We start from the raw sequence: 72,089 nt of genomic DNA on the forward strand, positions 1-72,089 counted from the left end.
TTTTCCTACACACCTCCAATTTGCGATGGTATGGAAACCTTACAAGTTTAGAGGGAGAATTGTTGGAGCACTTGTTCGTTCTTGTGTGGCAGTGGTATGGAAACCTTACAAGTTCTTGTGTGGTAGATTTCTCTACAAACTCGAAGTTGAGTTCTTCTCAAGTAGGAGGGACTGATGTAGAACACATAGTGGATGTGTTTTGGAGTACAGTGGATTGTGCAAAGAAGAAAGATCATGAATGAGACGAGCCTAGCAGAGTTTGGCGCCCAACTTAGGCCAGTCATTGTTTAGTTCCTATTCAGTTTGTAGAGCCACTACGATGGGTGCCGGTCATTGAGCTTGATGTAAGGCTGAACATTGCTTGATGTTGCTGCTTATTTCCTCATTTTATTTTATTTTCTTTTCTTTTCTTTTCTTTTGGTTCATAAATATCGTAGTCTATAAATTGGCCAACCCTAAGTACTTCTTATTATTCATTCATCAACTTTGATCAAATTTTGTTGGATTTTTCCAATCAACAACGAAATTTCTCTCGTTTCAACAAATTGTTGATTCGTTGATAGGAATTGGTTCGTGAAACTTTTTTCTTTGGGATTCGCTTCCATAATATATACTCTTTTTTTCATAGTGAAATTTTGCTCCTCTGACCGTGAATATAGGTCAATTTGACTGAACCACCTTGAAAACTAAGAAAAAGGGAGAGAAAATACTTTTCCTCATATATTTGGACTACACAATATACATATATATATATACACAAGTGTAACCTAATTTAGATCCTAAAATCATACTAATCTAAATCAATCTACTACCTAATTAATATATGATACTATAATCATATGATACCTAATTAATACATGATACTATAATCATATCTTTCCTAATATTTACAATATCAAATCTTTCCATAATATTAGATCACATATCTTTAACACTCCCCCTCAAGTTGGAGCATAGATGTTGTTCATGCCTAGTTTGTTACAAAGGTAATCAACTCGAACCCCATGTAGAGCCTTCGTAAAGAGATCTCCCAATTGTTCTCCAATCCTTACAAATCCTGTAGAAATCAAGCCCTGCTGTATTTTCTCATGAATAAAATGACAATCTATTTCGATGTGTTTTGTTTGCTCATGAAATAGGGATTGGATGCAATATGAAGAGCCGCTTGCTTATCACACCACAATTTTGCAGGCATTGAGATTTTGAGACCTACTTCACTTAGAAGTTGATTTATTCACATGATTTCACATATCGATTGTGTCATAGCTCTATATTCTGACTCTGCACTCGATCGCGAGACAACATTCTGCTTCTTACTCTTCCATGAGACCAGGTTTCCTCCAACAAAGACACAAAATCCAGTTGTGGATCTTCGATCTGCCTTGGATCCTGCCCAATCAGCATCTGCAAAACACTCAATCCTAGTATGACCATGATTTTTATACAGAATACCACGTCCAGGAGCTCCTTTTAAATAACACAAAATTTGTTCTATAGCTGCCCAATGATTAACAGTAGGATTAGACATATATTAACTAACAACACGAACTGAATACGCGATATCTGGGCGAGTCACTGTAAGATAATTCAACTTTCCAACCAATCTTCTATACCTCCCAAGATCTTCTAACAATTCACCTTCTTTTGTGAGCTGCAAGTTAGGAATCATTGGGGTACTAGCTGGTTTAGCCTCCAATTTTCCTGTTTCAGATAGTAAGTCAAGAATATATTTTCTTTGGGACAGGAATATCCCCTTCCTACTCTTTGCTACCTCAATATCCAAAAAATACTTTAACAGTCCCAAATCCTTTGTCTGAAATTGAATATGGAGAAAAGTTTTAAGAGATGAAATACCTGCAGCATCATTCCCAGTGACAACAATATCATCCACATATACTACCAACAAAATAATACCAGCTTCAGACTGTTTGTAGAAAACAGAATGATCAGATTTGCTTTTCTGCATCCCAAACCTTTCAATTGCTAGGCTAAATTTTCCAAACCAAGCACGAGGACTTTGTTTCAGTCCATACAAGGACTTCCGAAGATGACAAACCTTCCCAGACTCCCCCTGAGCAACAAACCCTGGTGGTTACTGCATATAAACTTCCTCTTGAAGATCTCTATGAAAAAAGGCATTCTTGATATCTAGTTGATGCAAAGGCCAATTATGAGTGGCTGCCATAGAAATGAATAACCTGACAGATGTTAACTTAGCAATTGGGGGAAAAGTGTCAGAATAATCCTCTTCATAGATTTGGGCATAACCTTTGGCAACAAGGCGAGCTTTTAACCGAGCAACTGACCCATCAGGATTGAATTTAACTGTAAAAATTCACTTACTCCTAATGGCCTTCTTCCCTGCAGGTAAATTTACTAAGTTCCAAGTATCATTACCATCTAGAGCATTCATCTCCTCTATCATAGCATTGCGCCATCCGGGATGGGATAGGGCTTCATGAACAGTTTTAGGAAAGGGGATAGAATCAATAGATGTAATAAAGGAACAAGAAGAGATGGGTAAATGATTATAAGATACACATGAAGACACAGGATGAGTGCATTGACACTTACCTTTGCGAAGAGCAATAAAAAGATCATCACTTGAGACAGGATCTAGTAACGAAGGAACTGGTTCAGGGCAAGCATCAGGAGACTTTTGTCGTCGAGAATATACCTGAGTAATTGGAGGTTTAGCAGGGGAAGAACTTGAAGATGTAACAGTATAGATTAACAAATCATCATCCTCCTCCTGACATGAATGAGATGTGGATGGTATAAAATGTGTATTTTCAAGAAAAGTAACATCAACTGACACAATGTACCTGTCGAGACTAGGACAATAACATCTATATCCTTTTTGGACACGGGAATAACCAAAAAAAATACATTTCAATGATTTGGGGTCTAATTTAGTGACTTGGGGACGAGAGTAGCGGACAAAATATGTACACCCAAAGATTTTAGGTTCGATGGGAAACAAAGGTCTATTTGAAAAAAGAGTATTATAAGGAGTCCCACCATTCAAAACAGATGAAGGCAGACGATTAATTAGAAAGCAAGCTGTGGACACTGCATTAGCCCAAAAATGTTTAGGAACATGCATTTGAAATGATAAGGCTCCTGCAGTTTCGAGCAAATGTCTATTCTTTCGTTCTGCGACCCCGTTTTAGGATGGTGTATCCACACAAGAGATTTAATGAATAATGCCATTTTGCACCATATAAGATTGAAAAGGTGCGAATAAATATTCTTTGGCATTGTCACTTCGCAATATTTGTACAGAACGCTTAAATTGAGTCTTAACCTCAGCACAAAAAGCACAAAAATGAGAAAACAACTCTGACCGATTTTTCATTAAATATAACCAAGTCATACGAGAATGGTCATCGACAAAAGTAACAAAATACTTGAACCCAGTTTTAGAAATGACTGGACTAGGTTCCCAGACATCTGAATGAACTAATGCAAAAGGGGCATCCGCTCGTTTATTGACTCTAGGACTCAGATTAACACGATGATGTTTGGCAAACTAACAAGACTCACAATCTAATAAAGACAAACTCTGAAATTGTGGACAAAGTATCTTTAACAACGGGAAAGAAGGATTACCCAGCCTACAATGTGCTTCAAATGGAGTTACAATTTCAGAACAAGCTATGGACTTTGGTATCTGTGTGTCAAGAATGTAAAGACCTCCAGATTCATGCCCTTTACCAATAATCTGCTTCGTCGTAAGATCTTAAAACAAGCAATAGTCAGGAAAGAATTGGGCAGAACAATTGAGGGCACGAGTAAGTTTACTCACAGAAATTAGATTAAAAGACAACTCATGCAAACTTAAGACAGATGACAATGAGATTAATGGAGTGGGGTTAACTGAGCCTGATCCAAGAACACGAGATTTTGACCCATCAGCTAAGGTAACTGTAGGTGCAGATGTGTGTGGCTGAAAGGTAGAAAATAGACTAGAATTACCTGTCATATGATCTGCGGCACCAGATTCAATTACCCATTTGGAGGACGAGGACACAAGGCATGTGTTTGGTTTACCTGACTCAGCGATGGCAGTTACGGGAGTAGATGAAGACTTTAATAATTCTTGATACTGAGAAAATTTAGCAAATTAATCTACAGAGATCATAACAGACTTTTCATGGTTAATAGCATCATTGGTAGAAGCAATATGTGTGGATTGAGTTCTGTGGTTCCTGTACTGTAATTTCTTACAATCACGCTTCATATGACCCGACTTATGACAATAGTGACACACAACCACTTCTGCATTCTATCCCCGAGTATCAATTCCTTTACCACCACCTTTGTATTGCTGTTTTCCAAGACCAACAAGAGCACTGCTGAACTGAACAGACTGGGTATTCTCTGTGCGAAACACCCTACTAAATACATCTTGCAAGGATGAGATCTCAGGACTGGAAAGAATCTGAGATTTAGCAGCTTCAAATTCAGGTGAAAAACCAGCCAAAAAACTCATAATTGCCATCTGTTCCCGTTGAGTTTGCTGAACTTTCACATCAGAACTAAACGGTAATAACATACTAAACTCCTCATAAATTTTCTTAAAATCCATAAAATAAGTCATGATGGACTTATCTTGTTTCTCTGCACGATAAAAGGCTTGACACACCTCATATATGCGAGAAATATTTCCTTTACCAGAATACAAAAATTCTAAATACTCCATTAACTCCTTAACAAATTCACAGTGATTAATTAAGCTAATTACCTCACTGTCAATAGAATTCCGTATTTGCAGGAACAATCTAGCATCTTCCCTTAGCCATGTCTGTCTTGAACCATCTTTTGGAGGATCATCAGTCAAATGATTATCTTTATCAATGCTTCACAGATAAAGACGAACCGTTTTGTTCCAATCAAGATAGTTAGAATTGTTGAGTTTGTGGTCCGTGACTTAGACATCACAGGAACCACATCAGACGTAACGACAGATTTCGTTTCTGTCATGGGTTCCGAATTAACAGAAAAAAATAAAAAAGAACAGATCTGAACTCTTTAAAACAAGAGTGAAGAACAGAACACAGATGTGTCCTATACAGAACCAGATGAACCGAATGATGACTAATGAATTTTCTGGCAGTGGACAGAGACCCTAACCTTGATGGTAGGGCTCTGATACCATGAAAACTAAGAAAAAAAGAGAGAAAATACTTTTCCTCATATATTTGGACTACACAATATACATATATATATACAAGTGTAATCTAATTTAGATCCTAAAATCATGCTAATCTAAATCAATCTACTACCTAATTAATATATGATACTATAATCATATGATACCTAATTAATACATGATACTATAATCATATCTTTTCTAATATTTACAATATCAAATCTTTCCATAATATCAGATCACATATCTTCAACATGGTAGGGCTCTGATACCATGAAAACTAAGAAAAATGGAGAGAAAATTCATTAGTCATCATTCGATTCATCTGGTTCTGTATAGGACACATCTGTGTTCTATTCTTCAATCTTGTTTTAAAGAGTTCAGATCTGTCCTTTTTTATTTTTTTCTGTTAATTCGGAACCCAAGGCAGAAATAAAATCTGTCGTTACGTTTGATGTGGTTCCTGTGATGTCTAAGATCACGGACCACAAACTCAACAATTCTAACTATCTTGATTGGAGCAAAACGGTTCGTCTTTATCTGCGAAGCATTGATAAAGACAATCATCTAACTGATGATCCTTCAAAAGATGGTTCAAGACAGACATGGCTATGGGAAGATACTAGATTGTTCCTGCAAATACGAAATTCTATTGACAGTGAGGTAATTAGCTTAATTAATCACTGTGAATTTGTTAAGGAGTTAATGGAGTATTTAGAATTTTTGTATTCTGGTAAAGGGAATATTTCTCGCATATATGAGGTGTGTCAAGCCTTTTATCGTGCAGAGAAACAAGATAAGTCCATCATGACTTATTTTATGGATTTTAAGAAAACTTATGGGGAGCTTAATCTGTTATTATCGTTTAGTTCTGATGTGAAAGTTCAGCAAACTCAACGGGAACAGATGACAATTATGAGTTTTTGGCTAGTCTTTCACCTGAATTTGAAACTGCTAAATCTCAGATTCTTTTCAGTCCTGAGATCTCATCCTTGCAAGATGTGTTTAGTAGGGTGCTTCGCACAGAGAATACCCAGTCTGTTCAGTCCAGCAATGCTCTTGTTGGTCTTGGAAAACAGCAATACAAAGGTGGTGGTAAAGGAATTGACACTCGGGGATAGAATGCAGAAGTGGTATTAGAGCCGATGGTTCAGTTGGGCAGTGACTCCAGGGTAAAAAATCAGTGGGAGGGGTAAGGCGTGGCTTGGATAAGAGCGGGAAAAAAAATCATGCAGACCTGCAGTGAAACAAGGGCATGTGGGCTCTTGAGTAGGGGTTGCAATTTCTGACACAACCCGAAAACACGACACGAACCTAACACGAAATTAATGGGTTTGGGTTGAAGTTTTGGGGGTTTGAGTCAGAATCGGGTTGAACCCGATGAATCCGAAAAGAAAACAGGTCAATTTCGGGTCAACCCGTGGTGACCCGATATGACCCGGTTACAAATTAAAAATAATTTAATAAACATAAAAATTATTTTATCTAACTAAACTAAATCATTCTTTTTTTTTCAAAGGTATTAATTACTTAATCCTAAATGAATTTATTTACCTTGTGTGAAGTTAAAATTATTATATTTGGACAAATAATATAATTCGTTTTAATTTATTTTATATTTGGTTTGGGATAAAACACTTTTACGGTGTTTAATTTATTTTGGATTTGATTTGAAATTATTTATTTAAATTTTTATTACTTGATGATGTAATTAATTTTGTGAGAAATTGATTTTATTAGAATTTACAGTGATAAATTAATAATTTAAAATTAATTTTCGGGTCATTTCGAGTCGACCCGCCAACCCAAAACTTTCGGGTTCATGTTAGATATACTGACCCGTCACGGGTTGACGGGTCGGGTTCGGGTCAACAGATTTTTTGGCGGGTCGGGTCTCGATTAGACCCGAATTGCCACCCCTACTCTTGAGCAAGAATCGTACACTCCAGATTGAAGTGGGCTTGATGGAGTGGATAGGCTAGGGAGAGAGGTCCGATGTGGAAGAGATTCACAATTGAGGGGGAGATTGTTGGGATATCAAGTGTGAATCAATGTCCCACATCGGAAAGAGATGAGTAGAATGAGGAACATATAAGTGGGAATGATCCATAGATCCAATGCTTTAAGGTTTTAGGTTGGATGTGGTGTCAAACCCATGGTTGTGATTCCCATTCTAACTCATGGTTAAATTCTCCCCGAGTTTGGCTCTCTCAGAACCCAACAAGTGGTACCTAAATCTATTGTCTATCCATTTTATTAATTTCTTCTTTGCTATTTTCTTTTATGAGTTGCCAAGAGCACAAATCAAGTAATTATCTTTTATGGGCTTCCTTCATCAATTTCCTGGGATATGCCCTAACATCCTCTCCAAATATTAATTCGGTTCCATATCTTTTGATGAACATAAGCAAGCTCAACTTGCAAAAGTCAAACTAGATTTAAATTGGATATAAATTGAAAATTTTTTCAAAATAATTGTCCATATTATGTACAAGAAGTCTTGAGCAAGTAAAGATCAAAAGGGGGAGGGTGACCTCCCACTTTAAAAAAAAAAAAGTAAAGATAAAAAATACAAAGTTTTCCTTGTTATACTGACTTTTCAGTATTTTAAGAATTTTCAACAACTTTCCTATTAATCCTAGTGAAACAAGATATAATAAAAGAGCAAAATACATAAAACTTTTAAAAGTGACACCACTGATCAGTAATTTATCATAACCACAACATTCATTGGCAGCCTAATTCTTTAGATGTATGTACTCATCAGATTTTGAAGATTGAATTGCAATAGCCTATATCAAGTAATAAACAAATCAGTTCGTGTTGTCTACTTCACAAGCCATGCAAAGTATATTTGCCTAGTTATTTATTATTCTAAGCTCAACATACAACCTTTTTACAAACACGATGGCTTTCAAAACTTATAAAATAATTTTCACCCTCCAATGAATGAAAATAACGAATGCCGATTATATGAGTGAAGCACTGGGGAGGTGAGGAGGAGGTGAGAGGAAGAGGGTAAGAAGCACAGGAGGGGGGCGGTGGGAGGGAAGAGGTGGAGGAAAGGATGGGGAAGGAGGAGAGACGAGGGGAGAGCAGGTAGATGGGGTGTTTCGATAAAATTCATATCAATTCTTTGGTGTTTTGAGCAAACTCCTAAAAAAGTACAGTGATTTATAGTGAAGTTTTAAGCAAATTCTAAAAAAAACACAATCTCTAAATGGACATCTTTTGCTAAGCACATTTTTCCTTTTAAAAAAAAAGGCATCTAAATGGAGCCATTAATAACACTTCATATCCCAAAAAAAAAAAAAAAAAAACACACACACACACATAGAGATACACAACTTATCCTCATCCACCGATTTCTATAAGAAAATGACAAAAGGAAAAAAAAAAGACAAAAAATCATACTCTTAAACGTGGGACACTTAAGCCCCATTTGAAATTATAGTGCTTTTAAAAATGCTTTTAAGACATTTGGAGAATATAATCACATAAAATTAGGAACGGAGTTTTTGGTGTTAAAATCACTTTTAGTAAAAGTTCAAATTTGGTACTTTTAGAGTAATTTTTGTGATTTAAAAAATAAAATATTGAATTTAATCATTTTATTCTATATTATAAACTAAATAAAATGATAAATACATTTAAAAATTTTAAAATCACACATTATTTAATACAATAAATACTTATTAAATTATGTTTCCAAATAGTATATTTAAAAGCACTTAAAATACATAATAAATACTTTTATTAAAAACTCTATTGAAAAAGTACTTTTCAATAAGTTACTGCAACTCCAAAGAGCCCTTAATCTAAAATCAACTGCACTTAATTTTTTTGGCTTTTCCACAACACTACCTCAGATCACATTTATGCTTCATAAACCCATGTACAATTTCCCCATGAAGGTAAACATGAAACACCTCCTGTAGAATTCGACATCTTTCTGATATTATAATGATTTCATACATTAACTCAACCGGCACAGTAATTTGAAAGAAACTCAAAAGAAGAGGTCAATGGAATCTAGAGTCCATGACTTGAAGCTGCTATTTGCAGCTAGCCATTTCAACAGAGTGCACATACAAAAACTATTATACACCATTCTTTTGACAGCAAAACGTTACCGATTAGTTTGTATTCTATACATTAATTTACCTTCTGTAGCCTGCAAAAAGTCCAAGAGCAAAAAGTTGGTGTATGTGTGTAAGGCTCGTGTATAAACATTTAATCAATGATAAGTAAATTGATATATAGCTCTATCAACTCAGACATCTCTATGTTTCCAACTTCCAGTATTTCTACCTAGAACTCCTGCATTCAACAATCCCAGTTTAGTAATTCCGCCGCAGCTCTTAATCACATTCAAGTACCTGGAATGTGTTGTGTTTCCCTTTTGTTGATTGGGCTTCTTTCTGGAACTTCAGAGATATAAAGCTCACGCTCTTTATTCATGGTATTCTTTTGGGATGTTGTGAAGATCATAACCACTACCGAAGCTTGTGATGTCCTTTTTAGGACGGATATATACATGAAGAAAATCTCCATCATCTTGAAACATTCGAGGTATCCCGTCCATATTTAACTGATCTCAATTGGTATCCCTGAATCAATAAAGAAATCTTCAAATTTTGCAAGAGAACTTAACTGCTGACCAAGAGAAGCAATTGTTTTTTGGCACTCTGCAAATTTACTAGCTGCCAGTGCTAATTCCTTCTCCTGTGAAAGACAAACAAGCATACACAGATCAACAAATTATTTGTAAGGCTTTTATACATGATACTGGGAAGGGTAAAATAAAAAAGGAAGTCTAGCAACAGAAACGTCTTTAGTGCCATTTGTCCCACTCATTGTAATTGTGTCATCTACAAATTACGTATTGGTGCGATTCCTCTTCAAGATCCCAAGGAAAGCCATCAGTAAAATTTAATTCATGTCAGATAAGTTTTGAAATAAGGGATACTTAAAGTAACATCCAAACCAAATTACATCTGTGGAGTTACCTAGAATGTTTTTCAATGGAAAGGACACAATTACTTGAAAGCTGAGGACCATATGAATGCAACCCAAGAAACACATAAGCCTTTCTTAGAGTTAGGCCAAGTTAGCAAGTCGCCATTGAATGGCTGAAGTGTAAGAAACTTTGAAATACTGAGAAAAATAGAAAGCCTTACAAGCATCCTTGATAAAGCATTGTTTCATCTGTTAGCAACAAGATTTTAGACCATGTCTATCCTAAAACTTCATGTAGAATTTTATTTGATGCATCGATGTAATGTTTTTGCACGTTGATGAAGATGACAGATCTTACTGACAAAGCCTTAGCAACACTGTGCCTAATTAATAATAACATTTCAAATGATAATCAGAGTTGTCCTCAAGCAATCTTGAAAAATAACCACAAGAATGATTGATATTGCCAGGCTAGTTCAAAGCAATTTATGCCCTAAAAAATACTTAGAATGCTAAAAGAGCCCAAATAGTAGGACAAATATTAGTGGTCCAAATCCATGAGACATCATATATAAACCATATTGGCAAATGCAGAACCATCCTTTCCAAGTAGGCAATGCAAAATCTTGACATGATCTAAAAACCTCCAATTGTAGGATAATTGCCAATTCTTTCAGCTTTTCCAAGGGGAAGCCTTGGTACAATGGCAACAGTGCTCCATTTTAAGGTTGCAGATGAAGTACTAGCAACAGCTTGATGCAAGATAATAACGTTGCGGATGAAATACCAGTAACACTATCCTATTTAAGAAACATTGCCAGTAATCAGTAAAGACCATTGGAATGGAAATTTCCAGGAACGAGTATTTCTAAGCTAATTCAATGCTTTCATGTCCAGAACATACTTAGATAGCTAAATCAGACCAAATAGCATGACAGGTATAGGTTGTCCGAACCCGTGTAGTCATCATGAACCATATTGACAAAATCAGAGTGACGCTATTGAAGTAGGTAATATGAAACCATGAGATGATCTAAAGAAATTCAAGCAGACGCCAGTGTAGTAGCTTATAACTTTGATTTTTCAACTTAGTACTTAATAAGTTTCGTGTTGCAAGTCCTCAAGACTGTGTTTAGTAACTTACCTGATTTATTTTGACCTCTCCAGTAGTTGCTGCTTTCCAAAGCTGAGATTTAGATTTTAATTGTAAGATCTCAGCATTCAGTTTCTGACAATTTGCAAAAGCTTCATCTGACAGAGCACGTTCTTTCTGAATATCTTCTTCCAAATTACAGATGCTTGATCGCAGCATCTGAAGCTCAAGTTGCAAAGCTTTGACTCTTGACTCTGCAACTTCTTTCTTGATGTTTGTGGCTTCAAGTTCAGCCTCTGTCTTCTTGTTTGATTTATTTGCATTAGCTAGCTGAGCAGAAACCTCGGACAAATTGATCTCTGTTTCCTCCAAAAGTTTAGTTGATTTCATAAGTTTTTCACTGGTAGCCTTGACGTCCATCTCAGCAGCACTTTTTGCTTCATTTGCCATGCTTAACTCAGATTTGAGGTCTAGTATAGTAACTTCTGCTTTTGCTATCTCCTCCATGAATTTCTCAAGCTGTTTGTTGGTAGACTCAACTTCAGCCTCAACTGTTCTCCTACCTTCATTTGCCATAACTAGTTGAATTCTTAACTCTGTCAACTTTGTCTCCGTTTCCTCTAATTGATATCTTGATGCCTCAAGTTGATGTTGACACTCAGTTAGAGACATTTTTAATTGAACTTTCTCCTCTTCCATCTTCTCCAACTTTTCCTCCAGCTCCGCAGTTCGATTAATCATGGCTTCAAGTTCAGTTTTTAAAATGTTCACCCTATTGTCACTTCCAGAGTCAGGGCAGCTTTCCTCCTCTGCTTCCGGTAGAGCAGCAAGCCTCTCCATTTCAAGAAAATCATTCATGAGATGAAGCTCGTCAGAAGGGACCATGAAGTTTCTTCCAAGAGGTTTCTCATTCTTAAACTGATTTAGTTCTGATATTGAAATAGATGCACTCAAATCAGACAGGCCTGGCTCATAATCATTCAGCTCCAAACCACTCATTTTGCAGCTCTCATTGTCAACTGCTGATAGCCTGTCCCCACAATCTGATAGACTATCAGTGAAGGATGCTAAAGATCTGTGATCATTAACAGTTGCACCTTTGCGGTTCAGCATCTTTAACCTACGGCATTCTGCTTCAAGCCTAGCTACCTTCTTGATGCTCTCCAGATGTTGCTTACTAGCTGTTTCAGCAGCATGGACGCTGAGATCCCTCTCAGATGTCCTCAGTTTCAATTCCTTGTCTTTGGAAAGAAGCTCAAGTTTGAGAACTGCATTTTTGTTTTCTGCAGCTTCAAGTTTAATGCAAAGATCGGGAAACGTAGAGGTAACAGCCTCTGTTTCGGCATTTTGAAGTTTAGTCTGAAGGTTGACAAGCTGATTCTCAAGTTCAGCTTTTGCTGATTCCCATTCAACAATTTTATGCGCAACAGCCTCATTAATCTTCTGTTCTTGTTCTTCTTTTGCTTGTCGAAGCTGTCTCAAACACTCTTTTAGTGCGCTGTCAAGATTTCCAACCCGTTCTTCAAGGGCCAAGTTTTCTTGGGTTAGTGCCTCAGCACGTCTTTTTAGTACTAGTACTTCAGCTTCAGCCTTCTCCCATCCTAAAGGATTACACGAAATAGGTTCAATTGTTGTTCATCAGGCTACAATCTAGGAATGGCTCTGACAGCATGCTTCAAACTAGATGGCAAATACTACAAAGTTACATCACAAGATGTCATGACTGGTTGAAATTTCATTTAAAAGCTGCTCAACCATTATGTATAAAAGGTCACACCAAATCCCTGATTCAGCAAAAGCTTTATCCAGAAACTGATCTGAAAACAAAAGTTCCAGAAACATCCAAACAAAATGCCTAGTACCACATTACCACATAATCAGATGCAATGGACAAAAGAATCAAACATCACCAAGCCTGTTGATATTTCCCATCACAATATATACTCAAGAAGATTGATACAATTTATTCTTAAGAGACTGAGAATCAGCCTAACTCAAAATAAGATGGTGCAACTATTTCCAGCCTGGTAAAATATAAAGTTCCAAGTAATACAGCAAGAAGTCAATAAATGTCCGTTGACCCATGGATGCTAACATGATCTAAAATGTGAAGAGTTATAGAATTCAGAAGAGTAATTTATTACTCAGTATCACCATCAGTCATCTTTTTTATATAATGCGAATATCTGTTCCCTGTCTCGCTATCTGTCATCTTTTTACTATATTGTTTTTCGGCCATGGATGCTAACAGGATATAAAAAGCCAAGAGTTATAGAATTCAGAAGAATAATTTATTACTCAGTATCACCATCAGACATATTTTTATATAATGAAAATATTTATTCCGTCTCGCTATCCTTCATCATTTTACTACATTGGAACCGTATTAAGTACCACCATTTTCAGAGCATCAACTGAGCTTATAAATGACGTCCAGAACCCACTGAAAGATAAGTAACTAGTTCAGGTTTAACGTAGAGTAGTAGCCATACCTGAGACAGCTTCCTCAGCCACTTTAGCATGCTGCTTCACCAAGTCCTCCTTTGCACGGAGGTTAACAAGAGCCTCTGAGAGTTTATCTGATAGAGCCTTCATGTTATCATGGAGTTCTTCAATGCTAGGAGTAGTAGCTTTAGATATGACTTCTGGTGACTGAATATTATTATTCAAAAGTGCCTTTGAGGACAAAACTACATCTATCAGAAATCATAAAGAAAGGCCTTAAAAAATAATAGTCAGTCTATTTCTTTAAAAAAATATTTGTGTTTTGCTTTGTCCATCTGGGGGAGGAGCAACTTGATCAAATAAGGAATGAACGTTAAGAATTTTAGACCATCTTTATATTCAATGAATCAAAATACTGTTGTGCCAGAGAGAAAAAGAAGAATGCATATATATGCATAAATAAAAGTGGATAACTAGAGCTACAGGAAATAAACTGCAAGGCACTAAGATGTTCTAAAGATTTCAATATTTGCATTAGTTTCAATCAATAGAAAGGTAGCAGAAATGTAGGAGGAGCTTAGTGTTAGCTTTTGCTACAAATAAAGAAACAAACTAGCAAACTACATATGAAGACTAAACTACCAAAACTGCACCAGTGCCATCTACAATGGTAAGTTTCATATGAGTCCAGACATATAACCCATGACTTTTATCTCATACTTCACTGCAAGGAATATAGAATTCATTCCATTGCTAAACCTCTAACAAGCTTTGTACACAAACGCAGATTGTAGACTGGCTTCAACTAACACAGTCTTTCCCTGACCCACAAAAATTAATTACTCTTCATTTCTTCTACGAGCCAAATGAGTTTCGTTTTGGCAAGAGACCAATCGGAAATTATACAAATTTTGTTTATGTTTCCTTTATTTAAAAGGTATTTCCATAAAATTTTAAAATATGAGTGTGACATGAATATTTGAAGGGTATAACTGTTATGACCGGAGATAAATTTATTTTATCTTAATTGACTACAGACCATAGACAAATTCAAGAATTATAATATGACATCTAACGGAGAAAAGAAACTTCTAATCAGGGTACACACAACTTGTTTTGCATCCAAGAACCTGAAACCTCTCAGGTTCAATGAAAACCATCATGTGGGATTGGAAACAATAGAATTCCCTCTATTTTCTAGTCTAACAAACTATTCACGACAATGGATGATTTGAGATAACAAAAAGATAGACTAGGGAAATGTCCTTATGCTTTAATTGGGCTAATTGTTTGTACTCTACAGTTGATTGACCTTTAGAGACAAGTAGCATAGCGTTTTGGTGGCAAAATTTTGAACATCATGATAAAAGGTAAGGGCAACCAATGTGGTTCAGTTCTGACATATATCCACACAAGGTGGTCCATAGAGATACAAAAAGCTACCACACATGCAACGAGATAGCCAGATACAGTATATTGACTCTGTCAGAGGCTAAGTAGAAAGTATTTTGTAATATAGTCATCAAACATGAGTTTATGCAAAAGATTGGTTTAGAAATTTTCTCTTTGAGGATTTCATCGGTCCAAAATCTTGGAATTCCGATATAGATAAGCCAAACATCATGTAATCTTGATTCCACCTTTGCTATTGTCAGTAAATCATTTCTAGCTTGACATGCTACACTTTGTAAACCCAACTGAAGCAAGACTAATTCTAATGTCTAGCAATCAAATGCTCACATGTATTCCTCTGTCATTTATGCTCTTAAGTAACAAAATAACTTTCTTAACTGAGCATCAAGAAATATCCAACAAGGGTAAAACCCCTTAAATTCTACCAAAAAACCAGGGGCATATCCTATAAAAGAAACAGACACTAGCTATCATTTACATTAAACATCTCTATATCCCAACCCCATTGTACAGCCAATTTCCCCTGGTCCTCCTAACTCATCTCCGGCTAGATTTGACACACTGTCCATCAGAGAAAATTTTACAAGAAAAAACAGCAGCCACTAGTTCTAAACTGGTAATTTTCTGATTTATATACAATTTTTTTTTTCACAAACAAACTCTGATAAAAGCAAGCTTGTTCATGAAATGAATCTTTAATTAAACTGTGCAATAAGGCATGGAAATTCAATTAAGTTGAAGTTCCACATTTGTTACTAAAACAAACACCCAGAATAAATATTTATATATATATATATTCGCTTAAAATCTGCAAATTTGACTGCAATGAGATGATAGACAATGGGTTTAGTTTAGAATGCCAAGTGAAGCAACCAACCTGATCATCAGAGAATCTTTCGGAATACGATGATATGGATCCAGAGCTGTCTGTTTCCCCAGTGGGACTCTTCTCTGATGATTTCCTCCTCCAAAGCCAACTTCTCCGGTCCATCCTCAATCAGTTCATCCACAATAGAACCTTAAACAAACACCAAAAATCTCAATTTCCGTAGCCCCCCTACAACCATCCAACATTTCCAGCTAAATGCTGGCAATTGATTTCAATCCATGACCAAAAAAAGATTTTTTTTTTTTCAATTTCAAATCAATCAAGTTCCAGAATCCCAGTTCACTAATCTTGTCAATGAATCATAATCATCATCACAATCAGCGGGAAAATGAAAATCCATACCACCCCATAACTAACTGAAAATCAGAGAAAAGCCATGCGCTTCTATCCCTGCAAGCTTAAAGGTTGGTAAGGAGGAAAGCGAAAGAAGTTGAAAGAGGTTAAAAATTTTCAGAAACTTAGCTTAGAATTCACTCTCCAACTAACATTTTCAACACCACCCACCTTCCTTCTCCCCCCAAAATATAAAACAAAAACAAGAACCTAAATTTCAAAAATTTCTAACCGGAACCCATTTCAAATTGGCAACAGAAAATGCTAAAAACACAACTAATTCGATTGGTACCTTTCATTTGCCCTCATAATCATCGGAGACATAGAGTGAGATAAAGATAGCACCACCCCATTTAACAAAAAGTAGGAAAGCAGACAAGTGGCCTAATTGGTCAATTCATTGAATATCTCCATGATCAACAACTGCAAAATTTTGCCCCTATATAAAGATTGTTTCTTGACTTTTGGTGTCAAAAAGATTTTGTCACTGTCGATTTTGTCATTTTCATTCCATTATAATCAGCAATAATCACTATCTAACCATTAAAGCCGTGACACCTAAATGGTTACAGTAATTAATCACAATAACTAGTCATTAAAACACACTAGTTATGATAATTAATTACAATTAGTGATTACGACATGCTCGACGTGTGTAAACAATTAAATAAAAAAAATATATTATTATCACTTCTTTTACTAATATTTTTTTAGTCAAAATTAAAGTACGAGTGGACAAAAAGATTTGTGACTAATATTTTGTTCACATCTCAATAATATCTTTACATTAAATTTGATTTAATGTGAAATTTAAAAGAGTGTCACAAATAGTAGTGAATTCAAGAAGTAACAATTGATTTTTTTTTTCTTCTTAATAGAATTGGACCATTTTATCTTCTTACTAAGGCTGAAAATGACAAAATACAAAATGACGTAGCGTTGCAAAGAAAGAATCTCACGCTTTATGCTTTTATATATCGTATGTATAAAAAATATATATTCGACATAAAATTGACGATTTTATCTCTAAAATATTCTTCTGCCGAAAATAGATATGTAAATTTAATTTTTGAAAATTTGTTTTAGAAATATATATATCGTTTTTTGTCTGGAAGTGTTTGGTAATTTACTAATTTCAGAATTTCTATAGTGGGCCAACACTTTTTTTTTGCTATGCCATTGAGACACTAAAAGTTGGAATGCAATTATATCTCAAGAACATGTACTTAGAAAATTCCAAAACTCATTTTCTAAGGAACTTTTGATATGACATGTACATTTTGTTTAATAAGCTGCTGCACTAAAATTGTTTTTTTAAAATACAAGCAACCCAAGAATAGAGAATAAGTGTTTGCACAAATTTTTAAGTGATTCTGCACTTTCCAAAAGTTAACATACACATGACTACTAAAGAGAAAGAAGTTCCCATAAAAGATAGCATAAAGAAGTTCCCTTTTTGCTATTATATCTTCTATAAAAAAAAAAAAAAAAAAAAAAAAACCTTTAGTCCAAAAAGATAAAGAAGTTGCTTTTTTTTGCAATTAATTCCACAATCCAGTCAACTTCCATGCATGAAAATGTATAAATAGGAAGGAAAGAAAGAAATAGAAAGAATATTTCCAAGAGAATTTTTGAGGCGGAACGGTGGAAAGAAGAAAGGGACAGAAGATGACTCATAAAAACGGAACAAAGCCTCTACAATTGTCACTAGCAGAATAAATATGGACACTAAAATAGTGAACCTAAACACTAACACAATAACATGCAAAAATATAATATCTGAAATATTATTTGGAATAATTATTGTAGCATTTTTTGTGATTCGATGTATGTGAGATAAAAAGTAGTTGAAAATATAAAAAAATATATTGAAAAATGTGTTTATGATGCAAGCAAAATATTTTTTCTTACTTTTGAAATTTGTACCTAAAAATTGTATTAGTGGCAATGTTTATTCTATGACAGTCTATGCTATACGATGCAATTGAGGATTCTAATCTAATAAAACCCATCAGAATTAAGCACTCATTTATTTCAAGACAAGAATGTGTAATTTAATCACTAGGTTGTATATGATTCTGGTACCAGTCGCTCATATGCCATACAGTGAAATTGTCACTGACAACCAGAATTTTCGACTTTTATGAATCAAGTGCTGCTACTTCAATTATTGGATGAGAAAAGTGACGAGGATGATAATGAATAATAGCTAAAAAGAAAGAAAATGGGGGGGTGGGAGAGTCAGATGAATTTTGTGCTGGAAATGAAAGGCTAGGGGAGAGTGACAGGTGAGTAATTGACGAATGATTAGTTTATTGAAGACAATGACATATTTGGATTATTAGTGTACTATTACTACAACTATTTGTTTTTGCTTTTTTCAAATGGAGATTGCCGCGCCCCGCGAGCGGGGAATCGCGAACAATTTCGGAAATGATTGTGGGGAGTGGGAGCCACGTTGATTGATCAAAAACATATGAGCCCGGAAAGTCAGCCTGATTTTTTGTACCTTGTTGGATTGGGGAATATCGGTCATTCACAATTAATAAAAGAAGGGTTATTATTCCTTTATCTCCGTAAACTATATCATTACTATTAATTTACTCTATAACGTTATCTTTTAGTCACTTCACTCCTATAATAAGAGCATCCACAAAGCGGGTGTAATGGCTCCCTATTACACCGCTTCATGACACGATCTCCCATTGGAGCCGTGTCATGGAGATTACACGCATCATAGAAGCCGTGTCATGGAGATTACACGCATCATATCCATGATGCGTGTAATCCATGATGCTGTGGGACCTATAATCATTTTTAAATGATTTAAAATTAGTATTCATTTTGTTATTATTTGTATTTTATTTGATTTAAATTATGTAATATTATGTTATGGAGTTCAACTAATTACATTTGTATTTTATTAATTAAGTATGGATTATTATGATATATTCGCATTTGAGGTATCAAATATTTGTTTAATTTTTTGCATAATTATTTTTGAAAAAATAACAATATATTATTTTTGAGAGATAGAAAAAGATATATTATTCAAACTTAAAAATTAATAATATCATTTTTAGAAAATAAAAAATTCAAAAGGTAAAAAATTTAATGAAAGTTAGTACTTTATTTTTTAAAAATAACAAAATTATTTTTAAAAATTATTTTATTTATTTATGGGATATGAGTTATGCATTATTAAAATAAATATTTGATTTAATTGTGGACCCATGCAATTACACCTTGTGGAGTGTAAACCATTGTGAGTGAAAGCGTAATAAAAGAGGAGAAAGTGTAATGCTGACGTGGCATGTGGATTACACTCCACAAAGTGTAATAGCATTGTGGATGCCTTAAGTAATTCAACTCAACATGTTAAAAATTTTAGACAAAAATACCCCTTTATTCTATAGCGTTACCACATTGTTATTATCACTTTATCCCTTGAATTTATAGTGATACAATCGCTTTAATTCCTAACATTATTTTCTAGACATTTTATCTCATCATTAATCTAACTAATATGGTCAAAAAATTTTAAATATTTCCCCTTTTTTAAATATATAATTAAAAATAAAAAAGTTGGAATGGTTATTCTTCCTTTTTTCACTTTAAGAGATGCAAAAACATAAAAATAAAAGGATTTTCTCAAATTTCTTTTTTCACACTTATTAATACTAGAAAAAGAAAATGAGATAGGAAAGAAGGAGACAGAAAATTAGATTTTACAAAGAAAATAAAAAAGAGTCTAACATTATCGTATTACTTTAAGGTTGTCAGAATTAAGATTGGAATTTGGTGGTATATAGAAAAGTGAATTAATTTTAAAATAATAAAAGTTTTAATTCTTTCTTATTTGTATTTAAAAAAAAAAGAATTGAACTCTCTCTCTCTCTCTTCTCTTTCTATTTTTTTCAATATTAATAAAATTGCCAAGAAGAAAGGGATTAACACTTTGATTTTTTTTCTTGATACTAAAAAGGAGAAGTGTCACTCTAAATTATTTATTGTTTTATTGTACAAAGAAAAGGGTACTTTTTTCTAAAGTTTTTTAACTTACTAAGTTGGTTTAATGGTGGGATAAATTATCTAAAAAATAACTCTTTGGGATAAATTGATAATGAGGGTATAGTTTATAAGGGTAAAGTGATAATAATTTTAAGATCTAAACACGTCTTTTCACTTCAATTAACAAACGCCGTTAAATTTGACCGTTAGTTTTGGCGGTAAAGCGACTAAATGATAACGTTAAGGGGGAGATTAATAGTGGCACTGAACGTTAAGGGAGTAAAGTGATAATAACCCATAAAAGAATTAATCTTCCATACACTAATAGTTTCTACACTTTCATTATTAAATGTATGACACATAATTTGAATTTGAATTTGAAACCCAAATTTTACATATGTATCATGCATTCAAGTATCCAACCATAATAGTGCATACACTGTCAGTGTATATAAGATTTACTTTTAATATAAGTCTTGAGAATATTTTTTACAAAACAAAAAAATAAAAGTCTTGAGAACAAAAAAGGTCCTGTATGCAACAATAACAAAAATAAATAAATAAATTGGATTGATTTTCTATACACCAATTGTGTATATATTATCACTGTTGGATTCATGACAACTAATCTGAATTTCAATGTGAATTCAAATACTGTATATATATCATGTATTCAAACATGATAGTATATACATTATCAGTATATATAAAGATTGACTCCAATAAATTTAGATACATGAAGCCTTCTCCTATGTGATATTATGAATGTCGTGTTACTTTATTTTGTTTTGTTTCACTATTAATTTTTCTTACACTATCAATATATAAATTAATGGATTTGAATGTATGTCACATCATTTCATTTTGAATTTGAAAATCAAATTTTGTATACATTTCATGCATCCAAAATTGCTAGTGTATATACAATCAGTGCATAAAAAATTAGGATAATTTCAGAAACCTCTCTCGAGGTTTTTGACAATTGTTGCTACCTCCCCTAAGGTTTGAAAAATTACACTTACCTCCCTTGATGCTATGAAAAGACTATGATAGCCTTCACAAACTTTACAAATTTTAAATGAAAAAAAAAGAAAAAAAGAAATTCTTTTTTGGTAACACTTCTTTATTTTAAAACTCTAATGTCAGCTAATCTAGAACATTATATTTCATTCCTAATTTTTCTGACCAGATTTATTAACTAATTTACAAAAGTTCGACCATCCTAATTGGAGGACATTTGTTAAAATAAGTATCTTCAAAAATTACTTAACCAAAAAATATGTCCAAATTACCAAAAAGAATGCTTTCAAAACATGGTCTAAATTTTCCTGCAAAAAAACTAACATGAAATTTTCACCTAATGGATAATGGTGATAGTTGACTTTTTAGCATATAATTTGTTTTACATAGCAAAAAGGGATGGTGTTGGATATTTATTGGATTTTTTTTTTCCTTACACCATTAATTATTACTAAGACATGCTTTGTAGGGGAGATTTCCGTAATTTTTCAAGCATTAGGAGAGGTGATTGCAATTGTCACAAACCTCAGGAAAGGTTTCTGAAATTATCCCTAAAAGATTTACCCTTTATTTTAATTCCAAATTGAAAATTCAGTTTTCATATCAAAACCATGTAGTTTTGAATTCTGTATGCACACACATTTATGAGCAAGGGTGGCACGACAATTGTTATTTGGGAAGACTTATATGGAGGGGCCAATTAATATTTTTATTAGAATTTAGGGGGAAAGGGAAAATTTTAATAGGGTGAGAGTGAAAGTTTTAATTTTTTTTAAGCACGCAGATAGGATTTGTAAAACTTGGAAGGGCAGGCTCCCCATGATTTATTTATGCATGTTTATAGAGGTGTGCATGGACCAATTAACCCAATTAGATTTAACTGTTGTCAGTTAAATAAATAGACTTAAAAATTTTCCAAAAAAAAAGAGAAAGGAAGAAAGAGTATGTAATTTTGATCTTAAGGTCATTCGAATTAACACCCTACACTAAGACGAAAAAAAAAATACCTATTTTTTTAAAGAAATTTTATGGTTAGTCTATGTTTTTTTTCTTTTTTTTTTCCAATAGGGAAGAGTTGGACTTACGAAGCAGGAAGGGATAGAGAGATTTGAACATAATAACTCTAATTTATAGAATCTCAATTTTAACCACTAGATGAAACCTCCTTGACGGTTTCTCAATGTTTGAAAGTCTCATAGATCTTTAACGTCTTCTCACTTAAATACTAACAGAGCAATTGCACTCACAATAGGATTAATGCTTTATATCTTTCCATATATAAAGCTTAAGGCGTAAGTTTGGTGTTCAATTTTTTTTGTTAATCTTTTATTTTTCTAATTTTACATTCGCAAAAGTAGAGATTTACTAAGATAATACTAAAATTTCAATGATTTCCAATAACTTTCACTGTTTTTACTTCCAATAACTTCTTTTTTTTTGTTTGCAAAAAGAAAATTCATAATATCTTTTTTTTTTTGCAACAAAAAATAGTACTTCTAAACTTCCATTGGTTTTAATAAAATAACTTAATTATTTTTCTTAATTTGCACATCTATACCGTATGCTTTTACCTCCAATATGACAAAATGTATTTCATACAAGTTTGTGCATTCATCCATTTAGCAGTATGTGTGGTTCATACAAATAGTACATTTATATACATTCCTTTCTTTTTCGTATTTTGATATATAGAAGATTAGATGATTGTTTAATAGTACCAAAGTTTGATTCTATTACATTATTGACTATTTTGTGGACCTATACGGAAAAGTAACAAATATATTCTATTATGGAAAACTTATTAAAATATTGACCAAAAAAAATCAAAAATTAGAAAAATATTGCTGATAAACCGAGCATATTCTATGTATACACCTAACTCCCAGAACACTCTCTGTTGGCCAGACTCTTTGAGGATCGCATAAACTAGCCCAGTCTATCTCAATTCACATCGCCAACAGCCTTTTAGCTATTGGTCATCGTCAAGACTTTAAAGTTTTGGTGGTATAGGTGAGAGGTCAATCCTTGCCTCCCACCTTGTCATCTAATTGTAATTGTCATTTTCAAGTGATTTCCTTCAACGGGATTCTCCGTCGGTTAGACTTCCTCTCCCCTTAAACCAGGCTAGAATAGGTTATACAAATACTATCGTTACGATAAAAAATAAAAAAGATTCACATCAAATAGGCTCGCGGCGTCTATGAGTAACGACGAGCAGCAATTTTTAAGTAAGTAACCTCTAGGCCAATATAGTTAAGTATTGAAATTATGTCATTAATTTATAACTTATATGTTAAGATAGCATTCAAATTATTAAGTATTGAAATTATATAATTAATTTATAATTTATAGGTTAAGATAGCATTTAAATTATGCTATTAATTTACATGTACTCTATTTTGTTTTGTTATGTAGTCATATTATTTTCAATAAATAATTAAATTGTATAATATGTTATATTAAATTAATGTAATCCTAACATGTGATTTGATTTGTTTAATAGTGATTAAAGTTAAATTAATCATATGGTAACATATAATTTTTTAGTTCAAGATTTTAAAAGTAAATGAATGTAATATTAAGCTTTTTATGGGTACTTTCTAGAAATAGGTTGAATTAAATTTAGCTTGTGATTTAATTTATATTGTTCAATATAAAATTAATCTAGGATACGTTTCATAATTTATGATATTAAATTAGTAAATATATGCCATGCCATGTGTTTTGTTATATCTTTTTAAGTTATAATTAATGTAATTCTTTTTATTTGTAATGTGATGCACTCATGTGATTAGTTAGTGAATAAGTTATTTGGCAAAACTATAGGCAATCATTATAATTATTATGACTAAGTACATTAATGGATGGGTTTTTTTTGTATTATATACAATTTAATTGGATGATATTTATTACATTAGGTGGAAAATTTCAAGCTAAAATTTCTTGGTGATTCAATTATATCGAAGACAACATAATCATCATGGTTATCACATAATTTGTCACACTATCCTCTTATTCATTTATTGACTTCGTAACACCAATTCTTTTTACTTGTAATAGCTATGGGCATGGGAACAATTTCCTACTATTTGTCTAGGAGTAATGGTTCCTCTAGAGCCCAATGACTACCCCAGAGGAGGGAGATGGGCGACATAACGTATGCATGAAAACACTCCTCAACATTGCCTTTCCTATTATTGAGATCAAGCATTATTTCAGTTTCATCCGCCTGAATGTTGACAACATTGCGAATGGATCAAGCATTATTTCAGTTTCATCCGCCTGAATGTTGACAACTTTAAATTATGCAATTCATCTATGGCTAACTTGTTTGTTGTTACCATAGTTCATCTGGGAGCCACACACCGAGTACGTAATATCATCTCTACCATAGTATTCCAAGCGAGGCCAGCATATATGGAGGGTTAGGGTCCCGCTGATGTTCTGGCTCATTGTTGAGTTCCATCTGCCTGATCAAATCATGCGTCAGTTAAAGCTACAGCAGCCTATTTCATAGGATGCTGGCACGGATATAGGGGGTCTGCATCAACTTGGCCTAGCTGGTTATCCTGGACAAGATTGGGGTGAGTTTCATGCGGATGGGTAGATTACTGGAATGATCGCATTAGAGTTGTAGTTCTTGAAGATCCTATGGATACATTCAAGCTTTTCGACTTGAATCTGAGCTGGTATCATTATCGTACCGTTATATACATTACACCTCTGATTCCTCGTGATCCGCCCTGTAACAGGTACCAAGGGGATGTAGTCCAGTTTCAATATTTAGTTTGTTTTCCTGTGAACTTTTGCATTAGTTTCATGCTATCATAATTGTTATTATAAGGATTAATCTTATATACATTATCAACGTATACACTATCACCGTTAAATATATAATATACATATAAAATTTAAACTTAAAATTCAAATTTTGCTCATAACACGCCCCTAACTAAGCAGCCAATGCCCCTCATGGGTGTAGACGTCACAAGCAGGGCACACACCCACGTGATGATGACGGAGGCACACCAGTTCAGTAGGACACTTAGGCTTACCCTCAAATGGATTAGACACAGCTAGCACACAGAGTATGCCATGATCCAACCCAACTTATGGGTACACTTTATATATATATATATATATATATTTGTTGCAATGATAATTTGTATAACCTAACTTAATATAAGGGAAGGGGGAGCCTAACTGACGGAAAACCTGTCGAAAGAAACCACTTGAAAGTGGCGGCCACAATTAAGTAACAAATATATATAGTGGGAGGTTAAGGGTTCAACCCTTGACCTCCCGCCAAGTCTTGGTGGTTATCATTATCAATAGGGCTGTCAACGGGTTGGGTCCGGATCGAAATTAATAAATCTGGACTTGAACCCGTCATACTATACCAGTTCCGGATTCGGCCCGAATGCCCGACAGGTTTTCTACTCTTTTTTTCTCGGAATTGGATTCGGGTTGAGCCTATATAAAAAAAAGAGCTCGTCAAAAGCCTGTTTTTGCAACAACACCTGTCTTTGGTGTGTTTGACTATTTGGATAATAGTCAGATAAGTAAATTTGAGATATTATATTAATAAATATATTTTTTTTAAATTATTAATCAATTTATATCCGAATTCGAGTCGGATACGGGTCAGAATATCACATTCAGTATCCAACCCATTTTTCGTTTGATAAAACGGATCTGGATCCGATCCGAGTCCAAACGCGGACCGTTGACAGGCCTAGTTACCTGGACTCGGACCATTGACAGGCCTAGTTACCTATAAGGCTGTTGGGTTATAGGTACATTATATATGTCAAGTCCCATTTCAGCATTTGGGTACACTGTCACTTCCTCTTCTTCAGGTGTAACTTATGCCAGTTTTTACTCAGGAGATGATAACCTACTCTCCATATTTGGCAGTGGTTCGCAGAGTGGGTCACCTGCATTAGATTGTCCAAACTACTCTATTCCCAATTATCCTCCATCTGTTCCCATTCTACAATAGCCTTTGTCTACTTGGGGCCAATACTATATAGCAGTGAGACTGCAATATCGACTGATGAAGATGATATGCCTAACAATGATGCAAGCGACGATGATTCGGCTCCAGTCCAGATTCCTGGAGTGTCGGAAAGGCTTGAGGGGCAACGGCTTCAACTACCATGCCTTTCATGCCAACAAAGGAAGACTAAGAGATTTGCTATTCCATAACACCTCACGATAAGGGCAAAGGACATAGACATTGATAATTACTTCATTATATCCTTACTTTAGTAAATTAGTTTGTTATCTTTATGGCATATCTAATTTAATAAACTATATACTTATGTTTTACTACTACTTTTTTTTATTTAGTATAATTACATCTACAATGCTTACAAAAAAAAATTTATTTTACAATTAAACTACTATTTTATTTCTTATACACAACTCTAATTTAAATTAGATACTCATCATATTTACTTAAACTTGATAATTAAAGCTGTAGAACTAAAACAATTTAAAATTAAGTATTAAAACAAATAACAAAATTAGTTGCATAATTTAAACTACACATTTTCCATAACTTTAGATAGTTAAATTTGTTAAATAATTAGTTGCAAAAGGTATTAAAAAATATAACATAAAAGTAACAAAAAATAAATATATTCAGCTGCAAGACACGACAAATGAAAAAAAAAATTAAAAAGCCCGCCATGTGTTAGGGACATGGCGGGCTTTATTTATTAGTTGGTCCCTACCAATTTGCAAATAAAGCCCATAGTGTGTCTGACATAGGGGTGCAAACGATCGAGCTCGATATTGATCGAGTTCGAGCTGGTCGAGTCAAAGTTGAGCTCGAAGCTCCGAGTTTGAGTCTATACATATATATATATATATTTATTTTAATAGTAAAATTACATAAATATCCTTAATATTTTATTATTTATTAAGAAAAAATATTATTTTATTTATTTTTTCGAGCTCGAGCTTCAAAATTGTCAGCTCGTCGAGTTCGAACTCGAGTTCGAGTTTGATAAAATTAAGTTAAGACTCGATTCGATAAGGCCAAAACTCGACTCAACTCTGCTCGTTTGCAGCCCTCTCTGACACAAGGCGGCCTCCTTTTTTTAAAGAAAATTTAAAACTAAGAAATTAGCTGCATAGATAAAGAAATGCTCGGCTTTTCAGCAACATTTTTCAGGCTTTTTTGGCAATATTTCAAGAAATTTGCCGTACAATGTACATAAGATTTGAAAACATGTTATATGTGTGTGTGCACGCGCGCATTATATATATATATACTCCCTCCATCCCATAAAATTTATCATTTTTGGGAGAACATGCAATTTATATATAGTGATATTAGTAGGAAAAAGAATTTTTATTGTTTTTTTATATCCTTAGTGATGGTCCATCTTTTATTTGTTATATTGGAAATTGTAGAAAATAAGTGGTGGGCCATTTGAAGGGTAAAGATAAAAAATTTTATTCAAAAAAATTAGTTAACTTCTCTAAGATGACAATTAATTTGAGACCAGAAAAAATCTAATGTTTTTAAACTCGGACCGGACCAATCGGTCTGACCGGTGGAATTGGGAACCAGCCAAACATCCGGTCCGAACCTTTTCAAAAACCTGCCTAACAAAAATTCGGTCGAAACTCAGGTTCAACCAGAAACCTATTAAACCGGTCAGAACTAGGTTTTCCATTTTTTTCTTTTTTGAGTTGAACTTCCTGAATTATATTGAAGAAAAAATATAAATCAAGCTTAATTGATCTATCAAGCAAGATCTACTACAGATCTAACATCAAAATTCAAAAGTCAAAAGAAAAAGTAAGAAAGAGAGAGGGAGAATAGAAAGGAAAAAAAAAAGTTGATTTAAACTTTGAATCAAAAACTTGAAAAACATGAGAGAAAACAATACAAATAATAAGATGATATGATATTTTCTTCTAGTAATGGAAGAAAAAAAGAAAAAGATTAAAAGCAAAAAATAGATTGATAAAAAAGAGACCCAGAAGAGAAATGAAAAGACAGAGAAAGATGAAATTCATTGGAAAAACAGCAACTCTTTAATGTTTTTAGAGCAAAGTGTGATCCTACTCCTATGAACCTACTCCAAAGGCTCATCCAAGCCAACCTTTGCCAGTTTCACTATTTGGTATGCCATTTCCTCAATAATGCTTTTGCTGCTGCTCACCCGAGGACAAAGAGGCCGAGAGATGGTATTGCAACGGCCTGGAGCTCTATTTCTTTCTTTTGTGGAAAACAATGCTAGGGTTAACGAAGTGAATGTTTAATAAACTTTTCCATTATTCTGTTTTGACCCCTAAATAAACAACTATAATTGCTCCAATAAGTTTTTCTAGATTTTCAATTGTAGCTTTAATTTCTTTACTTCTTCAAATAGGTCTTACAAATTTAGTTCTAAGCTTATCAATTTATAGTTACAGCTGCTAAACATTAAATTTGAGTTAGGTTCAAAGGGTGTTGAATTAATATAGATTATATAAAATTATTATATATTTATGACATCATGATAACATCACCCGGTTCTTAGATAGATTCGATTCCGATCAAACTCATTGACCCCTGACCCCTAAGTTCGGCCGAGTCACTGCCCGGTCTGAGTTTCAAAACATTGAAAAAAGTGACAAACATGACAAATTTTATGAGACGGAGGGAGTATATATATATATATATGTGTGTGTGTGTGTGTGTTTAGTAGAAAAGACAGAATTTGGTGAATAAGTGGTGGACCACATGAAGGGTAAAGATAAAATTTTATTAAAAAAGGTGAGTTGACTTCTTTAAGATGATAATTAATCTGGAACAAGAAAATGCGACAAACATGACAAATTTTATGGGACGAAGGGAGTGTATATATATATATATATAACATATTTGTATATGTGTGTGTATATATATCTCTATGTGTGTATGTTTAGTGGCAAGGACAAAGAATTCGGTATTAGTAAATGTAAACATCCACTTTTACCTTTTTTTTTGATATTTTAAGTTGATTCATTTGATCTTGATTTTTCATAGTATAGGATAATGTAAAATATTCTTTTAATCTTATACAGTTATCCATTGTATTGACTTAAAAGCTGTAAATTAAAGGTTTCATAGAAAACAACAAAGTTTCACAGCATATTTGAAAAAAGCATTTAGTAAGAACTAAGTTGGGTTTTATTCATCTTTATTAAGGAAAAGTCCGGTTAAGTACGGAGTTATCAAGCAGTGAGAAGTCAGGCACCAAAAAAGGTCGATTGCTACAACAATTAGAATTTTTGGTGGAAAGTGGGGACTTGGAGCATGGAGAAGGCTATTGCCGCCAGGTCACGCAATCGTATTCTTGAAAAGAAAGTTGGAGGAAAGGTTGTAGTTTTGGTGCTCTCTGTGAGAGATTATCACTCAAAGGAAAAAGAGACAATTAATTCAATATAAGTTAACTCAATTGGTAAACACCGATAACTTTTAAAAAAAAAGTCATGTGTTCGAATTCTATTTCTGCTACCAATGTGAAAACGTGAATGATTTATAAAAAACCCTGTAAGTAATATATGATTCTGAAAACATGTCCTGACTCGTGATAATGACCAGAACCTAACCCACTCTTTAACTTTTTCTTAAAAAAGAAAAATGAAAAGAACATGTAGACGACACAAATGAACACGTAGACGACACAATCGCGCAGTTCCTTGTTCGAATGGAAGGAATGAGACTAGGATTAGAGGATGTTTCATCACCCACGTTAATTATTCCAGTTGCTCAAACAACGTAAAAAGCCAGTATAACAGATAAAAACACAAACGCCGCGTGCCCCATTCACCACGTGTCCTGTGCATTTTCAGAATTTTTTCAACCAATGTTCACACAAAATTCAAATAAGAAGATCTGAGCCATGAATTATTCTCAACAATTGTCAAACTCATAGCAGAGGTTGGTGATGTCAGTGAGGTCGGGAGGAGTGGCCCATTTTTTCTTTCTTTTTTCAGTTGTTTCTTAATACATAATCCCCAAATCAAATGGATCAAGAGAATGGAAGTACTGTAACCTTTCCTGTAAAATTGTGAAATATGATCAAAGGAGAAAAACAGAAGCGAAAAATCGGTGCTTGATGCAAATGCTCCAACAAAGTGAACTGGGGAACAGATCCCATCACCTGTAAACTCGTTTCTTTGGGAGTTTTACAAAACTTTTTATTACAAGAAGATCAAAACAGCCTCCATTGGGCCATACCACTGTCATTCCTTTGTGCTCTTTTTGCTGAATAACTATTACCTATTCACACGAGTTGTTCACCCATACATTCGGTTTGACATTTAAAAACTACAGTGACTAGACAAGGGTTAATTTTCCATTAACAGTTCTAAAGGTACGTTTTGTTAATAGACAGATTAATCTAAAATATTTGGCTCCTTTTCATATCAATCACGTGTTTGCACGCTTTAGGTAGACCACCACACCTACACTGGTCAGAACAGCTGCTCCTGCAAAAATCCCCATCCCAAGAGAGAAAAATCCAGATTTTTCAGCAGTGGCCATACTAATCTCTGGTTCGGACTTACTTTGGCATGTATCTGAGTCGTCTAGGTGTAGTCTCAAGACCTGAAAATGAAAATCCAGTGAGGATTTGGACAAAGTACTTAAATGTTAGACAATAAGAGACAAGTATGACGACTTTTCTTCCCTAGCCATGATATTTGTCAAAACATAATCATCAGCTACCAGTGGTAAAATTAGATTTAGATCAACGTAATATGCAGAAATAACAGAGTATCCGCATGTTTGTGTAAAATATTAAACTTCATTGCACCATGCTGATGAGGAAAATTGATCATCCATGTTCCCCCAGCTTGAATATAGCAATGGGTTCCAATCAGAAATATTTCCAGTATCATGTCTTCAGATGAATCTTTTCCATGGTTGGTTAATTTAAAGAACAAACTGATAATATAAGTGGTGATAACCAGATGTTTCACAAGAAACCTGCAAAAATTTTAACAGTCCTGCGATGTTATCTGGAGTATTTTCAGAGTAATTCCTGTTTTCCATGTAAATGAACGTCCATCTCAAAGTATGACTAGCTCAGTGACCTATAAACATGCAAGTACATCTGCATGCATAAATGCAAAGTTCCAGGATTCAAGTCAATGTTGGTAATGTGTCCAAGAAAGATTAGGTTGTTTTCGTTGCATGTTCATGATCAACATCAGATTTTTGTGATAATAGTCAAGAAAGGATAAGATGATAAGGGTTATTGGTTTAAAAATATTAACTATGTGGCTTTAAAAACATTTGTCTGAGAGACTTGGGAAATAATAGAGCCTGAAAAGGTCCCAAAACTGTACATTCCATTTCTTTTTTCAATTTTTTTACCCCCCCAGTGTTTCAGCTGGGAATGCTCGTGATAATGGCGGATATGAAATACTAGCACTTTCTTGGGGATAATATCAAAATGGCTAAATTAGATAGTATCATACAGTGAGCACTTCAAAAGCTAACTTTCTCAATTGGAGCCCTCCATCCATGAACTCACTCCATTCGGAATTTGAATATACACGAGTTTTCTGGATCCATACCCACAAAACAAATCAAGAAAGGCATACGTGTATTATTGTCTTTTGACTTTATCACTCATACCTTTCTGTTTCTTGTAGATCATGACAATCTTCTGATTCTATTCTTCCCTCTTCCACAGAGAGAGAGAGAGAGAGAGAGAGAGAGAGAGCCATAACAACTCCCAACAAATCCCAACGAGACGCTTCTGGCCCATCTCTTCCTCCCAGAAAAATTAGAAGCGAGGGAAGCACTCGCTTAAGCACAAAGCGAGGGGAAGCACAAGCCCATTGCTTTTTTTTTTTCCCCTCCTTTTTCTGTTAGAAGAACACGAGCAGAATAAAACACAGGCAAAGTGCAAAATGAGGTACAGTTTTTGGTTTTTTGGGCTTTTCATGTTTGATATCTCATAATTTTTTTGACTGTTGGATCTCTTTAGTTTTATTTTTTGATCTCACATGAATAGTTCTATTAATATGTACTAGAAATCTGGTAATTAGGGTCTCAAACAAAGTACATGATTATCCTAATCAAGCACATAATTACCCTTATTTTCTGTTTGCTCAATAAACACTCCAACTCAAGCTCAACAAAGTTGATGGTTATTTTCAGAACATCTCTCTTCCACATGGGATCTCTCTTAAAGCTATAGTTTCCCTAAACTCTTGTACTTCCTTGGAATAACTAACAATTATCCAGTGCATATAATACTGCTGTAGAATAAGAACCATATGCCAGTACATAACACTGCGCTTGACCTTTCAAAAGCATGCACTTCAATTTGCATAGCATCTAATCAAAGGTGTAAAGCCCACTAGAGTGCAAGCAGCCTTCCAGAGCTTAAGCATAAAGCGCAAAAAACAAAGGACATACTTTTCAAGCAAAGCGAACTCCTATAGAAATCACATCTTACTCTTGATTGTTCTACAATTAGAGATATATCATTCTTAACATTTTCAAAAGATAATAAAAGCGTATATACTATCCTCTCACCTGTGGCCAATTATAGCTTTCATTGAATGGCAGGTTCCTTGATTTAAAAAAAAAATAATATATTCATCAGATTCAAAATCACAACAATTTCATCTACTGCCATCAATTTTCCCTCCACATGCAGTTGACCACTGATTACTTTTTGTAAGAATGGGCAATTATTCCTTTATTTCAGCCAGAGAAGTCTTCACAAGTGTTTCTAGCTTGATTTTATGTTTCCTGGGGTCTCATCGAACCAAAGTGTGAGAGAAATGTCCAGGGATGAAAAGTCCCACATCGATATCCCCAAACATTGGTCCACTAATTGCTAATTTAAGATAGTTATCCAGAGTGTCTTGCACTTCTGTCTGCCCTTCAATTCGTCATACATCTTTCCCTTTTGCCCATCAGTTTGTCTTTATCTCTCTCAACCCCTTGATAACATAAATGATGTGGGAGCACGTTAGAACTTGGATTTTGTTGTTGTTTAGCATATTGTTAGTTATGCTTTGTTGCCAAATGGCTGCATAAAGCCAAAGAAAGCTTTATAGAAGCTTTAGGTAACAGTTGATATTAAAAACTACTAAATACAGTACCTAAAATGGGTCCTTATAAGGGCTTCAAATACATTATTGCCCTGAAGTAAGAAAAGACCAAAAAGCCCTTAACGAGGCACATGGGTAGCACATTTGCAACATCTACACAAATAGGTCCATCTAAGGTTCTGAAAAAATTAGTTCCATGCCTACCACAAGAATTGCAAATCAGCCCCGCCTTTAAGGTGTCTAACTTGTATGCATTTTAAGGATTTGATGAAGACTCTTAGAATAGGTAATTTTTCTATAAGTAGATCCTTGTATTCATTTCAAAGATTTGATGAAGACTCTTCAACCAGAACAATTGGTTTGGTTCCGCATCTCCAGAAAGGGCCAAGAGAGGAGATCGAGGATAATTAGACGTGAAAGAAGTACAAACCAAAACAAAGGACAGCTCTATGAAACGTTCTTGGTTAAGTGGTGGTCAACAAGCTAATTGCTGAAAGCACAGAGATTTAAGTGGTGGTCAACAAGCTAATTGCTGAAACGTTCTTGGTTAAGTGGTAAATTGAAGACCATCAATCCTAACATGCATGCCAAGTTCATTGAGGCTTTCTCATGGGACTCAGAACCCTTTCCCACCAAAGGAAATGATGCAGGAGTATATTAGAACTTAGAATTTGTTGTTGTGTAGCATGTTGGTAGTTATGCTTTGTTGCCAACTGTGATAATAGTTTTATAAATTGTTTTTATAGCTCGTACAATGTGCTAGGCATGTCCCTCATTAAGGGTATTTTCGTCTTTGTCACTTTAGGACAAGAATGTGTTTGGAGCCCTAAGCAACTATTTTAGGTACTCAACAACCTTTTTTTTGCATCAACTATTACCTAAAGTTTGTTGGTTTCATACAGCCAGAAGCTTTTCTCCTTCAACAATTGTGATTTCACATCATCAATTCTAGTGAAGTGCTGCTAACAAAATTTCTCTTACTTTTCCGCACCAATTTATTTTGTGCTGTCTAAAGGCATGTCATGGCTACAGTCTTAGAGACTATAAACTGAATAGTTAAAAGGCGTAAAGCGGAGTATAACCCTTGGGATCTTCCGGACTTAAGCAGAAATGACAAAGCAACGCGCACACTCTTTTAGGGCAAAGCTCGTGATACACTAGCATATAATTCTTAGTTGTTCTACAAAATTACAAGTAAGCAAGCAAGAAAGTAAGCAAGAAAGTAGATAAAATTAAGCTTCAGGAGGGGGCAAGAAAAAGATGCAAGAAGAAGAATGCAGTAATCCTAGACACGAGAAGGGAAAAAAAGGAAGAGGAACATAATTGGGATGTCAAAAGAGCAAGAGATAGAAAGTACGAGAGAAGTGGACCTGTTGTTGAAAATAACCATCAAGCTTCTCAGCTTGAGCTGGAGTTCTGACTGAGGGAACAGAAGATAAAATGAAACGCATCTCTTTGGGCACTTTGCATGTGTTTTTTTTTAAGTTTTTTTTTGTTTTTAGTTCACTTGCTTTGAACAGAAAAAAGCAACAGGCTTGTTCTTCTCGTACTCTTAAGAGACCTCTCCACTGGTTTTTAACTAATATGATAGCCGAAACATATCAACAGCTATACACCTTTATAACTATCAACAGTAACTATTCAGTTTAAGTATGTTTCACTCATTATCCGTATCATGTGGTTTTCCAGATTTGAGTGGGCAAAGGAAGCTTTTGTCCCATTCTCTTGCCTCTTGATCTTTAGCTTTATTTTCTCTTTCTTCATGCAAATAAATTTCCCATTTTAAGAAACTTGGAATATGCTTTACATTGCATCTTATTATAGTATAAATCAGGAAAAAGGGATTTCTCTCTTTTTTTTTGGTAAGCAGGATATCCAATCTCCCTGCACAGACCATTTTTATGATCATTATTAGGGAGATAAAGTATGAACCACAGCAAGGTATGACTCACAAAAGGTGAGCTGCCTCAGCTTAGATTAGTAGGTTTATAGCCATGCTTCCTAGTTCTCCTAAAAGGGGATGGTTGAATATCTCTACACCCTACTTCAGGTAGATTTCAGCACTAATCCATAAATTTTCAACAATGGTATCAACGTACATGCAACAAAAGAGCAATCACACACCTTTAGTCCGGCTGATCTGGCATGGCTAACAGCAGCAATAAGATCAGTATCAGCTGTTAGGAGAACTTTGTCACCCTCATCATCCTCGTACTGTTATCAGCATAAGGAACTTTAAGACTATAAATATTCTACATCAAAAGAAAAATCCAATCAAATATGTTCTCTCTTCCAACTGACCAAGAGTTGAGGTCGATTTTGATCATCAGCTGCTCCAATCCTCTGCATAACTGCAGAAACAAGCTCACCCAAATTCTCTGTGCCTGAAAGAAAGGATATAGGACCCACCCAAAAAAAAAAAAAAGAAAAACCACTCCAATTCAGTCCCTGAAAAGGATGGACATATAAAAAAGGCATGTAAAGCATTTCTAGTTTCTAACACAGTTCCAAAAATAGATTTTCACCCAAAAAAACAAAAAAAAACTTTACAACTGAGTTGCTTTGCAACACGAATACAATCTGACATTTCAGATGGCTCAGCAAAAGCAAAATTATAACCATTAGAACCACAAACAAACAGTGGAGGTCTGCTCAGCTTACTAAAAGCAACCCCTCTCAAGCATTCAAGAACAGGAACATAAACAGCAAGAGGCTGGCAATTCCATTTCGTAGAACCACTAACCCCAATCTCCCCAAATTTTTCTCCAAGTACAGATAGTTGGAAGCTGATCTAATCCACCAGAAACCAGATGGCCTTCACAAGATTCTATCTTTTGCAAAACTGCCTCTTCTATAAATCATAGAAAACTTCACCAGGTACCAACTAAAAGTACTCTCATGAATGGAGGGAAAGTTCAGCTGAACTAGATATCGCTTGACAAAATAGTGTTTCCAGCTGAATGTGTAATTTCTCATAACTTTTTCTTCAATTTATCCTGTCATTAACTAAAATTTATCTCAAGAGTATGTTTATTAATACACTCGAAAAGGAAAAACGGAAATAAGGACGATTCCTAGCAAAATAATGACATAAACAAAATGTACATTATAATTATGCAAGTCAAGTGAATATTTCACATGGAAACTATATAACTTTCACCAAGATAAATTCTCATAAACAGAGGAAAGAAACATACAATGGCAGCCAAATAGTCTCGTTATCAGAAGAACACTAACCAAAATTGAATCTGTGTACACGACCCTTTAAGTCCTCAAATTTGAAGGCAAATGAATTCCCAAGACCAAGACATGGATATGGAGATTTCCCATTTTCTGTCCCATCAGACGTATTCAATGCAGACATAGACAGCTCACTGCATCCAAAATTTTAGAGCAATTAGCAAATATAACTTAGAGTACCAAAAAGAGATATTTTATAAAACAAAAGTATACCTTTGAGTGTCATAATCATCTGGAGGCTCCATATTTAGTGCTGAATCCCAAAACTTTTGCATCACAGTGGTCGCTACATCATTGACAGATTCAGAACCACTTTCAACCTTGAAAACCAGAAAAACCTACAATCTCAGTACCCTTTGCCAGTCCAACAGAATCCAGACAAAATGACGTATTTACATATTCCAAATAGCTCTATTTTATTTTAATTTGCATTTAGATGCTTCTCTTCAAAATCAGAATGAACACAAGGGACAAGGGTTTACACTTCGTAATATGGAAGAAACACTGTTCCTCCATAGATCTAAACACATTACCCAGCAGATATATATGTTTGTTTGATGATCTTTTCTTCTTCATTTCGAAGATGTTCATTAGCTTGAATCAATGCTTCTTACATGAAGTGCAGTCCACATGTCAAGCACTCATATTTGATGGGATCCTTCAAAGAGCTTTTGGATGAAAATAGATAGCCACAACACTCAAAAGATCAATGGGTTTCAGAAGAGAAAATCCAGGAGCATAAGTGACCTTTTTGAGCAGTAGAAGAATGATAGGGACAAACCAACTTTTGTGTGATTACAATATACAGTGAAGCCATCTTGAACCTCTGTTTGACACTAAAAACAATCTAAAATTTAGGGCATTTTATTTGAAATGGAGAGCATAAAAATGATATGATCTTGAACATGCTGTCTCTGGCCCAGCCCACCAAAGTTGCATTCCCCTCTTTGCTCATCACAGCCGTATTTGGACCCCTTGTTATATTTTATTATTCATCCGAATATAACATAGAAACAAAACATTAGAATACCTGACATTCATGTAAAAACCAAGTTGAAGTACAGAAAAAATATTTCAAATAAGAAACAAAACCAAGCCTCCTATATTGCAACACAAGCAGCAAGCTTAAAGAAACAAGCTCAGAATTGAACATGACTTTACCATGGATATAGCCGCATGAGTTATCTGTAAAACATCTACACAGGCAATAACATGTCCATCTGCCAAAAGGTCACCATTGAGCATAAAATTCTAAAGTTCAATAACCAATAAAGCAATCAAAGCTCACCTCTGTCTACTACAGGAAGATGTAAAAACTTTCCATCGTGCATTAGATGCAAAGCTTCAAGAATGGTTGTATCTAGTGTAGCACACTCAGGATTTGGTGTCATCACCTTCAGAGGAAAAGTTTAGATGAAGTAAATCTTATGTCACTGCAAAATACTCATTTTGTCTGAAAAAAGACATAAAAATAACACTCAAACAGGTGAGAAATCAGAATTTTAGCATAATATCCAGTCATATAAAACCAGTAAATGAAATAACAAAAGTCAGTGCCAACTAGCAAATCAAAGATGATATAATCGCAAGTCAATAGTCACAACCAAAAGGTCGAGTTTCATTGCTACCCAACTTCCCAATTTCCATTACTTATCCCTCTTAAATAGTCTCTCCAAGACAATCTAGACTTTTAGATCCTATAAGCTGGTAACGGCGCAAACACTGATCTTTATGCGTTTGGCGTTCCCATAGTAGCTACTTTACCCCCTAAACAAAGCTCAGATATGGAATAAAATGGTACTAATTGCAAGTCAATGGTGACAAGATCAAGTATGCACCAGCTATAATGCTTACAGAAAACACAAAAACCTGTTTCGACTAGGCATCAGAATGCAACATCGAAGAAATGTTTGGGAATACTTATAATGTTTAGAATTAGAATGTTTGGAATACTTTTTACATCTCAGAAAATGCTGAAAAGTTAAGGCTCTAATGGATCCAAGTTCCACTCATAAAGTCCAACTAGACTTCACCATTTTAGGTCCTCTTTGGCTGCAGATTCATTAAGTCTACTTTAGGTGTTCAAGTTAACTTCAGCTTCCTGCTAGTGAATTTTGCTTAGCTATGCAGTTTACTCAAGTCCTTGAGAATCCCATTACCTCAAAGTGTTCCTCCTAATAATATCAGTTGTAACACGGTTAGGTTAGGTTTGAAATGAACTCAAACCAAGTGTTGCTAAGTTGAAACTCATAAAAGAATTGCTATTTCTCCCTTCTTTATTCACTCTCCTAAATTCCTAGTGCTGTCATCTTTAAATTGTCATATTCTCAGAGTTTCTACAACTAAGAACCCTAAAATCCTTCCCATCTTATCCAAAATGGCTTCTGGTGCTGCATCACCAGTAGTCCAATAAATTAGTTTCTAAAGCTAATAAAAACCCAATCAAAGACCTTCATGTATTTGTGGTTCCCATGTTTCTGTTTTTTTCCTTACCAATTGAATTTCTCCAGAGCAATCCACCAATTAGTAGATCTAAAAGCAGGTAACATTGCCATAGATATCTACTGTTCTCTATTCCTCCCACACCCAAAGAAAAACAAAGACACATTTCTCCACGACAATCCCTTTCTTGATCGTTCCTATAATCTCCAAATAAAAAGGCACCCACAACACTTGATGCTGAAAGCCAACTAAAATAAGCAATAAATACTTCTCAAACAGAACAGCTAAATAATTGTTAGGGCATTCATTACTTTGCCACTATGATGTTTGGCAATTGGTAAGTTTGACTTGTGTTTTAAAAGGTGGGAGGCACTGAGACATACTCAAGGTTGAGTTCAAGATACACCCACTCTTTCTGTGAAAATGTGATGAAGAGGTGGAGGTGGTGAACATACAGAATTCAAAATCACACTGCATGAAAAAGCTATTCTTTTAATGAATACTGCATTATCCATAACTATGAAACAATTAAAACTAGTTTTAAGATCAAAAAAGGTGTAGTCAGGTTTATTTTTGCATTACTAAAGATGAAGCCAATTCAATGTGGAACATCCCTTTTCCAGTGTTTGGTAAGTTGAGCAGGAATGTAAACCATCTAGGTCCATCCACTCCCCTCGCACCGAAAAAAAAAGGTAAAAATAAGAAAAAAAAAAGAAGAAGTAATATCATTCAATAGAAGCCATGTCAATTTTCATCTACTATATTAGGTTCCATCTTAAATGTAATTCCTTAGGAGTTAGGTCATTAATAATATATTATGCCCCCTCCTCCCACTTCTTTTTTTTTTTTGGTTAAATCAATAAAATAACAAGGCTGGCATCGCACCCTCGTGTACGGGATTTGCCATTCAAAAAAAGGTCATTAACAATAATATATTATGGATGAAGGAGGTCAGTTCAAGGAGATGCAAGTCAGCATGCAGTCTTTGCTCAACTAGTAAAGTGAACCCTATCTAGTAATAGAGAGCACGTCAATCTCAAAGGAGTTATAGGTCTTGAAGCACAAGGCTTAGAAGATTATCTAGTTACACTCTTGTCAAAGCCACGCTCTGTACACAACAAGGAGAAGTAAGTAGAATTATACACCTTCAATTCCAGTTCCAGTCATTCAAACTGTTTGTTTTTGTTTTATTTCCAACATAAATTACTATTACGATGTGCAGCTTGTTATTTGCTTCCCCAGGGTAGCCTTTAACAAAATTAAAAAGAATAAAAGAGAAGTACATGGAAAAAAAAGTTACTTTTCTCGTATACATGTTCCATTAACATATTATATGTCCAATAATCTAACCCTCAAGAAGCAATAATTTATACCCATCTTGTGCCATGCGAAATTTGCATGATTTTGCAAGAAAATGCAATCACTTGGAACTACCAACTATTTAAGTTAACTACCCAACTTCTTTAACACACTTACAAATATCTTGGTTAAACAAAGGGGGGGAAAAAGGAGAGAAAGCAATTTCATTTCTGATTACTTGACGTGTAAAATGCTTTCTCAAAAGACTTGCTCATGTTCAAATGAAGCATAAGATTAATGTCATTTAGAGATGAGGGACTCCAAGATTTTCCTGCAGTCTTCCTTTATCTAATATTAGTTTTTAAATTTTAATTAAAATCTTCCTGTGAAGTAGGCAGAGAAGATTCTAATCTCCACTCCAGGCTAAACACATAACTGCAGCAATACTTCACATGTCTCTTGTGGAAGCTATTGCTGTTTGACTATCCTCAGGAGTGAAATTACTAGGAGTTCTTCAGGTTTCTAAATTCATGAATATTACTATACAAGAGAAACACTGACCACACAAACAATGAAGGAAAAGAGATACAACTGTAAAAAACAATGCAACAAATTCTGAATATAACAGAAGGTAAAGATGAGTCATTTTGAAGCAACAGTTTCACACCAGGTAATTTATAGGGATTAGATTAGTGATCAATTAGGCACCACATGGCCTATGCTTATCTGAAAATGAACTGAGATATAGAATAAAATGAAATATTTGAGTGATAATTGTAAGAACCTTTTCCACCAGAGTCAGCTCAGGAGACAGATTTTGGGCTACAACACGCATAAGCATATCTCTTGAACTGCAGTGCAGTAGTTAAACAAAAATGTAATCGAATGAGCATCAAAGACAGTACTATGAAATAGATATGCCCATCACACAAGCAGAGATACTCAAAATCCTGATAAAGAGAACATCTTACGTTAATATCCCCTGAATTTTGTTGGATGTCATAATAATTATGGAATTTACACGCAATTCTCGCATCCTTTTTGCAGCAACATAAACAGGATCTGATGGTGCTGCTATTGCAACCCTGACATCGTTATAAAACTACACTTAGTTGGCCACAAAATCAGCCTCAAGAAAGCCATATTGCACAACAGACATAGGTCAGAGAGGAAATTTGACTATACTTGGAATTCTCGGACATGATACTTGACAAAGCAGGCTTGAACATGCGCTCCCTAAGCGTTTCTATGAAAGCAGATGGAGCTGGAATAAAAGATACAAGGAAAATGGTGTATGAAGTTACATAATGTGGTGCAAAAGCTGGAAATTGAGTACACAAACGTAAAGCATATCATACGATAAGGATATACAGTGCACCTCTAGCATAATTATCTGAGTTTAACATTTTTAACCATCTTTAATTTGCTACATTCACTTAACATTTTAACATTCTTTAAGATGATAATTACTTTAAAGAACAAAATCTCTTTTTTCAATCTTATTAGAAAACTATTTCACATTAATGCTGACTGCCATGTCCTTTTATGTTTGTAGATATCGGTTTTTTATTTTTATTTTTTGGGGGGGGGGGGGGGGGGTTTGGTTGGGGGACAAATCTAATTTATGACAACATATATTTTCAAATAGATGTCTACCAAAGAGTAGGGAAGATAAATAAGATCGCTGCATGGTTTCTAGATAAAAAACAAAAAGATGCAGTCCACAAAGCTGCAAGAAGAGGGTGGCTTCAAAAATAAAACATTTTTCTTTCCTCTCTTGCTCTTCCACTACCAAAAGCCAAAAGGGTCATAAGGGTAATAACTATGAACTTCAGTTTTAGAAAATAAGGTGCAGTGCAGCAGTGAGTTAGAAGTATGAGCATTTGTAGTACCATCCATCAGCCTCTGAGACAAAGCTCGCAAGTATGCCAGACATCATGTAGCACCAAACTATTAATACCTAGGCAAACTCACTTTCACAACTCTAAAGGTAATACGGCGGGAACAGGAATTGAATTTGGACAGCAGTTAAAAGCTGAAGGAAGTGGGGTTTACTGCTCTAAGTTGGATCATAAAGAGAAAGAGAACAATAAGGAAATCTTAGGGCATGACTCCCAAAACCTTAAGAAATCACACCTAAGGCTAATTTGCTTCATACAATTTCAAGAAAGTTTTAATCTGTCCAATTGTATTTGTTAATAGCTTCAGAAGAAATACAATACTTAATAGACCCTAAAACAATTTTTCTATCCTTTCAGCCATCAAGGTGTACTGCAAAAAAAAAAGACTGATATCATGGTAATGCACTTCAATGAAAAGGGTTTCTACTGGAAGTCTAAGAAAAGACAAAAAATTAAAAAAAGAAAAAAGAAAACCCACTAAATGACCTAAACACATCCAGAAAAGACCAAAATGCCATAGGGTTAGCTTTTCCTTGGAACACTTGTTTGTTGCATCACAACTAAAGTTGCACTAACAGAAGTAGTTTTATTCTTCAATATATTTGAAATGCACTGGATATACAATTAGAAATACCAAAGACATTCAAGACTCATCTTCCCAATAAATGGTATTTCAAGAAATGTAAATAGGAAACAACATAAAACTTCAATTAGGATAAATGGCAAACACAAAAGAAGATACGCAGTAGCATGGACTATTTTACTATATCATATAAACACAGATAGAATACACATCAATAGGACTTTTAAATCAAACTCCAGCAGTCGAGCAACTTCAATTAATTTTCAGAATATTCAGACTGAGTCGCATCAGAATGTTTACTTCTATCCATATACTATGCACATTCTAAATGTACTTGGAAAACCTTATTCACAACGTTGTCATATGCAAGTTTGGAAGGATAACTATTAATAAATACAAAAGAATACTTTTTGTTTCTCTCAACTAACATGTTAAATATTGTCTGACATGGTTTTGAAGCTCTATCCCTAATCCATTAAAATAAAATCTGAACTGCTGAAAAAGACGGTGTTATATTATTCATAAGCCAGATGTTAAGAAGTGTAGAAATGATCCTTTTTCCTGTGTAGTAATTGCATGATGGGTAATCATTAACTTTCAACTAACCAGAAAAATTGTTTCCATATTGTCGTTCCACCCCTTCTACAGCTGCTGCAATTGCACTTCCCTGCTCTGCCGCCTTCTCCATTCTGGATATAGCATCATATAGGCATTTTGTGATGTCCAACAAAGCTATAACTTCCCCATTTTCAACAACAGGAAGGTGTCGAAACTTTCCTGTCAAGGAATTAGAACATAAATGTGGTTTTGAGCTTGAAGCCAGAAACCAAGTTAACCTCTGGAAAAAAAAATTTAAGAAAGGATAAAAGCCATGAACATGGGTCAAACAAAACATTATTGACTGAGCACAAAATGAAAGTTCAAGAACTGTTTCTCCAAATCGTTCAGTAGACAAAGAAGAACTGTTTTATAAACAAATAAAGGGAAGTACTGAACTGCTAATAATTTCACACATATAAATTACTAAAGTAGTCATGTTCTGGTAACAAAGCATAAATCACCAAAAACACACACAACGCAGGAAAAAAGTCCAGACGAGATAAAAGATTGCATCAATACCCTCCAAGAAGTAACGGAGCCTAGAATGTCAAACATAATGATGATATTAGCCCGAGTGGAAGTTCCCATCCCTAAGAGTCATCCACGTAGATTTCTCACGACTGTGGACATTTATAGGATTACACTGTCAAACTCAGAACCATCTTAGTGGCATAATTATCCTGGGACTATTGTCTCCTTCATGCATATTACACACTGTACTTTATCACATCGTCATTCATTTACTCCCTACATCTAACAATATTAACTCCTCTAGAAATCTTCATGCATGAGTAGAGGTGCATAAGAACTCCTCATGCACTCGAACACAGCATTAAGAACAAACAAGACAACCAAAAGCATGAAAATATAACCTTGGACCATCTTCTGAAGAGCATCAATTGCCAACGAATCTGAAGTTACAAAAATTGGGTTCCTCGTCATGACTTTTGAAACTATTGTCTGCTCTGGTCGCAGCTCCTCAGCTACAACTCTAGTCGTAATATCCTAAAAGCAAAAGACAAAAGTTCAAAATTACTTTTAGAGTATAAGTTCTAGATCACTGCCCCTCCCAAAAATTTGCTAACTGGTATGAACGTAGTGACTGTAGTATGACAGTTGCAACTCTTGCTAACATTATGAAATCAAAATTACCAACAAAGTTCTCTCCCTATCCAACCTAAATCTTATTCTTATGCTTCATAAACTAATTTTCTTTATTCAATCTACCACAGATTCACCAAGCCTATATCTAAAATAGCATACATTAAAACAAAGACCACTTGCATTCATGAACATAATTCAGTGGCAACTGCAACTTAACATCAGATACCTTATCAGTGACAATGCCAGAGAGCAGCGCATTAGCATCAGTCAGCAACACAGCATCAACACGCCTAGCAGCCATTCTCCTACATGCATCAGATACAGTTGTCCCCTCAGGAATTGTAAGTGCTTTTGACAACCTCAGCTTTTTCACCGTCCTTTCCCCTCCTCCAGATCTACATCCATCCACAGATACACGCACATTCAATATGGGCATAGCCACTTGGACAACCCACAGACAGAGACATACAGATAACCAAACACTAACCATTTCATGATATTCACATAGTATGTAAGACAAAAATATGCGCGCCCACCAATAATTCAACAGTAAAAAAAATTATATCAGGCAAAATTACTAAAAACAGACATGTTTAATACCTAATACATTAGAAGAGCATAACTATTACCTATTTATTACTGATTAGAGGGGTAAAATTTCTACTGATTATGTCCTAACTGAACACTATTTCATCCACGTCTCACTACATTTATTGCATAATAAGGCACTATACAAGAAGTAGCTCAACGCTATGCCTCCTTTATCAATTACGACCCAAATTTACACACTTTCCTGCGCACCATAATGGTACATTCTGTACTATTTTGTACACTTTTGTGCCATCTTTATCAATTAAGACAACAAGCACGTATTCCTACTAATTGTGTCCTAAGCTTACACTTTTTCATGGACGATATCACTACATCAGTGCACAATAAGGCAGCATACAATAAGGAGCTCAATTACACCTTCTTTTATCAATGAAGACTCCAAGCTCCCCATTTAGCTATTTTTCCCTCTCAAACAACTGCTGAAACTACTTCTTCTACACTTAACACTTCAAACTCTGCAACTTGTCTACCAAAAAAAAGACAAGAAACTGCTTTCAAAAACCAAAACAACAGAACACAAGTAACAACGAACAGACTTGCCTGGTACTATATAACTCCCATTTTGATTATCCAAACAAGACAGTAAACAAAGATTAAACAGGAAAAAAAAAGAATTAACAAACAAAAAACAATATCATAGAGAATATAATTGTTGACATACGAGTGCGCAGGGGAAGTAGGTTTTGTAAGCGACCCACTGTTGCTATTAGAATTAACGTTGACGGAACCATTTTCCGACGAATTCGAGGATTTCCGAAGAGTAGAAGGATTGTTCCGTTTCTGAGCCGAACTATTCCGGCGAGGAACTGGAGGAGGTGGAGCCATTTGACCACTCATTTTGCTCTTTTTCCTTTTTCCTCTTCAATTTAATCTATTCCTCTAATTTTTGTATGGCAATCTTTTCATGGATGAGAACAACTATGCCCTAATTTGAAAAAGATATTGAAAGGGGGAAGGGGTTAGGGCTACTCGATCTCCGAAGGAAATTTTCGTGGAAGCCCTAACCCTCTTTTGCATCTGTGATTTTTTTTTTTTAATCTTTTCTATCGTTCTTTCTCTGTTTATTGTGTTCTCTGGTCGGGGGAATTTCTGGCTGCGGAAATGGGAAGCCGAATCTCAGAAAGTCAAAGAGAGGCGGAGAGAATTTTGAGATTTTTTGAAGATTATTTGAAACTTTTTTTTTTTGGGTTTAATTCCAAAATTCCCCCGTAGAAATGCCTTTTCCTTACTTTGCCCCCTTGAATGTTGAATTGCTTCGGTTGTTGAAAAAAATAGTGTTGAATAGGATCCAGTCGCGTTGCACGGTACTAGGCTTTGTGCCCGCGGCTTCCGCGGATGTCCATTATTGATTGTAGGGATAATTTCAGAAACCTCCCTTGAGGTTTCATGAAATATCACCCAACTCTCCTAAACTTTTCAAAATTTCACTTAACACCCTTGAAATGATAGTAGGGTCATATGCTAATATCAAAGGTGATGAATTGTTAATAATGCCCTCATATTTAAACATTCTAAACTTGTTTTTTTTTCTGTCAATGTCAATGAAATATAAGATTTAATCAATGAAATATTCAACGCATTTAGAGAAAAATAACTGCAATCCCCTTTTTTTGTATTTCACAACTTTATTTATTTATTTATTTGTTCCTATTCATGTAGAATGCAAGAGAAATAAAGTAACCGAAACTTCGAACTACGATTTTTCAACTTTTGAGTTTTTCATAATAAAATTTTCATATTTCACGCTCATAAAAAAGTTGGTCTATTTTGAATAAATTCTCTGTATGATATTGAAGTTGAATTTCATCTATTACTGAGTTTTTTTTGTTCAAACGTATGATTTTTACATGTTAATTGTCTTCAATGCTATGGAGGGTTTTATTTGTAGAATTGGTTTAAAAAATAGTATTTGCTTTTACTGCTTCTCTCTACTATCACAGTGACTATTTGCTGTAACATAAAATCTTATCAATTTTCATCCCCTCACTTTTAAGATAGTTCTAATTTAGTACTTTTTTTTCTTGATATGTAAAATGTTCATTTTTTTATAGCCTAAGGGTATTAAAGGCACTAAAATAATCTCTCTCCTCAAACATGATTTTTTTAATATTAGTTTGGTTAGAAGGGTGACATTGTTACCAAAATGTCAATTTGAAGTGGCTAAGTGAGATTTTGAAGACCTCAAGGGAGCTAAGTGATGTTTCATAAAACCTTAGGGAGGTTTCTGAAATTATCCCTTGATTGTATTAGGGTAATGTAAGGTTTATTTAACAACATATGGTCTGAATGTTGTGTATGATAATGAAGTTGGAATTATGGATTGAGGAGCGATGCATTGGATTGGTTTATTTATAAATATAGTAAAATTGATGTGATCTATATTTTGTTTTTTAAAATTAATATGATTTAAGCATTTGATGGATAATATTGGTTTTAAAAAATTTTGTTTTTTTATTTTAATTTAGTGATAAGTAAATTTATTTAAATTAATGGAATATATATTATTTTTTAAAGTCGATAGGACAAAGAATTAAGTGGAGAATTACAATGAGAATGTTATAATTTGGGCATTGTGTGATGAGATAAATTAATAATTTGGAATAACTTGATATTATAGGTTGGTAACATGTGTATTTATTAATTAAGTAGGATTTTTTTCGATGAGTGAAAATGATATTGATTTAGTTATGAATGAATGTGATTGAAATTGATGGAAGTTATATTTTTTTAATTAATAGTTTGAATAAGTGAGGGATAATATTAATTTTGAGAGCTAAGAGATTTTATATTAATAGTTTATTGATAAATGGATATTATTGAAAGTAAGGTGATGTGTATAAATTTTTTTATAAGAAATAGAAATTATTACATATGAAAATTATAGAGCTTAATTATAGTAATTTGCAATAAAATTTTTAAATATTTATTTTTTGATGTTTATGTGACTGATTTTATGTTACTCAAAGTTGAGGTGAAATTGTATTAATATATAGAAATAGGTATATAACATTTTTTTTAATATGTATATATGTGTGTGTGTGTGTGCATATTTAGTATTTTATTTGAGGTGATATAATGGTTTGATTTTTTTTGTGTTTATATTTTTGGTGGTTTAGTCTATTTGTTACATTTTTATTTTTTGTTTATTTATATATGCATATATATATGGATATTTAATATTTTATTTGAGCTTGTATGATTGTTTAATATTGTTTTGGTCTTTATATCTTTTCTGGTTTTGTTTGTTTGTTATTTTGTGGCGTTCTTATTTGTGTTGTGATTCATGTGTGAATATGATTTTTGTTTTGAGTTGCATCATGTATATTTTTGTCTATATATATAGAGGCGTGGTTTGAAATATTTTTATGTAAATTTGTGGTAGTTTGGCTATTTTTGTTATAGTTTTGGAGAAAAGCTTATCTTTTTTATTTTATTTTTTTAGTAGTATATTTTTGAATTTTTAAAATTTTTTAAGAGCATTGTTTTTTGGGTATATTGGAAGGATTTTGGAGAAGGGCATGTCTAGAAATCAATATATGAGTAGGCTGATTGATAATGTTGGAAATTTTGTAAAGTTGGATAATGAGAGAAATTTAATAGTTAGTGAGAATATTATGGTTTTCTTACAGTGAAGATAGACAATTTAGGTAAATATAATTGTTATGTATATATTTTCCTTCAATGTATATATTTTCTAGACAATCAATACTTTTGTCTATACATATATATTTTGCAAAAAATTAATATATATATATATATATATATATAAATGTGCACAAAGAAAGCGCAAGGGTACATAAATTATATAAATTTGCATAGCAAAGGCCAAAAAAATTCTCATATGCATCGCGAAATTGAGGGTAGTAGTTGCTGCAGCGCACAACAAATAAAAGGACAAAATTGATAGCGAAATTACAAAGAAACTAGAACAAAAGGGCATAATCGAAATAATTGACAAAAGGAAAAATGAGAAAAGAAGCAACAACAGACAAAGCGGTCCACAGGAGGCCCATATAATGCTAAAAGACAGGAAATGCCAAAATTAGGCAAAGAATCACATTGAAACCGAGACAATTCACTCTAGGTGGAGCCTCGACGCTCTATGTAGTTTAAGATTAAATTTTTCGCAATTCAGTACAATCGGCCAATTTTTCACTAAATGGCTAAATAGCGCATGAGTGTGCGTAAAAAAGGCAAAAAAAAGACCATATGTGTGTGTACGTGCGTATGAAAGTACAAAAATAGGACAAATCCAAATTTCTAAAGTTTTATTCTTTTAAAAAAATGAAAACAAAAACTACTAGAAATTATGAAAAGATGAAAGAACCATTGATGTATTTAGTATTCCATTTATTTGTTTTATTTTACTCATAATAGATATATGTGTATTGATTTATCAGCTTGGAGCATGTGTTAAGAGCTACAGCCCTGCTTGGCAAATGAGTTTTTAGCCAAAATTTTCTTTTATACATTTTTTCACAACTTTAGTTACAATAATTTCAAAAAAGTTCTACAAATTTTTAAACTACACATCTCAAAATATCAAAAAATACACAAACTATTCTTTTCTTTCTTTTTCTTTCTCTCCGACCTCAACCCACCACTATCTCCGTTGTCACTAAGTGTTGGCTGCTGACATCTTCATTGACGCCAACATCTCTTTTCTTCTTTTTTCTTCCTTTTCTTCCTCTCTCTCTCTCTCCTCCCTCTCTCCTCCACCTCTCCTCCTCCCCTCTCTCTCTCTTTTCCCCGCCACCTCCTCTCCCTTTCCTCCTTTTGCCATCCTCTCCCTCCCCCCAAACGTGACCTAGTCACCAGGAGATTATAATATATATGTTTTCTCAATAATGTGTTTTTCCTTGAGAGCAGATTATAATTGTGGTCTGAAATTGGAGTTACAACTTCTCTTCAATTGGCACGGACATAGTACCTGAATCATCATATGAGAAAGCGTCAAAGTTATAGTTTTGGAACAAATTGTGATCGTGAGGATTCCAAAGGGACAAAATTAACCCGATCCTCAACTAATAGGAAAGACTAAATAATGCAATTAGAAAAATTGGCTGCTTCATCGCTCACTACATGAAATATAAGCACACTAGACATGAGAAGTGTCATGGGCTGTTTAAATTCCTATATGCTAACACGCCGTGCAGTACTAGCGATCGTTCAAGACTTGAGTTATGAACAAATTGTTAGTTCAGCTTTACGTCTAAGTGCGTGGAAATGTGTGGAAGTTAAAATAGTAAATAAAGAAGGAAAACTTTTATTGCTCTTATAAATATTTGTACAAGATGATTTATAAATGAGGGGATTTAGCCTATATTTAGCCTATTTATAGGCAAGTCAAGAAAATTATACAATTTTCTAGAGAATTCTACACTAAGTTCTCTTTAGAACATTCTATATAAAATAACTCTTATGTACATAACTCTAAATCATTTCACAAGATTCTTGAACAATCTAGAACATTCCGAGAATCTCTAAGGTTTGCTACTTATTTCTATTGACGTCTGGTATAGCCTCTATACCCAAGCCTCAAATATTTGCCACTTATTTAGGGAATTGAGGTGTGCGTCTACTAAAGGAATCAATTTTTCTACTGGGACAATATGTATAGTAATGTATGGCTGATCGGATAGGCACGGATGTGCACTATCGCATGCGAACAGAGTGCGATCCGTGTCATTCTCCCCCATTCAAATAAGGCATCGCTCCGATGCCTTAGCTAATTTTTATTTCTGTATGAAGTTCTCGAATTGTCACAACTTCTCAGTCGATTTCCAACTTATCTCCAATTTCGGTAGTTCATGCCATCGCACCAAGTATCCTTTGATGGTGAACAATTCTTGTACCGGACGGTACGGTTAGCCACGATTTTCTTAGCAACCTTGTCATACTCGTCCTTCATGCCCGCAGGTGCTCTCGTTAACACGTTCCTTGATGGATCGTATGGATTTTGATAGAACGGATTGAGTAAATTGACATGAAAGATTGGGTAAAGTTGGAATAGTGTTTCGAACAACTCCACCTTATATGCTACTTTTTCCACTTTCTTGAGTACAGTGAACGGCCTTTCATATCATGGCATTAGACCCTTATACATACCACCACGTCTGTGTTGGTAAAGTTAATCAACACTTGGTCCACCTCTTCAAACTCGAAGATTGTGCATTTGCAATCGGCCTATTTCTACATCCGCTACTGGACCTTTTTCAGGTACAGTTTGACCATTTCTACTTGTTTTTGCCAATCATTAGCAAATCAATACGCGGGAAGACTCACACCCTTATAACCACCAACAATGTCCTTCCAAATTGCCGGTCAAAATCCAAACACGATCTCAAACGGACTCTTATCAATATTTGCGTTCCCTTACAAATTGAAAGAAAATTATACAACATCAAGCAACTTTGTCCAATCTCTTTGATTTACAGTCACATAGTACCAAAAATAGACCTCTAACACATGGTTCATCCGTTTTGTCTGTCCATTTGTTTACGGGCGCATCGTCACTAATATATTGAACCCCGAACCAAGCAAACGAAATAGTTCCATCCAGAATTTGCCTATGAACCGTGAATTACGGTCACTCATAATAGTTACTGGTAAATCCCAATACTTAACCATATGACTCATAAAGAGTTTGACTGTCACTTTCGCTATACAATCCTTTAAGATGAGAATGAACATATCATATTTAAACAATCGGTCCACAACAACGAATATACTCATGCATCTCTATGATTTTGGCAATTGAACGATGAATTCCATAGATACGTTCTCCCAAACACTTTTCGATATTTGCAATAGTTGCAGAAGTCCAGTAGATGATTCGTTCTCTACCTTGTCTTATTGGCACGCAAGATAAGTCTACACATATTTATTAACGTCGTTCCTTAAATTCAATCAATAATACTACTCACGTACGAGAAACAATGTGTGATGTGTGTCTAGATGATCAGCATATCGATTGTCGTGAAATTTCTTGAAAATGTCTCTTTTCAATTGTTTTCAATCCGGCACGTAAATGTGTTGGCCTTTGGCATAAAGGATTCCATTTTCAAGCCAAAATCGTTTCATTTTTTCCTCATCGGCAAGTTCTATGAGCGATTGAACTCGTTTATCATTTGTAACCTTTTCTTGATGTGCTCCAAGAGCAGCCCCTTGATCATATAAACGGGTGCGACGACGTTCTTGTAAGTAAGAGCGTCGATCATGACGTTTGTCTTGTTTGAATTATATTCGAATTCACACTTAAATTTCGTCAAGTAATTTAGCCATTGTACATACTTGAGAATTTTTTCTGTGATTGATGGTAACTCACCGTCCTGTTGTCTATTTTAATTTTAAATGCATAACCATTAACATTTTCTTTTCGTGGGCCAGCCACCATTTCTCAGCATCATTAAACTTATGACTTTCATAAGTAATAAGATAATTTTCTTGTATCAAAATACCTCCAACAATGAAATCGGATATGTCGGTGTACATTTCAAACGGCTTGACGAAATTGGACAGTGTCAATACTGTTTCTTCATTACCGCATCCTTTAAGGTCTCAAACACTGCCTGACATTCGAACATCCAACTCCACGTCTTATCTTTGCGCAGCAGGTAAGTTAACAAAGTAGCAATGGCCAAATATCCCGCAATGAACCATCGGTAGTAATCTACCTACCCAAGGGACGACCGCAATTTCATGGTGATATTGGTGTTTTTGACTCCACAATTGCTTTAGTTTTCTAAGGGTTATATGAATCCTTCCATCTCCCACAATATACCAAAAAAGGAGATTTCGCGTAGATCAAATTCGCACTTCTCCTTCCTTACATGCAGGTTGTTAGTCCTCAAGACAGCAAACATTTGTCCCAAGTACTCAACATGTTCTTCCATGCTACTGCTATAAATGACAATGTTGTCGAAATAAACTACGATGAATTTGTCTAAGAATTCCTTCAGTACTTCTTACATAAGCATGCAAAATGTGGTTCAGAAGTTTGTTAGTTCGAATGACATCGCGTTGAACTCGTACGATCCATACCTCATGGTGATTGCCATTTTGACCTATTCTCTCGTCTTAATCCTTACTTGATAATACCCCTTGCATAGGTCAAATTTAGACAGAATTTTTCAAACAAATTTGCTATGAGAGGTACGGAATATTTGTTCTTCACTGTTATTTTGTTGAGCGTCCGATAATCGTTACACATACGTAAGGTAACATCTTCTTGTGTTGAAAAAGAACCGGCGCACCAAAGAGGCTTTTGGAGGGAGTTATGAATTTGAACTATAAAAGTTTCCTAAATTGTTTTTTTAATTCTTCTAATTCTTCAGAGGATATGCGGTACAGCGGTCGGAAGACTGGTTTCATGCCCTCCACCAGCTATTTCGCGTAATCCACGACACGCTTTGGAGAAAATTTCTTTAATAAATCTTCAAGCAGTACATCTTTAAATTTCGCTAGAACCTTTTCAATTTCATGCTAAATTGGCACCATTTGTTTAGACTCGCACGTCGGCAGGTTTTTTTCTCTTATGATGGCCACAAACATCGACTCATCCTTTTGCAATCCCTTATCAAGTTGACGGAGGTTCAGTATGCATGGTTTGCCCCATTGCATAATGAATATAGTATCTTTATATGATACTATAATCGGCCTTAAGTAATTGATGAAGCGCATACAAAAGAATATCTCATAGTTGTCTATTGAAACGACGGAGAAATTGGTCAGACCCGTTCATTGGCCCAAACTCACAGGTACTCTTTGGTCTCTTCCATAAGTTGCCTATATTCACCATTGACGCCATTGAAGTGCTCCGACGCCGACACCCACGTAAGTTCTATTCTACGTGCGATGTCTTGACTCATGTAATTGAGATTCGCTCCCATGTCCAATTGTGCTATAACTTGGTGTCCGTTAATATTGGTATCCACATACATGCGATATCTATCTATTCTAGCCTACATCACCTCAAGGAATCAGGTACACGTGAGTTTTCATTTTTCTGTCGGGTCTATCACTTGTACGACCGCTATTAGGTTGCCACGACTCGAACAATCACGAGTGTTATGTTCCTTACTCTTGCAGATATAGCACCTTTCAAAATTTTTTCCCGACTTATAATCGTTGGGATTTTTTTTCTTCTACTGTTTGTTTTTGTCGGTCTTCCCCGATTTGTTTTGGTTTGTCAGCTTCAATCTTTTCGTTGCCCGACTTCTTGCCTTTGCCTTTTGTTGGTTCTTTCCATTAAAACTTGATAAGTTTTTGGGCAACTTTCATTGCTTGCGAAATATTTTGGTGATCCTTGTTTTCACGCGTTGCATAACCCACAGTTGAAGGCGGTCAAAAAATGTAAACAACGTGTTTTCGAGTACCATGTTGGGAGTCTCTAACAACAATATACTCCTTTATATACCCATTTTTGTGCAGAAGATGATGGAACTTAACTCGTACCTCATGTTCGACATTGGTCGGTTCAAATTCGATCTTAATTTCGGCATTGAACACATTTCACGTGGTGATGGGGTCTTTCTCACGACAACCATCATTACACTTCTGTCTCCACCATATCAACACAGAATCTTTAAGATACAGCGGAACAGTCCTTAGATTAGCATTATCTCTTACAATGCCAAAGACCTTGTAATATCATTCGATCTCATAGAGAAAGTTCTCAATTTCTTGTGCTTTCTTTGCTCCTCCCCCGGCTTCCAAACGTGAAAGCTCTATTGTTGGTGCAGTCACAGTCACACCTGCTATCCCTTATACCCGTAATCCATCAATCTTGGTCTTCAACCTCACAAATTCTACCCGAACAGTTGACAGTTCTCCCCCAAACATCCTAACACCCTATGTTTGTTGGGTCGTACACGTCTCCAACTCTCCCTTGAGTTGAACTACTTTTTAAGGAGAATATAAAACTAAATTCTCTATAGAACTTTCTATATAAAGCAACTTTTATTTACAAAGTTCTAAACCATTTCATAAGACTCTTGAACAACTTAGAATGTTCCGAAAAACTCTAGGATTTGCTACATACTTCTTGCAATGTTTGGTATAACCTCCATACCTTAGACAAGCCTCCAAAGTTTGCCACTTGCTTGGAGGATTGAAGTGTGGATTTACTAACGGTCATAATTTTTTTGCTAAGACACTATGTACAGTAGTGCATAGCTGACCGGCCAACGACGGACATGCACTATCGCGCGTGGATAGAGTGCAACCCGTGTCAGAATGATGCTAAGTATGGTGTTCTTGTGGTGCAAAACCTTGTAAATGGTATATAATTACCGGACATATTGAAGTTGAAAGCAACTATGTACTTGTCGCAAGACAGAAACAAGGGGCAGCGTATTGCATTTGTCCGATATAATGAACCTCAAAGATATACCTACATTGAATTGATAATGAAGAAACTTGAACGTAGCGCACCACCACAGTGACTGTTCTAGGATAACTCCGAGGAATTTTTCAAATGGTCTAAGTACTATATTCGTGCCGATTGAAGAGAGGTTGTAACTCTAGTTTCGGATCACAATTATAATCTACTCTTAAGGGGCACATAATGAATTGGCCTACTAGTAGAGGAATTGTCAATGCTAGACATCTCTATTGTTTCGCGTAATTGATAGGCTATGAACGATATATAATAACTCTCAAAATATGTTTTATTTTTCCTTCATGCCTGTTGTTTTGTGTTGTCAAACTTGTGCTAGCTATTATTTTCTATTTATTTGTTAGTTGGAGTTTACCAAACAAGTGAACGTGTTAATGGAATAGATAGATTGCAGGAATTGGGATTTAGTGTCGAATGATTAATTAGTTACTGCTCACCCATTTTAACTTGATATTATAGGGGACTAGAATAAGCATAGCTTGGGTCTGTTTTGCATATTATAAATTAGATATCCCAATTAAAGAAGATGAAACATATAGCAATACATTTTATCTCTTCAAAGTACATGACTTGTTGACAAAAAAAAAGTCCAAAAAAAGAACATGTGCAGGCTCATAAATTGGACTTATTCAAAAAAAAAAAACAAAAGAGCCCAAAAGAGAACATGCGCAAACTCATAAGTTGGACTTATTGAAAAAAAGAAAGAGCCCAAAATATGCGCAGGCTCATTAATTGAACCTTTAAAAAAATAGAAAGAGCCCAAAAAGAGAACATGCGCAGGCTCTTAAATTAGAAGACTGTATAAGAGTTTGAATACAATTTGATATTTTATTGTATTTTTTTAGTATCTTGACATGATTACTGCTCCTCAACTCATGTATGGACTGTTCTATGAATTGGACACATTGCCCACTACATACTAATATTAATCGGCAACTTCAAATGGTGGGGGAACATGCCAAAGTATCAGAGTGCCTAATGCACTATAGATTCGAAAACCTGTTCAAGTGCTTCACAGCCTTGTTAAAATTGAAGTGACCACTCCTATCAATTATTGGAGTCACTGTTATTACAACTTTATACGGGGCAGTGTCCTCAGAGACTTGCATCTCCATTTATTGATAGCCTATTTTCTTAGCAAATCACGTGGAAAGGGCATATTCGATGCACCGTATCCAATTTCCCTATATGACCATTGTAGTATTATTGGTTTGCTAGTAGCACTATGCGTTTGGTTTTTTTTTTATATATATAATTGCGCAAAATATATAGTTGTTGACTATATTCACCCGGTCTTTATCTGTGGTTTCAATTCAATCATTTTGTAAGTCCATGAAATCGTTATCCAGTCCATCTTTTGGTCGAGTACAGTCCATTTGTTTGGCACTCCTTGGGGGATGTTCGACTAAGGCCAAGCAAAGTAGGAGAAAGCCCTACAATTGTGGTTTATAACTGAACAACACTTTACTTGCTACTCACAATTTCCTTGTATAATGTAGGGGATATGGATTGAAATGACAGTAGCAGTGACATAGGGAGTTCGACCAGGACATGGACATTTGATGATGATGAAGACGACTTGATTGTTGCATTAGGAGCGGAGATGATACTGTGCCATCCAGATGATACTCGCCATGACGGATCATTAACAGGCTGCCAATGGGTAGAGGAATTGATAAATGATCACTATAAATGTATAATAAAGAATTGTCGTCCTCCTATGTGACATACTTAACCAAAATAACTACATACTTCAGAACTACCAAAAATGTGTTGAAATTGAGGATGCATCGACCATGGCTTTGGTAATGATTAGTCACAGTGCATGACAGCGAGTATTGATAGAATGGTTCAACATATCAACTCAGATAATTAACTGAAATGGCAAGGAAGTTCTAAGGGGACTTTGTATATTTGCATCAAGAATAATTTACCCGTGTGACTATGATCAAATGTATCCACGAATTGAGAACTCCACACAATGCTTCCCATGGTTCAAGGTGAGGCCATGCAATAATAGAAAATATCAAAATAGACCAATGGCATGTATGAAAGATTAACGATCATTTTTAAGCACTGCAAGATGCTATAGGTGCAATTGATGGCATCCATATCCCTATGTATCCCCTAGTGGGACAACAAATGGCCTATACCAATCACCACAATAATCAGTCGCAAAATCATTTGGCTGTCTGTGATTTCGACATGTGCTTCATATATATATATATATATATATATATATATATATATATATATATGTTGAGAAGGAAGGAAGTGTATATGATGCATGAGTATTGGAGGATGCTCTATTGCACTCGTCAGATTTTCTAATGCCACCGGAAAGTGAAATGTTACATTTAAATCGTTACTTTCAGCTATTTCTACTTTAGTTGGTGCTAAGGGCATAAAGTGTTATCACTAACGCAGCCGAATTATTTTTTGGCAAGTATTACCTGGTCGATGCTGCATACAAGAATGTTCCCAAGTTTCTACTTTCGGACAAGAACTTTGGCCAACGGGGACTCGAGAAGAAATTGTTTAATATGCATCGCTCAGAGTTTAGAAATATTATTGAGTGAACCTTTGGAGTATTGAAGAAGAGATTTGCATTCTTTAGGGGATTGATTCCCAATTTTCACATGACTATTTAAGTAAGTGTTGTTATTGCTTGTTGTGCACTGCATAACTTTCTTAGGATGAACCAATCAGGCGGCTCTCGCTTTCAATTTTATGAGCAAAAGAATGTTGGGTTGGAGCATGAAGATAGAGGCGCCACAATGGCAAACATTCAGCCATTAAATGCTTCTTGAGCTGAGCTTGCGGCATGGAAGGCAAGGTAGGATACAATTGCGAGTGAATCATATGGAGCATAGCATAGGAGTAGGCGTTAACAAGTCATGACTTTTTTTCGCACATGAACACCGATGTGTAGTCTACTCCCTTTCATAGCAGTTTGCGGTTCCTAAATGGGGTGCAATGTATACTACGAAGAGCTTCTTCCTAGTAGGAATTATAGCCAATCACAAGTGTACTGTGCCTAGAATTTGCACTATGTCAATTTTCGTTTAGTGGTGGTGTACTAATTTCCTCAAAATTTTTGTAAGTTGGCCGTTTGAACCCATATGCATGGCATTTCCACCTAACATGCATGTGCTAGTCAACTTAATTGTCTTGCTGACTAGGTCCCAAGGGTCAACAAGTAATTGAATAAGTATTTATGCTGTCCAAACAGTTATTTGGAATAAATAGCTACCAACCAAACGGTTATTTGCTATTTTGAACTTGCACAAAAATGTACAAATAATTATAGGGAAAAAGCATAAATCCAAACACTTTCTCTGTCAATTCTCAGAATTTTAATAAACTGGCCACTTTGCTTCTCAACATACACTTTAAAACTCTTAAAATATCACAAACATTGGATTTATTCTTTATAAAATATACCCAAGTTTTCTTGCTAAAATTATCAATGAAGGTAATAAAATATTTACTACTACAATTGGAAGGTATATCAACTGAACATAAGTCCAAATGTATCAGTTCCAATGGTTGACCAGCCCTCCAAACCTTGCCTTTAGAAAAAGAATCTCTGTGTTTCTTTCTCAAAATAAAAGATACTTAGAAAAAAAATCAATAGAAGGCAGCCCATATACCATATTCTTCCTAGCAAGAAACTCAAATTTCAAAAATTCAAGTGATCCAAATTCATGTGTCACAAGTAAATATCATCAATACGACAGAACTTAAGCAAGGTAAATCATGACAATTAAATAATATGGGTCATAAACAACTGGTGTTCATGAATACCTTTACTATTAGCCCCAGATGATCATCACTAATAGTACCAATGCCATATTTAAACCATAAATAATATTCCTTTTCGAAAAGCTGCCCAAAACTTAGCAAATTATGATAAAGGTTCAATGCATAGAAAACATCAGAGAAAAAAATTAGATTTACCATTCTTCAAAGTAATCATAAATTTTCCCTTCCCAAGCATAGACACTCTTTCATTATTACCAAATTTAACAAATGATCTAAAAGACTCAACGAAATCAGCAAATATATTTTTATCATCACACATATGATTATTGCATCTAGAATCCAAAACTCAATTTTTCTCTTTATTTTCTTCCATCCCTAAGTCAGAAAATAAAATGATTACATCTTTTTCGCCATTATTCTCTACCATATTAGCATGTCCGCCTCTATTGTTAGAATTGTACTAACACTCATTTTTATAATGATCAATTTTTTTTTCCATTTATGGCACTGAATATTACGTCTGCAAGAATTATTATTATTTTCTAGCTCACTATTAGGATTATTGTTACCTCTCTATTGGTAAAAATTACTTCGGTCTCGACCTCTAAAATTGCCTCTACTATAGCCTCGTTCTCTTCCTCTAAAATTTTAATTTCGTTGATTTGATGCTCTGTCTTTTTTCTTGGATTCATTTATCTACACTTGCAATGCCTTCTCCATGGTTTTTTTTTTTTGCACCATTTTCTAGCTTCCCATCAATTCTCTCTTATGAAGAATTAACGAAGCCTGCAATTCTTCAATGGTCATAATTGATAGATCTGTTGTCTCCTAAATCACAGCCACCATACAATCAAATTTCACGGGTAAATTATTGAGAGTTTTTTCTATTAGCACCTCATCGCTGAGATCATAACCAATGAGCTCCATCTCATTTTTTATGTCAATCAACCTGGAAAACTATGATTCAATGGTTGCTAATTTTTCCATGGTGATCAACTTAAATTTCCTTTTCAACATCAGCAAATTATTTTTCTAAACTCTGTCAACTTCTTTGTATGTTTTCGCCAAAATATCCCATGCCTATTTTGCAGTCTTGGCATTAGCATTTTTACAAAAAATTGAAGCATCAATTGCCTGGTGGATTTGAGACAATATCATACTTCCTTTCATCTTGACGTTTGCATCTTCATCTATAGCAATTTCTTATTGAACAAATTAAAGCAAATTATATGCATCAAGATAGGTTTCCATCTGAGTTTTCCCGTGAGTTTTGGTACTACGCAAGTGATATTAGTTGGCACAATTGATGTAGTTGGCATATACATGTCTTCTAATAAACCTAACTTTGGATACCAAGATGTAGGCCCCCAAAATAATATTTAATCAAACAACTCAATATAAGCCTCAAGGCTTTCTTGATTTTATGAATGAAACTACAAAAGATGAAATACTTCTCGAGACCAAAAGACAAACGAAGAAACGGAACTAGGGGGCCTCTTTATTATTTGAATGTTTTCTCTCACACTTTTACATGCAAATTGGAGAGGTCTTTATATAGGCCTTCCACTGACAAAAACTACTAAAAATAAGCTATGACATCATATTTGTAATCCAAAACTAAAACTAAATAACAAAACACTAGTTTCCTAAACTGATAAACTAATCCTAAAAAGACTTTGGTTTGTATTCCTACATCTATGGATTGTAATATCTTTTGAACTTGAAGAATGAAGAGCACAACTTGATAATAAAATATCCATATTATTAGCTAGGTTTACAAGTTATTTTACGCTAGGCAATGGGAAAAATAAATTCATTTTACACTAGGTGATATATAAGCAGAAAATTTTGGTAGATCTTTTCAGGCACACATTTAAATAGAGAGAAAGTCGTGTGGGAAAATGAAGTGCAAGAAAGTGAGATAGGAAACAGAAAATCTTTTTCTCGAACATATTTGGTTGTCAGGAAAAAAATTCTGCGAGAAAATAGGAAGTTTGTGATAGGTAGTGATAGTTATTAAAGTTTTTGTGTCTAATCAACCATTTTTCTTCAAAATTTTGCAATTTTTGTAGGACACAAAATGCAAGAAAATGAAGAAAAGTATAGAAAAAATTTATAAATTTCCTGCTAAACAAACATACACAAAAGAAATAATAACTAATTTTCCCTCATTTTCTCATGCTTTTCTGTGAAAAACACCAACTTAAAAGAAAATTGAAAAAAGCAATTCACTTCCAGCTGAAATAAATAAATCTTGAATGAAAAACCTCTATCCGAAATGTGAATCTAATAATGCCCTTCTAAGGGATAAAAAATATTTTAGCCTATCCTTATTTGTAAGTGATCTAACAAATTAACGAAAAATATTTTTTTCTAAAAAAGAAATCCAATTATTAAAAATAGTTCTTTGGAAACTAAAAATTGGGGCTTAAAAGCAACAAGATATAGTTTGTCTAAGATAAATTTTTTTGGATCAAGTGTAGTTTAATTTGATATTGAAGTTTCGTGTTTATGGTCACCAGAATGAACACTAATATTTTTTCTAACAAAGAAATCCAACTCACGATTTTCTTAAGGTTTTAACTACTGCTTGTTGCAAAGAGCAGCTTTATTTTCTTCCTTGCCCTTTTCTTTTTATCTGTTTGGAATGTGATTTGTTGTCTAAGAAGTTTGTCCAAATGAAATAAATAAAGGTACTATTTTATTATTGCAATCAATATGGCAAAATTTATTGCTATCTATTCCATATCTAAATTTACATCAAAATTTTACCATGTTGGTTTATGTAAAGTCAGCACTATATTGTCTTTCCTCCATCTCTATTCGAAAATACCTATATAGTTGTGCAAAACTCGATCTAAGGATACTACCAGTTCATCCTTTTTCTTTTGATTTTTTTTTCAGCAGGTGAAGCGTCAAAATTTTGAAAATGGAAAGGGAAAAGGAGTTTTGAACCAAGAAATATATGCTCGAAGGTCCTAACGTTAAATACAAGACCAAGGACTTCTCGGCCAATTGTTCAACAAATTGTTCATATACTCTAATGCATTGTACCAAAATCAAGATCCAGACTTCTTTAACATTCTCAAAGCAGGAGCTTATGATCAAAAATCGCATTAGAGGTTATTACTTGCACTCCCTTTAATCTTATTAGTCACAGGATAATTGCCAACTTAATAAGTTAGACTCATCACCTGTCAAATCCTCTCCCTATTCTTGCCTAACAAGGCTACCCTTTTCTTTGCGTCTTGCTCTAGACCAATATACTTGTCCAATAACTCATCAAAATCATTGGGTTAAGTAGAAGCTAACTTGCCTTGAATCCTAATTCCCACTGAAGCAAATCATCTTCAAAGGCTGTCTTTCATGGTATATGAGGCATAGTCCTATTGTGTCAAACCAATCAGACTAGTAACAACCAGACTTTGTAAAAACCAGACAAGTAAAAAGGGGAAAATACCAGTTTTCATCCCCAAACTTTTGGGCACAACACATTTGGTGTCTGAATCAACAATTTTTAACCAATGTCATCGTCAAATGGCAATTTGGCCAATTTTTAATGGAACTGGTCACATGAAAATCACATGATCGTTAAGTAAATGTCCTTGTCCGAAACAACATCAGGTGAAAGTGCGGTTGTCTTCACTTTCCCTTTTTCTTTCACTTCGGCAACTTCCTCTGCAAATTTCGAAGAGTAAGCTTTCTCCGAGAGTAAACCCTCTCTTCCAAATCAAATTCTACCAAGAAATTGAGAAGAAACTAGCATAAGGCAACACCTAGCATTGTGGCTGCATTTCCCTAAAATGAGATCAAGAAGTCTTGAGTCGTCATCATCATCAACATCAAACAGCAACACTCGGCTCTATGGCTGTGGATTGCAGCCAAAAATGGCAACATATTAGCGGGATGATAATCTTGGGAGACGGTTCTATGGTTGTTCGAGATGGCCTGTAAGAAAATTTTTATTCTTGTTACTATTTCAACTCAAATTAAATTGTGACTGTGCTTTGCTGATGTTTCTAAATGGAATTATATTTGTAGAGACCTGATAGGTGTAAATATTTTGAATGGTATGATGAACCAATTTGTACAAGAGGAAGGATGATTATACCAGATTTGCTAAGAAGGATGAATCGGATGGAAGAAACAATTGCAAAAAGCCGTAGAAGGGAAAAAATATTGATTGGCATCATCATACTATTGGCTATGCTGCTGATTATGTCTATTATTATAAAAAAGACTGGACATACAATGGAGTAAAAGTTAGTGCTAAGCTTGGAGTGAGTTATTGAATTGGAGCTGCTAAATCTAGTTCATTTTGATTTTTGTATTATTTTTTATTGGATTAGCAGCAGTAGAACTAGCATTGGCTGGTTCTCGCAAATGGTGGCATGTATTGACTTACCTAGCGAGAATGTAGGATTTAGGTCTTGATTGGTAAATGTATCCTATGCATCTCTCTTGTTTATGTGGAATGTTGAGGTTCTATGTACCTCTTTTGTTTATGTAGCCTTAGTTTGGTAATTTGATTGTTCTTTTCTTGTTTAGACTGCGAATAATTTGTCAATAAGACTAGTTTGAAAATAGAGAAATTTATTAATAACCTGAATCTGGACAGGACAAATTTTAGCAAATAATGATTTCTATTAATAAAGTACCAAAAATATTGTGTTCACATTGTTTCACTAATTTTGGGGACCATAAACAAAAAGGTGACCACCACCAAAATAAGATGTCTACATCAAAAAAGGACAATTCCTGCTGTGAATTTCAGTCCATAATCTACATCAAAATAAAAGAACCATCTAAGGCATCTACTATGAACATTTATAGTAGTTTGTTTTTCCCCTTCATTCTTGAAGAACCAGCAACTCGTTTGGTAGCAGCAGCAGCAGCAACTTCCATGTGGATAGATTTGGCCTTGACAGGCATCTGCATAATCTCTTTTTCTTTTCTTGAATGTAGTGGTTGGCTGTATTTCACTTGAGATCTTTTTAGACCGAAAACTTCATACAAATTAGGAGAAGTTGGTGCAGAACTTGTAACAACAACATCTTCCGAATGATTAGTCTCCTACACCATCCAAATAAATAATTAGAAGAGACTATGATAAACTTTGTTGCTGTGGTGAACATGTACCACACTCACAGTTGAATTTGCAAACTTTGTTGTATCATGCATTGACCCATCTTGAACTCTACTTTTTGCATGTGATCTTTTCTGCAAAAGAAAGAAAAACAACCCGCAGTGACTTCATTTTTATAAACTATTGAATAGAAGGAGAGAAAATGAAACTGTAACATAATAACAATTGTAATAAAAGGCTTACTGGTATTTTGGCAGACTTATTATTTGAATTCTTGTCAAATATTTTGGGGAGTACATGTAACCAGAACCTCAGTGCAATTAGCTTCATTGTAGTCTCCACTGTCAACTTCATCAGATCTTGCATTGTAGGCAGCTTCATTGCTCTGTATACTAGATCCCGAGGCATTGTTTTCAGCCTTTTTAAGCTTACAAGATCTCACATTGTGACCTTTTTACAAACAATATTTGCATCTTATTACCTGCCCCACTCTACTCATTTTGTTCGTCTTTTTTTCCTTTGCTTCTTGTTCCTCATCAGCAGTCATTCTCCTTTATTTTTTTGGTCTTCCAGCTGCTTTACCATATAAAAGGGGTTTTGGACTATCAACATCAGTTTTCTCCCAATTTCTTTCCCTATTCATTGGATAAATTGCTCCTTCGTAGCATTTTAGGTATGTCTCAACTGTATACCAACTGGATACATAAAACATGAGATCCTTTTTAGTTAGTCAAAGTTCAGCGATTGCATGAGGACAAGGAATTCCTATCAGCTCCCATCTCCTACATGAACAAGTGTGCTTTTTAATGTTCACAGCATAATGGTCACCATATGGACAGAAAACTTCATACAAGTCATCATTTGACTTGAAAGGAAAACATTGTGTTGCCTTATCTATTCTTTTTTGTACTCTCTCAATGATTCTAGGACAATACATATAATCTTTCCATTTCTATCTAGCAATATCTTTATTCTGCTGCATTCTTTGCATCATATACAGCCTTAGCAATTCCATCATTTCAATGATTGGCTTCTATCTAGCATCCAAAATTTTACTGTTGAAACATTCACAAATATTATTCAATAGGACATCACAGTTCAAATAGGTGCTAAAGTGAGCTCTACTCCATTGAGATGGTGGTTTATCATCAAACCACTTGGCAACATCCAAGTCAATTGCTGCCATGTCTTCCATTTTGCTAACAAATTCTACTGGTGTAGTTGCCTTTGCAGCAGCCCACAAATGCTCTCCTTAGAGCTTCCCCTTTGAACCCAGAAGTAGAAAAGTTAAAGTTGCTGTGTAAGTGCTTTACACAAAACCTTCCAGCTGTATTTGAAAAAACATGACCACAAGCCTGAATTAGTCCCTTTTGCTTGTCACTCATAATAGTCCATTCATAATCTCTCTTAATTTTCAAATCCTTTTTATGTAACTTGAAGAACCATGTCCAGGATACCTTGTTTTCACCCTCAACTGCAGCATATGCAATTGGAAAAATGCTATTATTGACATTTAGTCCAATAGCAATCAATAGAACCCACCCAACTGTTCCTTTCAAAAATGTGCCATCTACCCCAATCAAGGGTCTACACCCAACTAAAAAGCCTTGTTTCACTCCATGAAAGCACATGTAAAGTCTTTGAAACCTTTGTTGCCCTTTTGAAGTGCCATCCACAGTCTTTAATATGATAGAGCTACCAGAATTAGATTTCTGAATTTCATGCATATACGCTCCTAACTTGTTGTATTGGTCACTTTCACTACCATGATTAATATCCAAACCCTTTTTTCTAACCCTATATGTTTGTTTTTTTATGAAGAAGCATTTGTTATCCTTCATCACTGTTTTTCTAAAATGCTCCACATCTACCTTAGGATTGGATCTAAATTCCTCACAGTACTTTCTACCAACCCATCCAGAATTTGCAAGTGGATTTTGATAGGTAAAGCCACATTTGTGAATGTCCTCAAATGTCCTAATTTGTACATTTCCTTCTCCACCCAATTTTCTAGCATAGATTTGCTAATTATAGCCTTCACTTCTGCATTTTGCCCTCAATCTAACCAAATCCTGCTTCACAAATTTACAAGGCCTACCTTGTCTCATACTGTAATTTATAATAGCTAACTTGCACTCTTTGATGGTACTAAAAAACATCTTTAATTCCAATTTTGGATTATCCATGTCCTGGGAATTGAACACAACACACCTATTACTACCATTTTCATCATCAGACTTATGCACACTCTCAAAATCTGATTCAGAATCAGGGGCTACATCATTATCTTCAGATTGAACCAAATTAGCTTCAACCTGTCCTTGTTTTGCCGAATTAGTTTGCAATTCCTTATAGTGTTCTACACCCAACCATTCAGCATTTTTATCTATGTTATCATTGAAATCAACATCATTTTCTTCACTTTGATTATAATCAGAATCTACTGCTGAGAAGAAAGATTCACTGGATGAATCAGAATAATTATTATCATTCCCTCCCCCCTTCATGGTCATGATTTGCAGTTATATCTTTATCATTAGCAGGACTTTCTTCATTCTCATCAACCTCATAAGGATTACAGCCAAGTTGGTGAACCATAATTTCATGGAATGAAATTTCAAGGTACAAGATAATTTCCCTAATTGAACTAGTAGTCCTTTGAATATATCCATACAATTCTCTACTATTGTCTATCCTTTTAAACTTATTATTCTCCCAATCATAGTACACTTTGTGACCAAAGACACCAGCATCTTCAATCAATCTATCCACTTCAAAAAAACTCAAACCTATACTCTCAACGTAATCAAGGACACATACATCTCCACCCTCATAATGTGGTTGAGGAGTGTAAAAATCAATCCTCCACAGTGACATCTTAGTGTAATCAGTGAGATACCTTGTTCTGATGATTAAAAAAAAAGGCATATATCAAATACTGAATAATTAACCAAACCATTACTTTCATATTTTAACAGAATCGAATAAACTCATACTTTTTATTATAAGCTTAACAATCCAAAAGGGACCACAAGTTTATTATTCAAACATATATGTTCTAACCATTAAAAAAATTAATCATTTCAAACAATGTGGACCAAATATTAACAAGATTACACCCACAAAACAGACATCAAGGGCCCCTATGTATCATATTAAAAAAAAAGGTCAAACTTTGTAGCTGGACCCAAACATATATGTTCTAACCATTAAAAAAATTAATCTTTTCAAACAATGTGGACCAAACATTAACAAGATTACACCCACAAAACAGACATCAAGGGCCTCTATGTATCATATTCAAAAAAAAGGTCAAACTTTGTAGCTGGACCCAACGTTAACAATAAAACAACACAAACAGACATGAAGGACCACATCTACATAGAATGCCAAAAAAAGGTCACACTTTTCATTATTAACACTTTAATAAACAAATTATTAAACCCTAGACAATTTACCATAATTTGGGAGTGCACAATCATTCAATTCTTTGTTTCGCACTGACATTTTCCTGCCCACTTTCTTACTTAATCACAGCAGGTCAGCTTCTTTGATCTTCAAAAATTTCACAGAATGCAATTTTGAAGGGCAAGGGAAAGGGAAAAGGGTGAGAAGAAATATAAGCGCAAGAGAAAGAGAAAGTTCAGATTACGTTTCGAACAAGAAAAGCGAAGACAATCGCATTTTCACCTAAATTACCTAATTTTGTTTCGGAGAAGGACATTTACTTAATAGTCATATGATTTTCACGTGACCAGTTCCGTTAAAAATTGGCTAAATTGCCGTTTGAGGATGACATTGGTAAAAAATTGTTAATTCAGACACCAAATATGTCATGCCCAAAAGTTGAGGGATGAAATATGTCCAGAACCCAAAGTTTGGGGATGAAAGCCGACATTTTCCCAAAACGAATCAGACTAGTAAAAACCAGGTACCAGTTAGCCTACCGACTTGGGAGCTAGGGTTTGCTTTGAATGCATTGATGAAAACCTGTGATATCACATTACAGGGTTCAAAGAGGGTCTCTTTTCGAAGTCACAACTTTACAGTGCTGAATGTACCTTATACAAGAGAATATAAATGAAAATAATATATTTCTTCACAAAGTACTCCTTTCACGTGATTATTTGATAAATAACTGCATCTAGTCTTTTATTTCCTTTGGCTGAAACGTAGCGCACCTAAACTTGACTTCTGATTTTATGGGAATCAGCTGATTCGAAGATTACTTTCATATACTCTTCACCTGAGGATGAAATTGCAGATATCACATGCATGGTTCCAAATACCGCATTTTCACTGAGGTGAAAATTTGCTGGTGGAGAAATTCACAGCATTCTTGAAAGACAAAAAAGAACCTTATGTTATTAAAGTGGTTCTTTGTCAACTTCCAGTATAGCCCCTGTATGATTAAATCCGCATGAAACTTGCCATGCTCTCACTTTATTGCAAAAGTCAATCGCCTTAGGTTCAATGTAGTCAACGTCATCCCCTTGCCCCTGCAGAGAAAAACAACTGAATAAATATGATGATCATACAGGTACTTGTAGAAAGCAAGAATTTAGAGAACATGTGCTGCAGTAATACAACTTAAAAAACCCCAGAGTAAGGCACTTAAAATCTCTAATGAGATTTTCCAGATTTAAAAGAAAGTTTGCAGCATCACGTTGAATAATGAAATTTGTGTCGAGCCAATCATCATTTTCTACACAAATCAAATAGCCAACCAGGCAAAAGTGATTATTAAAAATCTCTTGTAAAAATTCGAACATCATGTTCAAACACGTATTATGTTCATCTCATTATACAAGAATGCCTGAACACCATGAGCTTATATAATATGAACAGAAGCACTGAAAACAAAATGAACGAACGAATTTTTTTAGACAACCTAAATTATAAGCAGAGAAGTTCCAAATTTCAAATTGGCTAATGTACTCAACAATATGCAACAGTGTTATCATCCATATCTTTTCAAGTTCTTGTTTAATGGAAAATAATCAAATTTACCACATGATTTTTGTACAATTACACAAGGAATCTTGTCCCCCACCTCGTAAAAGTTGAAACTCCATTATGTTTTGTAAGAATCATGGCTCAGACATGTAATTAGTTTTCCAAGTTAAGAAGGATTTCTGCCTTGTTTCTTCTTGCAGTCTTTGCAACCAATTTTTTAAGAAGGAAAAAAACGATTGTCAAGTACAAAGAAAAGTAGATAAAAAAAATAAGCCAAAAGGTCAAAAACTAATTCATTCGACATTCAAATGCGAAGTCTCAAGGCCTCCTGCTTCGCCTTAAAAAAAAAAAGAGAACTAAAAAATGGCTATACCTTGTAAAATTTAAAAGTAAAATGAGACCTCTGCGTGATTTGCAATGTTTGTTTAGGCTAGACAAGTCAGGCTTTTATTCTATCTGTTTTCATAAAAGTGTCAAAGGTCAGGTTTATATCCTCCTCCAAGCTACATCATGTTCGAGTTACCAATAAACAGGTTGGCTTCCATGACAAAATTCCCACAATAACAAACGGTTCTTCCCCTAATAAAGACCTTAAAAGTACAAGATGAACAGCTAGCAAATACTTTCTTTTTCCTATTTTGCCAATATCAGCTACTGCAGCACAGAAGTATGGAAGATATCATACTCTAATCGTTTAGCAACTCATGGACATTTCAGGACCGCCACCCCTTAGATTTCCCCCGAGCCACTCCCCAATGAGCATTACCAAATCACAGACACAAATAAGCCTTTGGTCCAACAGTCCAACAAGACTAGTTAGGACGGCAACAGACGGAGGGGATGAAAAGGAAGGCAACAGATGGAGGGAGTGAAAAGGAAGGCAACAGACGGAGTGGTAAAAAGATGGCAAAGAGGAGCAAACTAGACTGAGGGTAAAATATACCAGTGTGGTACATGAGGTTCACAAGAACATTAACAATCTAAGCTATGTAGTTTCTTGAGAAAAGAGCTAGCTCTGATTTCCTGTCTAAAGCACATCACAAATCTGATTCAAAAGTAAAAAGAGCAGCATATGTTGAAATCAATACAAGGATGAAACTCGTGTGTTATAGACCTTTTTATGCTGATTATCTAGTTACCTGAAAGGTCTATATGACAAAAGTTAATATTGGAAACATAGCACCATTCACGAGGCAAGAGAGGAAGAAATTCTCTGTAACTCTACAACCCTTATAGTGTGAGGATTTCAGAGATTATAAAATGGTTCTACCTACTTCTTTCAACTTTTCTTTCTCGCAAATCCCCAGGCAGAGAAAAACTAGAAAATCTTTTCCAACTAAAGCAGATAGGCAACTAGAAAGATAAATACATTGGACACAATAGTTTAAGAGTAGGTACAGACCAGTTGGCCACCAGAAGAATGTCCATCTTCAGAAAAAGTTCCATGTGAACCACCCCAGCCCCAGGTGTACATATTGCCCCCTGCAATGCAGATTACCCCCTGGTTAGTTAGTAAAAGAGAAATTAAAAAAAAAAAGTTAAGCTTTAGTAGTATATATTCTACCATAAAAGCAATACATATAAATTACCTAATCTGAAAATGAGAAATGAGCTTATAAAAATTAATTTGAAAAGCAGCTAGAAGGATCAATCTAAAACTCAGACTAGACAATGCACCCAAAAAAAGGAAAAAAAAAAAAGGCTGTAGGGAAAACCAAGAAAAGGCTCACTAGTACACCAATACGTATACACGTGCATATGCTACAAAGAAAACGCACCTAACAAAAAATGGAAAAAAAAAGAGACTTGGCTGAATTGCAAGTTTGGAGCAGAAACTAATCTAAAATAATGTTGGAGGTTACTGCAAGAAGCAAGTTATGGAAAGTGCAGGAAGGGGAAGAACAAAAGAAGCAAGAATAAAGGAAATACAAATTGGCAGAGAGGAGACAGCGAAGCATGGCCTAGTTGATAAGATAATTCACCTGTAACCGAGAGGTCACAGGTTCAAGCCATCATGGGGTAAGTGGGAAACCACTATTGATCCTCTTTTTTGAAAGCCAAAAAAAAAGGCAGAGAGGCAATAGAAAAATAGGTTCAGCAGATGATGTCACTCGACATGCTTATTCAGCATGTCTTGAGAGAGCTCACCAGAATATCTTTTCAAGCTCTAGTTGGTCTAACTAGTAATATAGAAGATTCTTTCGTTTCCAGTTTTGACATGACTTCTCTCTTTCATTTTCTTTCGGCTTTTCAGTATTTCTACTAGACCAACAAGATTTTCCCTCCTCTTCCTTTTATTTTTGTGTTTATGCCTATTAAGGCAACACCATGATTTCAAATCTATTTGGAGACCTGCAATTTTGCCATACTATGCTGTGAAAATATTCCATTTTCCCTGGCAATCTCTTCAAGCATTTTTTTTAGTAGCATGAGACCGACCAAAATGTTGACAGTTCATTAGAAATGAGCTTCAATAACTTGTCCACAATGGCATTGTCTATATAAGGCAAAGCTGAGGGATTCAACATGCCAAAACTAAAGAAAGTATTCAAAGAATAGAAAGCATATACAGGAAGTAGAATTAATACTCCCCAAGAAACTGCCTTTGGCTACCATATTGCCTGCAAAAGGTCATGATAATGAAAATCTCATGCAATTTTAAAGCAGAATATTTAAATGAGGCGGAGAATCTCTGGATATAACTATGATGGTACATAAAAT

At 34.7% G+C, this 72,089-nt stretch overlaps 3 protein-coding genes across 6 annotated transcripts in view; all 3 read right to left on the bottom strand.

Moving 5' to 3' along the window:
* Positions 1-9,070: 9,070 nt before the first annotated feature.
* Positions 9,071-17,120, bottom strand: LOC113699254 (filament-like plant protein 3). The gene is made up of 5 exons (XM_027219476.2): positions 16,580-17,120; positions 15,943-16,083; positions 13,700-13,883; positions 11,259-12,808; positions 9,071-9,880 (listed from the first exon to the last, which is right to left on the bottom strand). Exons 2-5 carry the CDS (start codon positions 16,054-16,056, stop codon positions 9,743-9,745), a joined length of 1,986 nt encoding a protein of 661 aa, XP_027075277.2. The 5' UTR covers positions 16,057-16,083; positions 16,580-17,120; the 3' UTR covers positions 9,071-9,742.
* A 13,309-nt stretch (positions 17,121-30,429) lies between these two features.
* Positions 30,430-46,242, bottom strand: LOC140011179 (CBS domain-containing protein CBSCBSPB3-like). Of its 2 annotated transcripts, none has more exons than XM_072059788.1 (14): positions 45,824-46,242; positions 44,777-44,945; positions 44,319-44,451; positions 43,453-43,623; positions 41,548-41,626; positions 41,334-41,447; positions 41,147-41,213; positions 37,910-38,015; positions 37,783-37,841; positions 36,835-36,941; positions 36,619-36,755; positions 35,683-35,765; positions 35,506-35,595; positions 30,430-30,913 (listed from the first exon to the last, which is right to left on the bottom strand). In XM_072059788.1, the coding sequence occupies exons 1-14, from the start codon at positions 45,997-45,999 to the stop codon at positions 30,737-30,739; spliced, it is 1,668 nt and encodes a 555-aa protein (XP_071915889.1). In that variant the 5' UTR covers positions 46,000-46,242; the 3' UTR covers positions 30,430-30,736. The 2 variants fall into 2 exon arrangements, with proteins under 2 accessions (XP_071915889.1, XP_071915890.1); XM_072059789.1 differs by lacking the exon at positions 30,430-30,913 and adding an exon at positions 33,235-33,270 and having other exon boundaries at positions 45,824-46,238.
* A 22,134-nt stretch (positions 46,243-68,376) lies between these two features.
* Positions 68,377-72,089, bottom strand: part of LOC140004151 (ultraviolet-B receptor UVR8-like) — a 14,721-nt gene continuing 11,008 nt past the window's right edge. For 2 of the 3 annotated variants that reach the window (XM_072059969.1, XM_072059968.1), the window contains 3 exons: positions 70,771-70,850; positions 68,771-68,911; positions 68,377-68,658 (listed from right to left, as the gene is read on the bottom strand). In XM_072059969.1, coding sequence (XP_071916070.1) covers positions 68,780-68,911; positions 70,771-70,850 — 212 coding nt within the window. In that variant the 3' untranslated portion in view covers positions 68,377-68,658; positions 68,771-68,779. Of the gene's footprint in view, positions 68,659-68,770; positions 68,912-70,770; positions 70,851-72,089 lie in introns of those variants that run through there. The other variant, XR_011818526.1, reaches the window with a different exon arrangement.

The sequence above is a fragment of the Coffea arabica genome, chromosome 7e (genome assembly GCF_036785885.1).
Source record: "Coffea arabica cultivar ET-39 chromosome 7e, Coffea Arabica ET-39 HiFi, whole genome shotgun sequence".
Taxonomy (NCBI): Eukaryota; Viridiplantae; Streptophyta; class Magnoliopsida; order Gentianales; family Rubiaceae; genus Coffea; species Coffea arabica.

Coding starts and splice junctions, on each gene's coding strand:
- LOC140011179 (XM_072059788.1), bottom strand. CDS start 45,999: ATGAGTGGTCAAATGGCTCCACCTCCTCCAGTTCCTCGCCGGAATAGT. Junction 41,214..41,333: donor AAAATTCAGGGGATATTAAC/GTAAGATGTTCT, acceptor ACTGCACTGCAG/TTCAAGAGATATGCTTATGC. Junction 36,942..37,782: donor CTCATGCGGCTATATCCATG/GTAAAGTCATGT, acceptor CTGGTTTTCAAG/GTTGAAAGTGGTTCTGAATC.
- LOC113699254 (XM_027219476.2), bottom strand. CDS start 16,056: ATGGACCGGAGAAGTTGGCTTTGGAGGAGGAAATCATCAGAGAAGAGT. Junction 13,884..15,942: donor AAAGATTCTCTGATGATCAG/GTTGGTTGCTTC, acceptor TTGTCCTCAAAG/GCACTTTTGAATAATAATAT. Junction 12,809..13,699: donor GGCTGAGGAAGCTGTCTCAG/GTATGGCTACTA, acceptor GTAATCCTTTAG/GATGGGAGAAGGCTGAAGCT.